The following is a 60,948-nucleotide window of genomic DNA, read 5'->3' as shown; positions in this document are numbered from 1 at the left end:
AGTGTCAGGGTGGGGAGGTAGTGACCGGTTGTGGCCACCAGGGGGCAGGGGTTCATTATTTTCACCTGGCCCTCATTAGTGCCAGGGGAGCCCACCTCCTGAGGGTATTTAAAGCACTCGCCGGCAGTCTGTCGACGCTTTGGTGTCAACCGTTCGCCCTTCCATCAAGTTGGTAAAGCATGCGGTAGGTTTTTTGAGTCAGGTTTCTGTCTCCCGTAAAACAAAGAGGTAAGGAAGGTGGTCAGATTGTTAGTGCGGTGTGCACTTCTGACGCCTTTAATTCTAGCTTGTGCGAGCTTTGAGTGAGGGACGTTGTCCCCGGGAATTAGGTTAGTGTTTTTCATGAGCTGCGTCTCAAGGTTCTTTTCTTTTGCGTGTTTTGTACTAGGTTGTACTTTTATTTTGGTCCCCAGTCTGGGGTTTCAGTGCTCGTCACCTAGCACTTATTTTGGTTGGGTTGTTCGCCCTGTTTTTCAAGGGTCGCTTTTATTTTAGCCTCTGATTTTGTCTCCGGGTTGGTTTCTGTTCCCCTTCCTGTTCCGGGAGAAGTCTCCCTCTGTATTGCTTTCTCCCTGTTCCCTTATCTCCCGGGATTTTGTGGCGAACATGTTAGCGTCTCCGCTTATAAGGTAACCGTAAGGTTTCTACTGACTGTGGTCGCATTACGTCATTATGTCATTAATTTAACATTAAACACATTTTTTGTTTTAAAAGTCAAATTCTGAATGTGCGTGAGGATGGAAGCCTCAGCAAGAACACACGGGTGCAGCCTTTCTAGGCCCAAGAAATGTTATTCTACTATCAGCGAGTCCGTTATGTATTTGTTTAAATGCTCAAGTATTTATAGCTAATAGAGGCAATTCATGTTCATGGGCGGATCTGGGTGGTGGTCAGGGGTTGCCGTGGCTACTCCAGTTAAATACCTGGCCAGCCCTGTTGCCATCCCACCCAAAGTAAAAAAATCTCATTTATAGGTTTTTCTGTGCAGTGTAGGCTAATTAAGGAAGGTCAATGAAAACAGGTTCAATGATCAGTTTAAAGGAAAGTTTCTCAGTGGGACCGGGATCAAGGGGGCCTTAGAGTGAAGTGACACTGGTGTCAAAATAGTAGCACTGCCACAAGCTTAATGCTTGGCTAGCGTTAAGTAAAATAGGTGCTGAACACAGCCTATACCAACCAAGTACCTAATGTTATTTGAATAATCCTCACCTGTCAGACAGGCAAGGCAAAGGCGGGAGGTGGCATGGCTCTACACCATCGGTCTTCAACCGGGGGGCCGCGGAGGTACTGCAGGGGGTCCGGCAAATTATTTCACCTGAAGCATTTTTTTCCTCTTCCAAAAATTAAAAATGTCATAGGCTAACAGAATATAGAAAATAAAAACGCTTCCTATTCGTTTATAATAACACATAGTAGGCTATCCATGAATCATGCATGCGATCATGTGATCCCCATGTGCAACATTTAGCTATCCTGTGCCAAAACACGTTAGCGATAACCATAAAATGTGAAATGATGGATCGTTTTGTAATTTCTCGGAACAAAAGCTCCACGTCAGACACGACTGATGGCGGTTCGGGTGACCCACCTTCAATGAATAGCCATAAACGCAAACGAGAGAAGACTATATTCAGAAAATGATCTACAGTTTGGCTTCACCTGCAAGGAGACCGATGGTGTTGAATTACCAATGTGTGTGGTTTGCTCTGCCGTGCTATCAAACGAAAGTATGAAGCCATCAAAGCTGCAACGACACTTAGAGACACACCATGCTCACTTGAAGGAAAAAAACATTGAATATTTCCAGTCCCATTTCCAATATTTCCATTTCCAGTCCTGTTTAAAAGCTTTTGTGGGCCAACAGACCTTGATGAGACAATCAGCGAAAGTTGGCGAGTTAGCTTTAAAAGCATCTTATCAAGTTGCATTACGTGTCGCTCAGACAAAAAAGCCCTACACAATAGGGGGAAGTTTAATATGGCCTGCAGCTAGTGATATGTGCAAAACAATGTTTGGGAATGATGAGTACATAAAAAAACTGAAAAGCATCCCATTGTCAGACACAACCATCGCCCGCCGGATTGATGAAATGGCAGCTGATGTGAGGGCGCAACTAGTAGAGAAACTCCGTCAGGCAGATTCTTTTGCACTGCAATTAGATGAATCCACCGATGTGTCAAACGACGCTCAGCTTTTGGCGTTTGTGCGGTTTGTCGACCAAGATGCAGGACGAATTTATTTTTTGTAAGCAGCTGCCTGGGCGTACAACTAGTTCTGAGATTTTCAAAGTGATCGATGATTTTTTCTGTAAACACAATATACCCTGGCTAAAATGTGTCGCGATGTGCACAGACGGAGCAAGAGCTATGGTTGGCTTAAAAAGATGTGGCTCCCCATATTATATGGACGCACTGCATGCTTCATAGGGAGAATCTCGTTGCCAAAGACATGAGTGATGAATTGTCAGACGTCATGGACACTGTCGTGAAAGCTGTCAATTTTGTCAAGAAGAGTGCTCTACGAACGCGCCTATTTTCCTCGCTCTGCGATGCTGCAGGAGAAGAACACACTGCGCTCCTCTAACATTCCGGGGTTAGATGGCTTTCACGTGTGTTCGAGTTACGTGCGTCTCTTGGAGAGTTTTTAGCATCCCACAACTCTGCAGAGCTGGCCAAACATTTTAGTGACAATACCTGGCTTACCAAGCTTGCATATCTTTCAGACCTTTACTCTGAACTGAACAGACTGAACAGTTCTATGCAAGGACGCAATACACACGTCATCCAATTGTATGACAGGATAGAGGGCTTTCTGAAGAAAGTCAGAAGGTGGAGGGAACGAGTCAGGGAGGACACTTTTTCCATGTTTCCATCTGTGGAAGAGTTAGGTGAATCTGCAGTGCTGTCTCCTCGCCTAACACACACAATTATTGCACATTTGGAGGCACTTGATGGTGAGTTTGGGAAATACTTCTCTGAGGCTGAGTTGTGGCACAAAGACAAGACATGGATACAGTTCCCATTCAAAGACAGTGCAGCAGATGGCTCAAACTTAACAGTGACAGAGGAAGATCAGCTCATTGAACTATCCACTGACAGCACATACAGGAATACATATGACACAAGAACACTCATCCAATTCTGGATCTCTTGCCAGAAAGACTTCCCGCAATTGACAGCAAAAGCACGTGAAAGATATGAAGCCTCTCTTGCCTATCTGAAGAACAAATACAGGTCAAGACTGCAGCCTGAGACTGATATGGCACTCTGCCTCACAACTTCCATCTGTCCTAGAATTGAGAAGCTCTGTGCCACTCACCAGGGTCAGTCCTCTCACTAGGTAGCCTATGAGATATTCCATCCATACTCAATTAGCTTAATTCTTTGTCCCTCCATAATTAAAATGTGACCCTTTTTGTGTATCTACTGATGGTCCGTGCTCAGTGTCTCTCTCAGCCAAGGGGTCCTTGGGCTGAAAAAGGTTGAAGACCCCTGCACTACGCTATCAGACGTCACGAAACGCTGAGTAAAACGACACAAGAATCCGCCGCTGTCAGAATGCATGCTGCACTGTACTGTATATTCAGCAGGGAGATTTATGAGCGAACAAAAAGGCAACATCACCATCTAGTGGTGAAGCAAGAGTATTGGCTGTAGGCCTGCGCTGTGTTATTAAAACGAGTGGGTCAACTCGTTTGTAATGTAGCATAGAGGCTACCTGTGAAAAGCATATCAAACACATTTAATAACTAGTCTACGTCGTTTACCTGTCCCATCATACTATAAATCATACTATTGTTAGGCCTGCAGATTGAAATAGCCTTACTGTTGGGGACATGTCGCATGTAGCAGCAAAATAAATACATACAAGATAGCCTACTGTTTAATCTATTGTAGTTGAAAATGTGAAACCTCCAATTGTTCCGACCGATTCTTCCATCCATCCATCCATTATCTGAACCCGCTTATCCTGATCAGGGTCGCAGGGGGGCTGGAGCCTATCCCAGCATACATTGGGCGAAAGGCAGGAATACACCCTGGACAGGTCGCCAGTCCATCGCAGGGCACACACACCATTCACTCACACACTCATACCTACGGGCAATTTAGACTCTCCAATCAGCCTAACGTGCATGTCTTTGGACTGTGGGAGGAAACCGGAGTACCCGGAGGAAACCCACGCAGACACGGGGAGAACATGCAAACTCCGCACAGAGAGGCCCCGGCCGACGGGGATTCGAACCCAGGACCTCCTTGCTGTGAGGCGGCAGTGCTACCCACTGCACCATCCGTGCCGCCCCGACCGATTCTTGTATAAAGAATATTTGTGGAGCTTTGAATAATTTTCTAATGGGCCTATCCCTCTCTGTTGTTGACACCATCCAGCACAAACTCGGTTTCACACCAAAACCCGTTTTTTAATCGGTTGCGTGGCATTACTCTGCTTCCTCAAAGTTAAGTTTTGTGGGAAACTGTAAGGTTTCCACTGGCTATGGTAGCATTATGTCGCTATGTCATTAATTTTACATTTTAATTGGTCAATTACTTTTGGACAAATATGAATAATTATGTATAGGCTCATAGACGTACATACTGTAGGCTATGCAGGTGAAGCTCGAAATTTTTTTATGTCGTGTAAAAGTTTTTTTTCTTCTGTAATTTAATTCAAAAAGTGAAACTTTCATATGTTCCAGATTGATTACACATAAAGTGAAATATTTCGAGCCAGCATCTCAAAATATTAGAATATTACATAAGGATTTATAATACAGAAATGTCCACCTTCTGGAAAGTATGTTTATTTATCCATCAGGATGTTGGCATCAGATCCAGTGTTGCGAGATTGGGTTGAATTCTGAATCTGCATTCTGCATGTGGGAGTCTGGGCAACCCAACGAACAAACCTAGCGGTCGGTTTTCAAAAGTCAACCTGTGTATAAAGCAGCCTATCGTTGCCTAACGTTATTTTTGAGTTTCTGGGGTGCCACACCAGCCGCTATTATGAATTATAGATAACACTGGGGATAACCTTAGTCAAAGGAGGGAAAGGCTTTTAGCTTTATTTGTAAATGGTTTACCAAAGGATATCCAAGGAAATTATGGCAGGTTTGTTTTAGCTAGCTAGCAAGGATAGCTAAATGTTCAAGGGGCTGGCGAACGTTAGGTAGCTAACGTGCAGGTTGCTGGCTAGCGATATAGCTAATCCGTTTAAACCGAACGTTAACCAGCGAATTTAGATGAAACAAATGCGAGACAGTAAGCTAACAACTTCCACGAGCGTCATGGCAGAAGAAATGTATAAACCCTGTTGAAGGTAGGTTCACTTTAGTGATTCTAGCTTTGGTTGGGCGTTAGCTAATCCATAGCCTATATTATTTGGCAAAATACTTTTATTTATTTTAGTAAGAAAAAGTGGCGCCCCTCTGGAATACTTGCGTAGCCAACAAAGCTCAGCTATGTTAACGTTACCGCCTCCCTTCATTCATTCTTCGCTTGGCCTGCAAATTATGGACACGGTTTTTTTTATAAAGTGACCTTAATTTAACAGAGTAAGTACGTAATGTTAATGAAAATACAGAGCAAGTTTACGTTGAACAGCAGTTGTGTTCAGCAGGTCTTGGGAATCCTGATTATAACGTTACAGCTGATGACGTTGTAACGTAAAGTAGGGGTTTACACAGTTTATTATTTTATAATTAGATCACTTAATGTTATAGCTGTACCTATTTGTAATAAGTCTGCTGTTTGTCTTTAAATTACACTTGGTCATCAACCATTTTTCACGCAGTTGAGGATTTTTAGACAGGTGCACAAGTCCATATACTGTCGACAGCTCCAGATAGTTATGTGTTAGGCTATAACCTGGAATGGACTTAGGCTATATATCCATGACTTGATAAATATTTTTGAACGAGAACAGTGAATAGACATCCAAAAACCCAGACAGGTGGCAAACAGAAGAGTGGACTACATCAAATGGAGGAGTCTGATGAAGTTCCTCTCGGCTTAAAGGGTCATTTATATTTTGGTGTGAATAAATGTATAGCACAGTGTGCTGACTTCCTTATTTAGTATTTTTGAATAGAAATCATGCATTATCATGATATTTTTGCAAACTTATCTGCTTGTAAATGTAAACTCGCCTGGATTTACATAAAAACAAAATGTTTTTTCGTGAGTGAGTGCTTGGTGCTGTGGGGTGTATCCAGATGTGACTTGTGTTGGCTCAGGATCACAGATTAATTATATTCCCCATTAGCAGAGGTCAGGTCTCCACGTCTCAGGCTTTGTGCTGGAGGACTTTGCACTGGCCCCTGCTTTGTGCAGGCAGGAGCAGGTGCCAAAGGCAGAGGTTGGTTGTGGTGTATTGGGCCAAATGGGAGGAAATAATGAGCAATATTTTTTTTACTGTCAGTCCCAGGAGAGTGTCTCCCCTACTGTCAGTCCCAGGAGAGTGTCTCCCCCTACTGTCAGTCCCAGGAGAGTGTCCCCCCTACTGTCAGATGCAGGACAGCGCGTTTTCTTGGGACATTCAGTCTGCCCTAGCTTTCCCACATTAGAAATGAATCAGACTGAAGTTCAAGTAACTTCTCAACTATTCAACAACTGTTCAAATAACAAATCACACACACACACACACACACACAGTACAGAATAATTCCCCTTTTATTCTGGGCACATTCTACTTCATGGATGATTATTAATATGATTATCCACTCAGTGAGCTCTTTATTAGGTATTTATTAAACTTATTTTTTTGACTTATAGGGAGGTAAAGTGGATGTTTTGGGGGCCGATACTTCCAGTATATTGCTCCCTAATAAATAGCACGGTGGAAGCTAAATATAAACAACTACATAGCGTTGAAGTCTGGACTCAAAGTATGTGTTTCATGTTTTAAATACATAGCTATATGCTGAATACGATGGGATTTCAATGAGAAAAAAGTCCTGTTTTGCGTTTTTAGATCGACGAGGCTAAAACTCAGTCTCCCATGATGCTTTCCCTTTCATAGTGATGACATTTCCACGATTGGACCATCCTCATGCCACCGGCAGTGGTGTCTGTATTCATTTATCGTCCTGACTTTAAAAATCATAGATGTATGATTGTGTAATCAGTAGGCTATCGATGGCAGCCTGCAACCAATGTCAAGCACAGTTGGAGAAAAAAACCCCAGGGGCCCGAATGTTTTAGTGCCTCTCATGAGAGTGGCCAGCCAGGGATAAACTTAATCTTTGTTGTTGTGTTTGGTACACAAATCTGACCGTGTGCTTGTAACCAAGATATTTTAAAAAAGTAATGAAGAGCTGCATGTCAATCATTTGCTGACGATACGGAGCCGTGTGATTTTGTGGTTGCAGAGCGATTGAATGTTTTGTTTGCTTAAATTAAGTTGTTGCTGCTGCCATCTATGATGAAATGCAGTAGCATAGCATTTAGCAATGCAGTTCAGTGGGACATTCACTTTTCCTCCCTTTTGTTCTTCTGCTGCTATAGCCGATCCACTTAGAGGCTGTTGTAATGTCTGCTTATTTGTGTTACTGTCACCTTCCTGTCAAATTTGACCAGTCTGGCCCTTCTCCTCTGACCACTCTCATGAACAATGCATTTTGATTGGCTGATTAAATATTTGCATTGACAAGCTTGTGTACAGGTCTACCTAATAAGGTGATCACTGAGTGTATATTGCATGTAAGTAAATGAATTGAAGAAGTAAACACACATGGCTATATCCCTACAAACCTGATTTCCCACTATAAATCCCACACAAAGAAATAAGATCAATATAGGCGGATAAGAGCAGTTCTGATATGGAGGTGGTTCTAAAAACATTAAGTATGTAAATGTTATTTTTAAAAAGCAATTTTTTGAAATATGACTAAAAGTAGATGTAAACCAGTGATATGCAGTTCTATTCCCTAAACTTCCTTGCAGCTGTATAACACGAAAGCCCTGATTCAAACAAATGGAAATGAAAACTACAATTCTCCAAGTAAAATTCTCCAGTCCCAGGAGAATAAACATTCAATATGCCCTCGCTTTTCCAAATTAGAAGTGATTCAGACTGAAGTTCAACAATTTAGCTGTTTTAACAATTCAAAATATTCAACTGGCAAATCCCACAGTACAGGAAAAGTCCTTTCTTATGCTGGGCACATTTTACTTTAAGGATGATTATTTATTATGATTATATGTTGCATAAAGTAACTGAATTGAAGAAGTGAACAAACATGATATGAGTTCCCACTATAAATCCTACACAAGTCATCACACCCTGACATATGATGATTAGCCTATATTGTAATCCACCAAACTAAACAAATTATTAATCTTTCAATGTTTTCATCAAGCCTCCACTGAAAAATAAAAAAGTATGAAACAATAGTTTTCTGTTTAAAGATTCTAAAAAGAGTGACAGCAGAAGTATAGTATCACATAGTTTAACTTATATTATTGCTTACTGAACTGATAAGTTGACTAGTTATTCAAAGCCAACATTGATGCTGCAAGTCTATTTGAGACCACCTTTCCACAAAAACTCATAGATGTTAATATGTGGCCTTGTTGTACAGTTAAGCAGTAAGTATTAAGTATTACATAGTCAGTGAAATAATAAGAAAAATGGTTATCAATAGAATGCATATTTGACAGCACCCACAGACAGGTTGCCACAGTGATCTCAAATCAGTTTGATAATTCTGGTACTTTTGGTTTCATCATCCTCTTTCGGTTCTTAAAACACCTGGAGGCCCAAAGACTCACAGCATTGCTCCATCATCACAGTCTCTTCTGAAACGTCTGGAATGAAGAATGAATCACATTGTTTGAGAGAGACACATGCAGGCAGGTATGCCGTACTGAACAAACCAGGACACAAACAGCAGCTGCTGTACCGTAGAGCATGACATGACCAGAGATTTACGTGCACGTAAAATGCTGAAGAGGAGGGGGGGTCATTGACCATGTAGACATAGCAATATACCTGTGAAAATGTCTGTTTCTGTTTTGTGGTCATTTTCCCAGCTTTGGATTTAAATTCAGCCACTGTTGAAGTGGTTTCAGGTTATTGCTTCAGTCAAGATGGTTTTGGGAAACGCCTTGAATTTAAAGGAATATTCTCATGAGGAAAACCTTTGATGATCTCAGTGTGTAGATAATTTCAGGAAAACAGGGCCCTGGTCGGAAACACTCAGTTTGATAATAATAATAATAATAATAATAGATTTTATTTGTGGGTGCCTTTCAGAGCACTCAAGGACACCTTACAAGACACAGTAAAAACATCATATAAAACTAATCAATCAATAGCACCAACATGTTATATACAACAAGACATATAAAATTATCAACATAAAACATAAAACTCATCAATCAGGGTCAGGTTAAATATGCCAGTGTGAAAAGGTGTGTCTTGAGTCTAGATTTAAAAGTGAGGAGAGTGTCAATGTTGCGAATGTCTTGTGGCAGAGAGTTCCAGAGGCGGGGGGCAGAACGACTAAAGGCTCTAGATCCCATGGTGGTCAGGCGGGGGGCAGATGGTGTGGCAAGTAAGGAGGCAGAGGAGGATCTGTGAGTACGTGAGGGAATGTGGCTATGGAGGAGTTCAGAGAGATATGAAGGTGCCATGTTATGAAGGGCTTTGACTGGGAGCCAATGAAGTTGCTGGAGAACTGGAGTGATGTGATCAATGGAAGGAGTTCTGGTGATGATACGGGCAGCTGAGTTCTGGACCAGTTGAATTTTATGGAGACACTTGCGTGAAAGACCAAAGAGGATGGAGTTGCAATAATCAATGCGGGATGTAACCAGGGCGTGGACAAGAATGGCAGTGCTGGTAGGTGTAAGTGATGGGCGAAGACGATTAATATTGCGTAAGTGGAAGTATGCAGACCGAGTAACATTATTGATGTGTTTTTCAAAGGATAATGTGCCGTCAAGGATGACACCCAGACTCTTAACATGAGGGGAAGGGGAGACTGTGGAGTTGTCAATGGTGAGGGAGAAACTGTCAGATTTAGCCAAAATGGATTTGGTGCCAACGAGGAGAACCTCTGTTTTTTCACTGTTGAGCTTTAGAAAGTTGATTGAGAACCAGGATTTGATTTCCAGCAAGCAATCGGAGAGGGAAGTGGGCGGAAGAGCGGAGGTGGGCTCAGTGGACAGATAGAGCTGGGTGTCATCCGCGTAGGAATGAAACTGAATCCCATATTTCCTGAAAATATTGCCAAGGGGTAGGAGATAAATAATAAATAGGAGGGGGCCCAAAACAGAACCCTGGGGAACACCGGTGGTTACTGGAGTGGGCTGTGATTTCAGATTTTTGAGTTGGACAAACTGAGTGCGGCCAGAGAGGTGCCAGTGATTCCAAATGATGCTAGTCTCTCAAGGAGGATGTTATGTGAGATGGTATCAAAGGCTGCAGACAGATCGAGAAGGACAAGTATGGTTAAGAGCCCAGAATCAGCTGCCATTAATAGATCATTTGTGATTTTCACCAGGGCTGTCTCCGTACTGTGGAAGGAGCGAAAACCAGATTGGAATTGCTCAAACAGATTATTGTTGGTCTTGTGGGCTTGTACCTGGGCTGCAACTATTTTTTCAAGTATCTTGGTAAGAAATGGTAAATTTGAAATGGGGCGAAAATCACTCAAATTGTTAGGGTCTGCACCGGGTTTCTTGAGTATAGGAGTTATTGCAGCTGTTTTGAGAGATGAGGGAACAAGACCAGAGGTAAGGGAGGAATGTATGATAGCAGTGATTAAAGAGGACAGAGAAGGTATGATGATTTGGATCAGTACAGAGTGCCCTGTCACATCCTCACATAGTCCTAGAGTGGCTTCCACTGGTTACCTGGGAGGCCAGTCAGGTCCTCAGGGATCTGGCTTAGACCCAGCATCAAGGCGGTTGTCATCTGTGTCTTAATTTGATCCACAAGGTATTTCTGTGAGAGGTTTGAAAAACAAATTTGAAAATGAATAAATATAAAAATCTGATGATCTAATAGGCCCTGGTCCTTATCTTTGTTGCGCAGGTAGCTGTTGAAATTTCAGTGCACTTATCCCTGGTTATGGGTATGCTCTTTGCACTTTGTTGTTTGTTGTGCTTTGAATAAGAGTGTCTGCCAAATGCCATTAATGTAATGTAATATAAAAAAATGAATAAAGTGCAATAAAGGACATTATAAAACATTAAAATGAAAGCATATTATAAAATCAAACATATGCAAATATGCATAGTGAAACTTACCACATTCATATGGCCCCAGATTTAGTCCATTTTCAACTGTGTCAAGCTCTCTGATCCAGTGCAGTTCCCTCTCACTTAATTCTTTGGAACCAGTGACCTCCTCAATTGGATAGATAATCAGATCATCAAGACGATGACCATTCTTGGTGAAATGATCAGAGATTGGCCGCTTTTCATGTTTTCTGATGGAACCTCTGTGGCCTGTGAATCTTTTTTGCAGTGTGGTTGAGGTCTTCCCAACATATTGCACCTTGCATTCTTTACACTGGATGACGTAGATGACACTTGGTGTCTTACAGGTCAGGGATTGTGTGATTTCATATATGTTTGCTGTAGCTGCACTCTGAAATAGATCAGATCCCTTTAATATATGCTTGCAGCAGATGCATCCCTGGGATTTACACTCGTGAATGCCCCTGCGAGTGTCTGCTGTGCTGGAACAAGGACCTTCCTGAGCCATGGGGGCCGTCTCTGTAACAGTCTTCTCTGAGGGGAAAATGGGGTGTAATTAGGTTCCAGTGGCCTGAGGAATGAATGGAAGTGGATATTATAATTCCACATGTAGCTAATATTACATGACTCACCTTTATTTGTATTTCCAGTCTTAACTGAGAGATATGAATGAAACTTTTTTGTTGAAGGAGTTTATAGTGTCAGTCAGTCTCCTTGATAATGCTTGAGAATACATGAGATTCAGTGAAACCACCCTAATTGTAAGTTTAGATTTCTGGTTAAAAGGTACGGGCTGAAAATTGTGGTGAATACAAAAGGGGATGGGGTCATTGTTTTACAGTTTTTGACAATTGTTTTCACACTTGTCTCAATACCATGTGCAATTTTTCAAAACACTTAACACATTCACCATATCCATAGACTATGTGAACTAAACTGTGTATACTTTTGCATTGCTTTGATACAAAAGGCATTCAATCACCACTTCTTCCAAAATTCATGAATACCTCTCTCAGTCAGTGTTCACTACCAGCAAGAGTCTGAGCAAATACAGCGAATTTCGCAGACATTTAGATAATCTGTTCAAAACAGTTAACTTTCAGTTCAAAACCCCACAAAATTCTGATCACTGTGGATGGAAATATGCTGCATTTTGACAGACAAATGAAACTATATGCTTGAAATACTTAAGACAGATCATTCTGATTTTTGCAGAAAGTTTTAATTTTTTTTTGTTTGCAGACTTGTTACCATCCATACATCATACTTGCATTGACATGTGTATGTATATATGGAAAATATAGATGTAGTTGTCACTGAAGAGATTTTTCCACTATTACATTACATTACATTACATTACATTACATGAATGGCATTTGGCAGACACTCTTATCCAGAGCGACAAAGTGCATACCCATAACCAGGGATAAGTGCCCTGAAAGACCCTAGAGGGAAGTACAATTTCAACTGCTACCTGCACAACAAAGATACTTTTTTTTTCTTCAAACCGCAACACGCAAATGTATGAACAACCCCTTAACTAGCCAAACACTGCTTACCTAGCCAAACTAAAAATACTGATACACAGAAAGTAAATCACAGACAGTGATTACTATTACTATTACTGTCGTATATGTACTTTTTCCTCGGTATGAAAGTCTATGGCCAAATGCAGAGGACAGGATGGATGGGCCAGGCCAACAGTAGACTTATGATACTGATAGGCAGACAATATATGTGCAAATTACTGTATGTAGTGAAAATATTGCTATTTGGTATGTATTTGTTATTGATTGTAATGTATTTTGAGTAATTAATTGTATTGTATTTTTCTTTTCTGAACTACAATATATCGTAGTTATTGTATATAATGTTATTCTGGGTTTCTGATACAGTAAAACATTCACACATTAACCACACTCAGTCATGACATCTATTGTGAGAGGCAAACCAACAGATCAAAAGTTTCTTTAGCTGCTTGGCTTGAAGTATTTGCATATGCAAAAATAGAGGAAAGGGACACACATAATATATGTATTTAGCAATGTTCCAAGTTGTTTGTGTTTTGTAGTTCATTGAACTACAAAACACATTGGAGTGACAAAGTAGTCTTATGGGAGAAAGCATATGCTATAGTTATGGCAGCATGAGTCACTTTTGGGTGAAATATGAAGTGTTTTTGTGGTTGAAGTGCATTTTGCACCAAAGATTAACTGATGTGCTCAAGAGCAAAATTGAAAAAAGGTATTCTTGTGTTATCATCCCACGCCATTCTACTGACAATATCTCATTGAAGACATTTATTATCCATTCCAGAAAAAAAAACTGAACTAGGAAGTGGTGGTCAGCCATGTGTAATAACCAACTTGTATTAAAAGCCACTTCAATACCTGTCAATCCACTCTGTTTTGATTTCATCCAGCAGAGGACAGTATAAGCTGTCCAACGGTGTATGGCATAGGTGATTTTAAGTCAGTTGTGATCACTAAGACCACTGTATAACAAGGACTGAGATCCCTCCCACAGCTTTACGCTGCCAACTGTAACGTACACAGTATAATATTCAGTGCAGCCCATAAGTATTTGGACAGTGACACATTTTTATTGTTTTTGTGCTGTACTTCTAATTTTAACTTTACTCGAACTTTAATTTGCAAACAGTTGAAATAGAACAATCATATGTCTACAGCAAAATATTCTTGAAATTATTTATCAAGCAAATTAAATCCAGGTGAAATCAGTTGGGTGCCGATTGCTGAGAATGTGTGGAACCCTGAAACCTGTTTGAGTAACTGAATTTCCTGAGTTTACTGAATTTACTGAGTTTACAGAATTTACTGAGTTTACTGAATTTACTGAATTTACTGAGTTTACTGAATTTACTCAGTTTACTGAATTTATTGAATTTACTGACGCCCAATAGCAACCGGACAAACCTCCAGTCTGCCAGCATTGGCCACCTTATGGTTCCCTCACTACGAGCACCTGGCGGTCGAGCTGCACGTTCACACCTGTTTTCCGTTCTGGTTCCTCAGTGGTGGAATGACTTGCCTACCACTGTCAGGACAGCAGAATCCCTCCCCCTATTTCGACGCAGACTAAAAACACAGCATTTCAAACTCTACCATAGTCCTAACTCCTGATTTCCCTCCCCCCCCCCTTTCTGATATCCCTATCCTTCTTGTCTAACCGAAAAAAAATAAAATAGAATAGAATTGCACTTATGATGACTGTATGTTTAGAACAGCACTTAATGTGTATTTTACTAGTTATGGATGTGTTGCTTTAACTTTAACTTTAACTTAACCTATGTACTTTTAAGTCGTTTTGGATTCAAAGCGTCTGACAAATGACTAAAATGTAAATGTCATCTACAGCCAGAACTATCACTGGGCCACACAAGTCAAGCTCTTTTTGTGATTCAGAGACTCATGTTGGGGCCCCGCAACACCTTTCTGGCTTCAGGCCACCTGTGCCCTGGGGCCGGCTCTGGGCGGGGGGGCCGGAGACGCCGGTCTGTAGATTTGGGAGAGAGCGGCTCTGGGCGGGAGACACCGGTCTGTAGATTTGGGGGAGAGCAGCTCTGGGCCGAGACACCGGTCTGTAGATTTGGGGGAGAGCAGCTCTGGGCCGAGACGCCGGTCTGTAGATTTGGGAGAGAGCGGCTCTGGGCGGGAGACGCAGGTCTGTAGATTTGGGAGAGAGCTGAAGGGGTGCGTACCTGCAGGGCCTATGGCTTTCTCCACCCCTGCAAACCCCCGCCGTCCGAAGACGGAATTATTATTTTTTTTCTATGAATGGCCTTTTTCCATAAGACTTGCGTCACTCATCGCAAATACACCTACGGTCCATGTCACCTGGCCTGGCACGCTTCATTACATTATTGCCATTTTGGCAGACGTACATACAGTTGATTAGACTAAGCAGGAGACTGAGCTGGAGCTGGAGCAATGCAGGGTTAAGGGCCTTGCTCAAGGGCCCAACGGCTGTGCTGATCTTATTCTGGCTACACCGGGATTAGAACCACCGAACACCTCATTAAACAGCTAGAGGAGGGCTTCCCAACCAAGTTCCTGGAGATCTACTATGCTGTAGGTTTTCACTCCAAACCTAACAAAGCACACCTCATTCAACAGCCAGAACAAGGCTGTGCAACCTAGACCCACTCCTCGATCTCCAGGAACAGGGTTAGGAACTGCTGCTCTATCATATCCCACAATGCACCATGTCCACATAAATTCAGGCTCACTGGAGAGTGTCAACGGAGCCTTCTGTCCAGTTTCAGTTCTGCACAGAAAGCAAAGTACGAAAGGGGAATTGGTTTGTCTTTTTTTAGTCAATTGTGTAATTTACCAGTAAAATCCATTGTGCATACAACGCAACGACTTGGACGTTGCAGAAGTTTTCTGACTGCAGTAGGAAGATGGGCAGGGTTTCTGCTGTTCCTGACCGCAGTGGGGAGATGGGCAGGGTTTCTGCTGTTCCTGACCACAGTGGGGAGATGGGCAGGGTTTCTGCTGTTCCTGACCACAGTGTGGAGATGGGCAGGGTTTCTGCTGTTCCTGACCACAGTGGGGAGATGGGCAGGGTTTCTGCTGTTCTGACCACAGTGGGGAGATGGGCAGGGTTTCTGCTGTTTCTGACCACATTGTGGAGATGGGCAGGGTTTCTGCTGTTCCTGACCGCAGTGGGGAGATGGGCAGGGTTTCTGCTGTTCCTGACCGCAGTGGGGAGATGGGCAGGGTTTCTGCTGTTCCTGACCACAGTGTGGAGATGGGCAGGGTTTCTGCTGTTCCTGACCACAGTGGGGAGATGGGCAGGGTTTCTGCTGTTCCTGACCACAGTGGGGAGATCGGCAGGGTTTCTGCTGTTCCTGACCACATTGTGGAGATGAGCGGGGTTTCTGCTGTCTTTTCTGACTGCAGTGGGGAGATGGGCAGGGTTTCTGCTGTTCTGACTGCAGTGGGGAGATGGGCAGGGTTTCTGCTGTTCTGACTGCAGTGGGGAGATGGGCAGGGACACACAGACACACACACTCCCACACAAGCTCACACACAGACACACACACTCACACACCCTCACACTGACACACACCCACAAACATACACTCACACATAGACACACACACACACACACAGACACACACGCTCACACACAGAAACACACAGAAACACACACCCACAAACACATTCTCACACATGATCACACACAGACACACTCACAAACACGCTCACACAGACATACGCTCACACAGACACACTCACAAACACATGCTCACACTGACACACACAGACTCATAATACTCACAAACACATGCTCACAGACACACACTCACACACGCTTGCAAACTGACACACACTCACAAACACGCTCTCACACACAAACACACTCACACACACTCACAAACACATGCTCACAGACACACACTAAAACACGCGCTCACACACACATACTCACAAACGCACGCTCACACAGACACACAGATACACACTCACAAACACATGCTCACAGACACACACACACACTCGCACACACACACGCTCACAATCACACATACACACACACACAAACACACACGCTCGCACACCCAGACACGGAATCAAGAAAAAGCTTTTTGTAACCACAGCAGTCTGATTTCACTTGCTCTAGTTTTCTTTCTCTCTCTCTCTCTGAGTGCGTGTCATTTCCTGCTACCTGTGTGTAGGTGCGGACTGCACTGCAGGTGCACACACTCCCGAGGTTATTTTTAAAGATATTTTTGCATGTTCTGTTTGCGGTTAAAAAATAATTCTTCTAAGTGAAGCACATAGACATGTGCAGAGAAGCGTTTGCTTGTGAGACTGGAGAAGAGTTCAGGACTTTCACACCTCTGTCAATCAGCGAGCCTGTTTATCCGAACAGGCGTCTCAAAAGAACACCCAACCCTGAAAACAAGCTTCACATCCTAACATCCTGTCGTATGTCTCAAATGAACATTTCCTTGTTACATGCTCGTTAAATGTTCGGTTCATTCTCGATTTCGCCCTTTGTTTTGAACGCCTACATTTGCGCCACAGGGTTAGAATCCCAGTTGAATGCGAGACTCAGAGTCGGCGGGGTGTAGAGTCGTGCGTTTCACTCTTTTAAACATCACTTATGTATCCAGGTCAATCTCCGTTTCAGGGGTTCTGTCTTTAAGAACCGCTAACCCCTATTCTCGTCTCTCGTTTCCAGGCCTTGTGACGCTCATCTGCAGGACGGCACTGATTGTGTCGTCGTTTGACGGTCTCCAACTAGAGTGGAGGGCAGGAAGGGGTGGAGGGGTGGAGGGGCGGTGGGGTGTCAGAGTGAAGGCAGTGTGTGTGCAGCAGCCAGAGACCTGAGCTCCACGCCCTCCTCTCTCTCTCTCTCTCTCTATATATCTCTCTCTCCTTCTCCCCTCCTCTCCCTCTCCTCTCTCTCCTCTGTCTCTTCCCCTCTCCCCCTCTCTCTGTATCTCTCTTTCTTCCTCTCTCCCCTAATCTCCCCGGTTTTCAACAGAAAGAAGAGCACGGTTTATTTGCAATATATGTAGGCAAGGTCTTACACCAGAAAAAGTTGAATTTCCTGCTACAAATTTTGGGCACGATGTACATTGTTATGTTAAGGGCCACCAGCCTATATGTTTTATGGTAACACTTTACAATAAGGTTCCATGAATTGGCATGAACTAATGTAGTTGTAACCCAACTACTACTAGAAGTGAATCTGTACAGCTCTGTTAATATATTTGTCCATCATTCATTCATGTTAACAACTACATTAGTTATTGTTCCACGTTTGTAGATCACCGTTATCTACTTATCTACCGAAAATAACGTAACATTGTCATCATCTCGCCACTAGTACCCTACCAAAGTAAAACACAATTTTAAAGTTTCCTTTGACTTTCTCTGGGATTTGAAAAGGAGTAGGAACAAAAAAAAAATACACCTAAGGCAACATCCTCGTATCGAAATACCAGCAAGACCACCAAACCCCGGCAAAACAAATGATGGCTCATAACGACACGATGAGTTATTTAAAAAACTGCACATTATCTGGCAATGAGCAGATAAACATCTACAGCAAAGCTAACGTTAGTCCAATCTCTGGGGAGTTTAGTTCCACTAAAATACAATCATTTAAAGTTTTTCTTGATCATTTTAAAGATAAAGGTGATAGCCGTTGTATAAAAGCGTTAATGAACCACAGCTGAGTTTGACTGAAAGCCACCAGAAGTGCAAATAAAGAACCAGGTACTGTATGAACAGCCTCAGAGCAGTGAGGGTTACTGATAGCACAATGATTACCTCATACAGCATAAAGCCACTACAACAACATGCATTAGATATATAAAGTGTGATAATTATATAGGCGGTAAATCTTTGACCATTGAGGGACTCACCAGTCTTTCAATGAAGAGCCAGGCTCATCTGATCTTCACTTGTTTTGCAAGCTTCCAAATGAGTTTCTCTCTTTAATAGTCTACTTCAGTTCAGTAAGTTTCACCTCCATCACTCCTCCCCTGATCAGTTCCACACATTTTGTTTAGCAAAAGCATTATTTGAATAATCCTCACCAGTCAGACGGGCAAGGCAAAGGCGGGAGGTGGCATGGCTCTACACACAAAGGTCTACTGCACTGCCACTTCTGTATAATTTAGCTTTGGAAATAAGACAATGGTGAAAACGGTGAGAGATGAGGACGTACCGTAAGAGGAACACCGACCGGAGTGTTGCCCTGGGTGTGTCAGAGTGTCCCTGAGCAAAACACCTAACCCCCAATTGCTCCCGACAAGCTGGTTGGTGCCTTGCATGGCAGTCATTTGCCATTGGTGTGTGAGTGTGAATGAGAGGCATCAATTGTAAAGCGCTTTGGATAAAAAAAAATATATATATATATATATATATTATTTTGACATATATATTGCCAACAAATGTAAAAACCATGTGAGGAAGCATAAGCATGAAAAATGACATTACATGTCATGCAGCTGATGCTTTTATCAAAGCGATTTACAGTTGATTAGACTAAGCAGGAGACAATCCTCCCTTGGTGCAATGCAGGGTTAAGGCCCTTGCTCAAGTGCCTAACAACTGTGCGGATCTTATTGTGGCTACGCCGGGGATCGAACCAGCAACCTTGCAGGTCCCAGTCATTTACCTTAGCCACTATGCTACAGGCCAACCCTAAATATTGGGGCTGCCCCTAAATAAATACATGTCTGATAGCCCAGAAGAAATCTCCGCTTCGTAAATTGCTGTTGATACCCAAATTATCATGTTGCTGATTGTGTGATCTCGTAACAGGTTACAGTGGTAATGGAAAACCAACCTCCAGGTGTACTTAGGAAGAGCTGCTTCAATCTTAGCGACAAAGTTAAGGAATCCTTTACGACAGGTTGAGACACTTTAAGGTATTACCTTGGGAAGAATTACGCATAAGTCAAACCCAGGCATGGAACAAAGTTATCATTATTAACTCAAATAAAATAATTAACGCAAAATAAGTGGAAAAACTAAACAAGACTCACAGTAGAGGTGGAAAAACAAGGTGAAACAAAGTAATAAATAGATCATAAAAATAGTCATTTTTGTGGTCATCTGAAACTAACATATGGAAAATATATATACAGGTGCACCTCAAAAAAATTCTATATCGTGTTCTAAGTTAATTTTTTTCCGTAAATTACGTATCGAAAAAAGAAAATAACTTTCAGAACATAGCTTTCTCACCACAGCTGAGTTTGACTGAAAGCAAGAGAGCAGTGTGTCGTTCAGCATACTCTGTGGTCAGCACTCCAGCAGAGTTCTCATCATCTCTGCCATTTCATTTCTCAAAGAAATTCTTGCTTGAGCCGCCAGAAGTGCAAATAAAGAACCAGGTACTGTATGAACAGCCTCAGAGCAGTGAGGGATACACATCCCAGGTTATACACATGACCAGTCACTGACCACCGGTAGTTCTGGGGTTCAACCTTCCTTCCAATCTTGCATTCCTTACTTCCTGCTTTCTCTCCATTTCCTGTTCGTACATAGCACTAATATACTAATCCCAACTAACATAGAAGTTGTACAGTACTAATTATACTAACACACTAATATGTTTGTCAAACTTACAAACTAACATTCACTAGTTTTGGGTATTTGTAACTTTCCGTAAATCCTCAAATTGTGTCCGGGGTCTTTTATTTACTTAGGCTGCACAAAGCACAGGCCTTTATTTTGGGCAGGCTTGTATTCGAGGCAGGGCTTTACTTCTTATTAGGCTTCTGTTGTAGAATTTTATTCTTAGAAATAAAGTAAAAGGCTACACTTAAAGTGGGCCAACACTGTTCAACACTTCCTGTAACCGTTCAGAAATCAATCAGGAAACACCGTTTGGTAAGTCATAGTATCAGTCTTAACAGACTTAGTTTATTGCAAATATTCTCAAACACAATAAATCACATGCAAGTCCAGAATCCATAAAATAACAACGTGCCAGACATGCCTTCATGAACAATAACAAAGTAGCGTAGATAACAGCAAGTTAAGGATCTTTTTTTCCGAAAGTGCATTTTATTGTGAGACATGCGTTTCGTTTGGAGCAGCATACCGGTAGGCTATCAAAAGATTTTCACTTTGGTTTGGGATTTAATTTACTTTTGGACTGTTTGATTCTATTGCTAAATGTTGGGACTGATGGGCACTGAAATCTGGGGGGTATTTGATGGTTCACTGTTAAGTTTTATGTAGTTGAAAGATTTCCACCCGTCTGTTTATTGCGAGCCAAGGCAGCCGCTTTCATTCATTCATTGAACGTGCGCTGTGCTGTAAATACATGGAAACTTTATTGCGTAGCCAAGTAGCCTAAATTGAGTTAATTTTTTATTTTTATTAAATTCGTAGGCTGGAATGCCTCGCGTCAAAAATTGTGTTTAAATGTATACTGCTTCAGCCTTTGACAAGCTACTTAGAAGGGGGCGGCAAGTGACTGGTAGCTTGAGAGCAACGTGTTGGAGACCCATGGTGTAGGACAACAACTTTTCATTGGCAACAGTATTAAACCAACCAACAATATAAAATATTAAGAAGAGCTCTTTTATTTCATTGAGTTAAATCGAAACAATGTCTTCTAGTGCTCATGGACTGATAGCCCTACTGGTAGGCAATATTACCCCGGCTTGTATTTGGGGGCCGGCTTTTATTTGTCCGAATCGGCCACGCCCCCGGCTATTATCCGAGGCCCGGCTTCAAATAGAATCCCGGACAAAATTTGAGGATTTACTGTAACTAACTTATTAACGCATCTCAAGTTTCAATTCTGTTCTGTAACTCCGCCTCCCTATTCTATCACTGATTACTTGCTTAGTTTCAGCGAAGTATTCGCACCTGTCTCTCTGTATCTCTGCATCTCCTGATTCTCTGCAAATTGTCTACTCCCTAGTCCGGAGCCGTTTGTATTACATGTGTGTCTTTGTGAATCCAGTCTGCGTTTTAGTTTCCCCCTCGTTATTGTCCTATTACCCTTTCATGTGTCTCACCTGATGTTTATTTGTTAGACCGCCCTCACTCCCATGCCCCGCCTAGTTTGTCTGATTCCCCTGTGTATTTATACCTGTCCTTTTCAGTTGCACCCTGCTAGTTCGTCTTGTCCTGTTTCTGTTCCCGAGCCCTTTATTCCTTCCCCCCTGGTCTAGCCCCCTTTTTCCTGAGCCATTGTTCCTGTATCCTTGCCCCTGTTTATTGGATTTCCGGTTTTGACCCCTGCCTGCTTCCCTGGACTCTTCTTTGGTTGTTGTGGATATCTGTGCCTCTGCCTTGTTGGACAGACCCCCTGGTTTTTGACCCTGGCCTGTTTTTTGACTCCGCTCTGTCTGCCCCTGCTGTTGCAATTAAATCCGCCATTCTTTCTTCACCCCGGTCTGCTTTTGGTTCCTCTGTTCCCCCCGGCATAACACATAAGGCATGAAGCCACTACAACAACATGCAATAGATATATAAAGTGGGATAATTATATAGACAGTAAATCTTTGACCATTGAGGGACTCACCACTCTTTCAATGAAGAACCAGGCTCATCTGATCTTCACTTGTTTTTCAAGCCTTCCGGGTTTCTCTCTTTAATAGTCTACTTCAGTTCAATAAGTTTCCTTTTCTCAATACACCACGCCATGCGTGTATGTGTGTCTGCGTGCGGGTTTGTGTCTGTGCTTTTGTGTGTTTGTGCCTGTGTGTGTGTGTTTGTGTGGACGTGCATGTGTGTGTGTGCGTGTGTGTGTGTGTGCATCACCTCCATCACTCCTCCCCTCATCAGTTCCACACATTTTGTTTAGCAAAAGCATTTTTTGAATAATCCTCACCTGTCAGACAGGCAAGGCAAAGGCGGGAGGCGGCATGGCACTACACACAAAGATCCACTGCACTGCAACTTCTGTATCATTTTGCTTTGGCCCTAAATAAATACATGTCTGATAGCCCAGAAGAAATCTCCACTTGGTAAATTGCTGTTGATAACCAAATTATCATGTTGCTGATTGTGTGATCTCGTAACAGGTTACAGTGGTAATGGAAAACCGACCTCCGGGTGTACTTAGCTGCTTTAATCTTAGTGACAAATTTAAGGAATCCTTTACGGCAGATTGAGACACTTTAAAGTATTACCTTGGGAAGAAATCTGCATAAATCAAACCCAGGCATGGAACAAAATTATCATTATTGTTATAACTTCCGTAAGGGGATGACTGTCACCTTACTTATATCTCGCTCTGTAGAAGGCCCTGTTTAAAGATTTTGGTATCGAAATGTTTCGTTTTGAAATGTTATCTGGTTATGTCCATCAAAGACATATGCTTTTTAATTAAGTAGTTCCTCATTGAGAAAATGTTGCCTTGATAGGTTGGTGAAAAACCTGGAAAAAAACACACCGGGCATATTTTTCTTTAATTTAAACAGTCAGTGTGTTCTAAATAAACATTGTTGATGTAATAGATATTTCTATTTATATTGTGTGACAAGTGACAGGTTGTCTTTGTGAGTTTCTAACTGTTTATTATATTATTGCAAGAGTATTAAAGGTATACATAGCACTGCCAGTTGCACAAGTGTTGAAATAACTCTGAGATGATGCGCTGAAATTGAGTGAGTCAGAAGTTAGTAAGTAGTGTGACAGGCATCTCCGGTCTCTCCTACTGTACTTTGAATATGTATGTGCATCACCATTCTTATATCAGTTATGGTATATATTATGTAAATTTTACATTTTATATTTCTTTCAACAGAAAACAGATGCATTTAAGAAAAAAGATAGTGATACTTGAAAAATATGTTTTTGAGACAACTTTCATCATCCACTGAAGTGTTCTGACAATGATCAGCTTCTCCATACAAATGACTCGAAATTACTGCATTTAGAATAGGCTACATTTTATTGACAAAAGAACATTTAACGAGGTGTGTCAAAACAGAAACCAGACCTAACGCGACAGGAGAAACTAACATAAAGTTCTTGGCTAAACTGGGGGGAAATACAACAGAGACCCCTGCCATGCTGAAAGAAGTGTCCGTGGGCAGACAATGTCTCTGACCGTGCAGCCGGTGTCTTTGAGTGGCACCAGCGGTTCAGAGAGGGAGGGTCTTGTGGTCCTTGGAGAACAACTTGTGCACCATCTTTGCGCACAGCTACATTTTCCACCAAGATGATCCTCGTGATTGTCAGTCTGCGATTCATCCGCAACAGTTAATTCGCCTTTCGCTAAGCCACACCCTAGAATGCAGACTGGCCAATCACAGCGCAGCCAAGAACAAGCTCCGACAGGGGTCCGACACTTTCATGACAGCGCTCCATTGCCTCTAGTGCAGGCGTCTCAGATTTTCGTACTTTTCGACACTCGTTTTTGTGGACTATAAAATAGTTATGGTTAAACGTTGTGCCTGGGGCACTTGTAACACTGATATTCGTTTCCCAGAGAGGTTGGAGGGGGGGGGGGGGGGGGGCGTTTTTTCCCCTTCCCCAAACCAAAATCAAACCCTGACAAGTGTCGCCTGTGGATAAATCTTTGTGGACATCCTCACTTTCAGCTGAACCCCTCAAGGATCGACAGGCACACTTGTGTGTGTTCTGAGGCAAGTTTTGCCTTTAACCCTACAGTAAAGTTACACTATTCGGTATTCCGTTATTTCAGGCTATAAATTGTGTTCGCTAACCTAAAATATGAAGAATCAAAGGTGCTAGCAAGTAGCAAGCAAGCTTAGCGATAGTTTAGCTATCACGTAAACACAGTCTGGATTCTATTTTTTGACAACATAAGACTAGCAGCTAGTTGTTGACTTATTCATGATCTATTCATGAGGAGCTAACCGAAATATCACCTCGTTGATTACAGCTAACATTGCCTTCTTATGGTTATGATACGCTAGCATACAAGGCTCCTGGATGGAATGTTATATGTGCTTAGTGCTTTTGCTTTGTAATAAAGATGATAATAGTGAAGCCATTGTTCCTGTATCCTTGCCCCTGTTTATTGGATTTCCGGTTTTGACCCCTGCCTGCTTCCCTGGACTCTTCTTTGTGTGTTGTGGATATCTGTGCCTCTGCCTTGTTGGACTGACCCCCTGGTTTTTGACCCTGGCCTGTTTTTTGACTCCGCTCTGTCTGCCCCTGGTGTTGCAATTAAATCCGCCATTCTTTCTTCACCCCGGTCTGCTTTTGGTTCCTCTGTTCCCCCCGGCATAACACAGGACAGGAGAAACTAACATAAAGTTCTTGGCTAAACTGGGGGGAAATACAACAGAGACCCCTGCCATGCTGAAAGAAGTGTCCGTGGGAAGACAATGTCTCTGACCGTGCAGGTGTCTTTGAGTGGCACCATCGGTTCAGAGAGGGAGGGTCTTGTGGTCCTTGGAGAACAATTTGTGCACCATCTTTGTGCACACCTAAACTTTCCACCAAGATGATCCTCGTTTCATTCCGATTGTCAATCTGCGATTCATCCGCAGCAGTTAATTGACCCTCTGGGTGTTGGCATAAGATCTTGTCGTTGAGGGTCGTTCAGATTTCAGATCATCCTCCAAGTCGTCCCGCTCCTCTCCCCATTTTCACCCCAAGGTGACGAAGCTCATCCATTAATAAAACAAGATATTTTATTCTGACTAGTTCGTAGTTTTGTTAATATCTACTTGATTTCCGGGGGTAAATCATACTATTCTTAGATTGTTAGGCGCGTACATTGAAATAGCCTCAATGGTGTTTCATTCTCATGTCACAACAACAATTACTGTTTATTGTAACAATTTTACATTTGTTGAATTCTGAACGGTTAAAACTAGCGGTTGGTTTTCAAAAGTCAACGTTGTTACTCGGGCAGTAAGCAGCATACCGTTGGCTAACGTTACTTCTGAGTTTCTACACCAACCGATAATGTGATGGATTATAGTTAACACTGGTCATAATTAAGTCGAAGGAAGGAATGGTTTTATAGCTCATTTGTGTATGGTTTATCAGAGGATATCCAAGGAAATTATACCAGGTGGGTTTGGCCATACATCACTCAGGGTAATTAGCATTAGCTAGCTAGCGAGGATAGCTAGCTAAATGTTTAACTGGCTGCCAATGTTAGGTAACATTAACTACTTACTGCAAGTTGCTAGCTAGCAATATAGCTAATCCGTCACGTTAAACCTAACCGGCAAAGCAAACATCGTCCAGGAACGTCAGGGCAGATGAAATGTACCGTAACAAGGTAGGTTAATTTTAGTGATTGTAGCGTTGCCTGGGCGTTAATCCATATTAGCTAGGCAAAATACATTTATTTATTTAAAGTGGCGCCCTTTTCAAATACTTGTGTAACCTAGCTAATTTAGGCTATGTTAACCATACCGCCTCCATTCATTCATTGCTCACTGGGCCAGCAAATTATGGACAGGTTTTAAGTGACATTAATTTAACTTTAGAGCAGGTAATGTTATTGCAAATACAGGACAAGTTTACGTTGAACAGCAGAACATGCAGCCATGCAGTTTAGGATTTAAAGACAGGTGCCCAAGTCCATACACGGATGTCTGGAGAGTTAACGTTACTGTGTTATAATTTTAACCTCGAATGGACTTGATATCCATTACATGGTAAGTATTTTTGAATGATAACAATAAATACACCCCCATCCAAAAACCCAGACAGGTGGCAAACAGAACAGTGGACTAAATAAAATGGAGGAGTCTGATGAAGTGCCTCTAGGCTCAAAAGGTCACTTATATTTTGGTATTCATAAATGTATACAGTGTGCAGACTTCCTTTTTATTTAGTATTTTTAAAATGTGAATCATATTCATGATATCTGCTTGGATAGTCACCTGACTTGCCTGGATTTACATAAAAACAGAATGTTTTTTAGTGAGTGAGTGCTTGGTGCTGTGGGGTGTACCCAGATGTGACTTGTGTTGGCTCAGGATCACAGATGAATTATATTGCCCATTAGGAGAGGTCAGGTCTCCATGTCTCAGGCTTTGTGCTGGAGGACTTTGCACTGGCCCCTGCTTTGTGCAGGCAGGAGGTACCAAAGGCAGAGGTTGGTTGTGGTGTATTGGGTCACAAAGGGAGCATTAAAGGACAAGAGGCCAAATGGCTTTGGGAGGGCTGCTGAGAATAGAGCAAAGAGGGTTCTGGCAGGACTGGAAGAAGGGACTTGCAAAGAAACTGTAGCCTAACTGTGTTTCCCATCTTTCGGACGAGACGTTAAACTGAGGCCCTGACTCACTGTGGTCATTAAAGATCCCATGACACTCTTCACAAATAGTAGGGTTCCCCGGTGTCCTGGCCACTTCCCAAACTGACTCTTTCAACATGCCACCTTATCATTCCCTGATTTCATTGGCTAAAAAAGAGTTCTCTCCCTCTCCACCTCAGCTGATGTGCGGTGAGCATTCTGGCACAAAATGGCTGCCGTTGAATCACCCAGGTGGGTGCTACACATGGCGGTGGTTGAGGTGAGTTTCCCCCTCATCACCATGAAGCACGTCAAGTACTATATATACAGTCAGGTCCATAAATATTTGGACATTTGGGTATTGTTATTTTAGCTGTCTACCACAGGATAATGGAGTTGTAAGTAAATAATGAATATGGGTTGACTTTCAGCTTTGAGGGTATTTGCATCTAAATCAGGTGAACAGTGTAAGACAAATTAACATCATAATTAATTAAATTGTAATTCTTTTTATACTTGGTTGCATATCCTTTGCATTACATGACTTCCTGTCCGTGACCTATCAACATCATCAGAGTCTGGATATCTTATTTTCAGGTTGTCCTACAAGCGAATAGGGGTGTGAACGGCTAAACGTTTAACAAAACGTTACAAAAAAATTGATAACCGATTTTGAAATTGGTGAAAATGTAAACTCAGTTTAAAATAGATGCATGTTCATCACCAGGTGTATTATCAGTGTAAACTAACAATCGACAAGCTTCAGTAGTTCGAGCAAACAATCTGGCCATGTCAGGGGGTTTAAAATGCACCACAGGGAATTGAATGCTACAATATTAGAGTTATCAAATAATTTATGTTGCTGTTGGTTGACTTATGGCCTATTGTAACTTTATGTCATTTGTCAGGTTCACAGAAGATCCGTGTTTATTCGTTGACACGCAAATTCTAACTACGAGCACACTGAATGTAGCTTTTCACTATGCTGTATCTGTTATGTCGGACACTGCTGCGACAATGCAGTATCGTGTTTAGATGTCTTGTTTGACGTCACGTTTTCGCGACTTGTGCGTGTTCGCTAATTAAATAGTAACCTAAGCTCCGAATGTAACTCCGGTTTCGTCTCGTCTACTCAACGCAAGAGTAGCTACATAAAATGAACAAGGCGATACATCATTGGACAAATATTGCGCAAAATATTACTATATGCTGTTTACATTAAATCCACAAGCTACAGTCGTACAAGCAAGCAATCTGCGGCCATTTCAGAGGGTTAAGAGTGCAAACACCGCATGGAATTGAATGCTACAGTACTATAGTTGTCAAATAATTTCTGTGTGTTTTAAATCTGAAGCTGTCGTTCATTTATGGCTTATTGTATGGCGCTTGATGGCGTTTTTCATCCGTGTATATTCGTTGACACGTGAATCAAAACAAACTTCACTTTCCACTTTATCAATATCAACATAAAAATGAACAAAGCAATACATTATCATTAGGAAATTTATCCATCGGATATTGAAAGCAAAAATTCCCTGCTTTCAGCGAAAAATGGACAGGTTAATCTCATCACCACGATTGTACCGTTGCATACAAATATATCAAATTGTACAGAGACCTCTATTGGCATGAAGGTAAAATCATTCGACCAGTCGCCTGTGGTAAAATAGACGTGTTAGCCTATATCAGGCAAATATTGCGTGAGTGCACAACTCCTCTGTAAGAAAGTTGTTAACAGCAACATATTTACAGATTTCAGGCCAGTCTAGTCTATCAGGCAGAAGCCATAGGGAAGTGGGATGACCGATGCATTTTTTTTAAATGACACATGATGAACGAGCTTCTAGACGTAAACTACAGGGATTTACCTACATATTTCTGCGGTTACACTGCACAATGTCAATGTAAATGTCAATATTTAAGTTGGCAATTAGGCTGACTATTATCTGACTTACAATGTTGACATTTAACTATTGAGATGGCCAAAACTAAAGTTTGAAAATGCAATTAAATTTCTCATTAATCCAGTTAAAAAAAGTAAGAAAAAAAACATAAGCAGTCATAAGCAGTATCGGTTAACCGGTTAACCGTTTAAAAAATGGGATGGTAACTGTTACAAAAACGGATTTGTCACATCCTTACAAGTGATACTAAAACTCTTTGCATTGAATGAATCTCTATGAGAATTGGGGGGTGGGACAAGATTCAGATGTAAATTATGCTGATTCAGTATGTAACACATTTGTTGGCTGAATGGCTTTAAGTCATAAAGGGTCCAAGGTATCAAATGAGCCTCAAGCATCATGTTGATGTCAGATATGCAGCAGATATGGATGGTTCACTTCAAAGGTTGTTTAAATACCCTCAAAGTAAAGATGAAAGTCTGCACTTTGAGCTCATTATTTACTTCCAACTCCAATATCCTGTGGTAGACAACTAAAATAACAATAACTTTTAAATGTCCAAATATTTATGGTCCTGGCTGTAAATTGAACTATTGATCTATCTTTCTATCTAACTTGTACCTACCATTCTCCCATGGCCTTATTATGTGCCTTCTGTCTCTATGCACATACACGAGAGGGGTAGACATAATATTGCACATTCTTTAGCCTCATTACAAACTGTATTAACTCATTGTTGTCATTACGTTTTGAAATACCTTTGAAACACTTGTCACGCTACAGCATGGTTTTATCCTTACATACTATTTCATTATGCTCTCTTATCCAGAGCAACGTACAGTTGATTAGACTAAGCAGGAGACAATCCCCTGGAGCATTGCAGGGTTAAGGGCCTTGCTGAAGGGCCCAATGGCTGTGCAGATCGTATTGTGGCTACACTGGGATTAGAACCACCGACCTTGCGTGTCCCAGTCATTTACCTTAACCACTATGCTACAGGCCGCCCCTACAAATGGTTTCAGGTTTGTTGATTGTCCATACCTACATATGGTCATTGTTCTGAACATGCTAATTAGTCTTTAGTGGGATAACCGTGAGAAGCTGTGGTTGGTAACAGGTGTTTTCAGCACTATGTTACACTGCAGAAGAGTTACAGCCACAGTATTGTACTTCATGCACCTCAAATTGGAATATTTTTCTATCAACTGTAGAGAGCCACGACTCTTGATGCGGGAAACACATTACGAGTCATTGGTATTGTAAAAGCTGTTTATTATATAAGCTGATTGAAACAAATGGAAATGAAAACTACAATTCTCCAAATAAATTGAAGTCCAGACCAAACTGAGGAAAGGCACACATGTCAACTGTCAGTCCCAGGAGAATAAACATTCAATGTGCCCTCGCTTTTCCAAATTAGAAGTGATTCAGACTGAAGTTCAACAATTTAGCTGTTTTAACAATTCAAAATATTCCACTGGCAAAGAACAAATCCCACAGGACAGGAAAATTAATTTCTTATACCGGGCACATTCTACTTTTAGGATGATTATTGATATGATTATATATTGCAAAAAGTAACTGAATTGAAGAAGTGAACAAACATGATATGATTGCTGTATTCCTACCACCCTGAGTTCCCACTATAAATCCCACACAATTCATCACACCCTGACATATGATGATTAGCCTATATTGTAATCCACCAAACTAAACAAATTATTAATTTTTCAATGTTTTCATCAAGCCTCCACTGAAAAATAAAAAAAGTACAAAACAATAGTTATCTATTTAAAGATTCTAAAAAGAGTTACAGCAGAAGTATAGTATCACACAGTTTAACATACATTATCCCTTTACTGAACTGATAAGTTCAATAGTTATTAAAAGCAAACATTGATCCTGCAAGTGTATTTGAGACCACCTTTCCACCAGAACTCATAGATGTTAATCTGTGGCCTTGTTGTACAGTTAAGTATTAAGTATTACATAGTCAGTGAAATAATAAGAAAAATGGTTATCAATAGAATGCATATTTGACAGCACCCACAGACAGGTTGCCATGGTGATCTCAAATCAGTTTGATAATTCTGGTGCTTCTGGATCCATCATCCTCTTTCGGTTCTTAAAACACCTGGAGGCCCAAAGACCCACAACATTCCTCCATCATCTCAGTCTCTTCTGAAACGTCTGGAATGAAGAATGAATCACATTGTTTGAGATGGACACATGCAGGCAGGTATGCCGTACTGAACAAACCAGGACACAAACAGCAGCTGCTGTACCGTAGATCATGACATGACCAGAGATTTACATGCACGTGAAAGGCTGAAGAGGAGGGGGGGTTATTGACCATGAAGATATTGCAATATACCTGTGAAAATGTTTTGTGGTCATTTTCCAAGCTTTGGATTTAAATTAAGCTAACAACAGCCACTGTTCAAGTGGTTTCAGGTTATTCCTTCAGTCAAGACGGTTTTATAAATATAAAGGAATATTCTCATGAGGAAAACCTTCTCAGTGTGTAGATCGTTTCAGGAAAACAGGGCCCTGGTCGGAAACACTCAGTTTGATGATTTGGATCAGTACAGAGTTCCCTGTCACATCCTCACACAGTCTTAGAGTGGCTTCCACTGGTTACCTGGGAGGTCAGTCAGGTCCTCAGGGATCTGGCGTAGACCCAGTCTCAAGGCGTTTGTCATCTGTGTCTTAATTTGATCCACAAGGAATTTCTGTGAGAGGTTTGAAAAACATTTTCAATTTGATTGTTTTCTGTAAAGTGATCTTTATTGAGGCGTTATATCTGAACTGAAGTTTTTTTTCACGAACTTATGAAAACTGTTACTGCCTTGCATGCTTTATTATACCATGAACATTGCATAAACCACCCCCTGGAGAATTAGGTGTTCCATGAAAGCAAGCTGAAAACGAACCTGCAGATCACTGAACTCTTTCAGCATCTTCGTCTTGGCATTGTGGAACATGGTGTTTTTGAAATCCTCAATTGCACTTTTAAGTTTCCCTTGAAGCTTTCTGAAAGATTCTTTTCCGTTGATGTCAGAGCATTCTGAAAATACATTTCACACATTTCTATTGACAATAGAATTTTTCATGTTAATATCGACACAATTGACATGACTTGCCCAAGTGCCGACCTTGGTATGTTTGCTTCATGGTGTCACAGATTGAATCACTGAGGGAATTGTAGATCAGCTTCTTTCTCTTTAGGATTTCCTTCTCCAGTTTCCTGTGCACTTTTCTTTGCTAGATGATATGAAAGGAATTATGTTTCAGATCAGTACATTTGTTGAAAAACTATTGAGGTCATTGTTGTACTGGAGCATTGGGGTCAGTTTCTCATATTTGCATCAGCATGAAATGTGTAAGATATCGACTGTAGAAGAGGCATTAAAATGGGTTCTTACCTCTGTTCTAATGTACACCAGACGCAGGTATGTCTCTTTATTCTTTGTCTTGTGTTGGTTCAGATGCTCATGTTTGATGAAGTCCACTTGGAAACTTTCAAATGTCCCTTTGATTGAGGCTCTTGTAGATCCAGTGCTTGAGAGACATTTTAGAATGATTTATTGGTATTGGAGTCTCTTGTTATACTTGGAGCAAAACACATAAATATGGGGCTGTTGTGTATGGAAGCACATTCCAAGCAAAATTAAAATGAGAATTTTTTTTCATTTTCATTGGTCATACAGTTGTGATGGGGAAATGTATTTTGTGAGTTGTATTCTGACAGGATTACCAGTTTTGCAATGCGTAAAACACATGCAAACTGTGTTTTGTGGATCACAAAACAAATTTGAATTGTGTTTTGAAGTTCACAAAACACACACAAATATTATTGGCCCTGAATTTGTCCATAATGCATGTAAATCCCATGATTTGTAACTGATTGTAATGACTGTAAGCAGATGCAGTGACAGATCTTTGTAAAATGGGTGTTGTAGTCTTGTTTTATTAAACTCTTGCAAAAGGGAGACAAACCTGTTTTAAAACTTGAACTGAAAACAGTTCAACCTTGTGAATATGATGTTGATTTGACGTCCTAGTAACTTGTACTTCAGAGTGCATTGTGGTTTGTGCCCAATTATTAGAAGATGAAATATGACTGAAATATGATTGGTCTCTCTGAATCATCAGATATTGGTATAATATTTGTTGCACAAAGGAAAATACATCAAAGCAAAAGTCACTCACCCAAATGTTGTCAGGAAGAGGCTGTTTTCATTTATCTTTTCGTACATGGGTTCTGACAGAGTGTAGTTCAGATCAAATAACCCTCTTGAGCGAGATTGGTAATATCCATCATTTCTACACAAGGCTTTGAGTGTCTTGTGGTGGCCTCTGTTATCACACGATTCCTGTACAAAAACAGAAATACAAATGAGAAATCACAATGTAGCCTCTGGAGAGCAAAATGTGCACCAGGCATCCCCTTTTCACTGTACAAGCTGCTCTGAAGTGACATGAGGTTTACATGAGACTTTGAGTAAAAGAGTAGGCCTACTCGCCAGCACATTCATGAAGGAAAGCTCCAGGCTAAAGCACTGACATTGTCAGTGAACATGTACCAGCATTGTACAGATTATCTGATATTTGTTATACAGACCAAAGTAATCATGTATTGGATGAAAATATTTTTAAAATATATATTTTATTTTATTTTAATTGAATGTCCCGTTTGTTAAGAGAGATATTGTATGGAGCTCAGGGAAGCCAACATTTAGTGTCCTTGTTTGAGGACACAGGGTCTCAGGAGGTTAAATACCAATATGCAGATTCTGACAATGTCAGAATGTGTTATGTACGGCACTGAAGACCCAGACACAGACCAGCGGATAATCCAAAAACATAGTTTATTTAGTCCGTATTCATAGCCAGGAGATCCAATACAAAGACAAAAACAGAAGGCAAAAGAATGGTCGAGAAAACAGGCAAAAAGGTCAAAAATCCAGAAAATCAATAGGCGAAAGTATAAGAGGGCGAAGGCAAAAATCACAGAAAGAAAGCAGAATATCAAAAACCAGAAAATCAGAAGGGCAAACAAAACAAGAGGGTAAGGCAGGCTCAGAAATCAAAGGCAAAGGGGTGTCTTTTGGAATCTCAAGAAATAGGCTTACAGGTAATTCGGCACTATGACTGATCAACATTCCGACACTGGTTCAAACAGAGACTGAGGTTTAAATACATGAGGGAAGGTGACAATCTAGGCAGGGCTGGGAAAAAGGTGGGCTAAACAAATAGACAACAGGTGGGGAAACATAATAGGGTAATAACATAATAACGGGAGGGAGACGAAAACGCGGACTGGATGCACGTAAGAAACATGTAACACAATCTGGACTGTAATCCTCATTTTACCCCTGTTCAGTTTACTGTTTACTTTGTGTGCAATGGTGGTAGTGCAAAAGTACAATCTACCATAGCACCTTATCATGGTCAATATATCACAGGGCCAGTCCCTACTAGGCCTTTGTAATCACTTCACATGCGCTTTATTTCTTACTTTTCTGTGAGTGATTTTGATCTTTATGTGTGTGAGATATGTGTGTATATGTGTGTATGTATAAGCTACTGGATGCCTAAAATTTCCCTCGGGATGAATAAAGTATCTATCTATCTATCTAAAACATATGGCTCTGGATTAGGGAGTAGATATTCACATAGATTGAAGACGTAGTGATAGTCAGAAACAGGTGCGAACACTTCGCTGAAACTAAGCGAGTAATTAGGGATAGCATAGGGAGGCGGAGTTATAGAACAGTGCAGAAAAACTAAGAGAGTTAGTGAATTAGTTGCATTAATATTTCTAACCTACCCAATAAAAGTGATTGTTAGTTAGTTAGACAGACAGTAAGTGTATTCATCGGATTAGTACTGTATGATACCTAGATTAGTAGTAGTTAGTAAGAATAGTGCTTTACAACATTTAACTACCAAGAAAAGCAGGAAGTAAGTATCGCGAGTTTGGAAACTACCGTAAACACCCGAATAGTGGGACACGCAGACAGGGGAGTGACTAGGCTGGTAAACATTCAGACGCAGACATAACAGGGGATGACAAATGAGACACCGTCGCTCACTGTATCGGCTAAAGATGAAGATGAATAAAAAACTTTGGGGAAAAGTGAAAGCAATTTCGTTATTCACCTCAGCGAATAGGCCTATTTGAATTACAGAAACTGCAGTAATTGGCTTCAGTCTGCAGGTCAGAATGCATTTTACAAAATGCAATAAAACAACAATTTGCAGATCATTTCAAGCTCATTGTTATGCTAATTAAACTTAATTAACAATTGGTAATTTCGGAGAGGTCAAGAGAGGCAACAAACGCACTGACGTTGAAACCCCCCCCCCCCCCACGCCATTGGCTGTGGCAATTAGAACCAATTTTCAACCGTTGAGCTTGAATTATTGTTCAGCTGTACAAGGTTTTGGTACAGAGTGTTGGTCCATCAACTATTTTGAAACCTGAATTTAAGGACGATGAACACAGGCAGAGGGTAAGTCAATATGTCAGTGAGCCTTCTTCAATGGTAGGAAGGGATTTACAATGTAACAATGTAATGTCTTGTTACAATGTTTTAACACAAAACCCTGTTCATAACTAGGCAACATGCGGCAATATTTAAGCCTGTTTATAACAAGGCAACATGCGGCAATATTTAATGTCACTTTCTCCTGAATCTTTATGAAACATTCTTTTGATTGTTAAATGGCAACTGCTGACCTGAAATTCAGTTGATTATTGCATGTTGAGATGCCAGTATTGATTGATTGATTGATTGATTGATTGATTGATTGATTGCCAGCAACAGTGTCAGGAAGGCATTGCAATTTGACTCCCATTATTTTTACCAGCCAAAAACTGGCAGTTGCCAGCTAACACAAACTCACTGATTCCAGCACACTGGCTGTGGCCTTTTCCAGGCATGTTCTCTCTGCTCTCTTTGCTCCCATTTCCAGTTTTTCCAGGAGTTTTGTGTGAACTTTGCTCAGAGTTGAATTCAATGTTCTGCACATATTAACCAGATCCTTTTCAAGTCGGCTGAACTCCTGGTCATATGAGGACTGGTTCTGAAAAAAAGACAATACTTACTTATGCATTCTGAATTTCTGTCAATAGCTAGATTAAACATTTGCTGTTGACATCAGTTCCATTGTGAGACAATGAAACAAGTCAGTAAATCACAAACTAATGTTTCTTCCAAGCTAGCTAGTTATCTGGAAGCTAGGTAGCTGAACACCAGAATTGCAGCAGATTGTTTTGAAAGTGTAATTGCCTACTGCACTCAGTACTTCAGCCTGGCTCCACCTACTACACCCACTAATTCAGCCTGGCTCCACCTACTACACTCACTAATTCAGCCTGGCTCCACCTACTACACTCACTAATTCAGCCTGGCTCCACCTACTGCACTCACTAATTCAGCCTGGCTCCACCTACTACACTCACTAATTCAGCCTAGCTCCACCTACTACACTCACTAATTCAGCCTGGCTCCACCTACTACACTCACTAATTCAGCCTGGCTCCACCTACTGCACTCACTAATTCAGCCTGGCTCCACCTACTGCACTCAGTACAAGTTTTTCTCTTTGGGAAATCACTTCCTAGGTCCAGTAACCTTTTTGTGGTGGGCGGGACTTTAACACTTATCTAAATGACATCTATATGACACAGAGTTGCCTGCAAAGAGGTACGTTGACATCACGATTGGGGCGTGGCCAGAATAAAATGCAGAAATATTTTTTCTGGCAAATGATATTATTTCGGAAATGTCAGAAAAGAATGTTTCCTTATAAAGTAGGCGTACAAACACATTTACAGTTAACAAAAACATGGACAAAAATGTGCAATTACCCTTTAATAATACATTTCAGGCAGAGCACCTGAAGTTTGCAATGAGTCAGCAATAAAATTGTGTTTTCTTTGTCATAGGATGATACTTTTTAAAAACACATTAACATTTACATATTGATTGAGTCAAAACATACCTTTGAACTGAGAGCATCCTTTGAAAAGTGAAGATATGAAATGACTCCAGAAACCTCGGATACATAATCTTTCACTTTCTTCTTGAAATGGGAGACGTACAGTTTCTTAATGTGCTCCATCAGTGCTGGCAATTCTTTGTAAATAGTAGAAAAAACAGCTAGTTAAGACGTAAACCATCCGTCTAGTCTTCACTTTGTGCTTATGTACAGTATATACACTCAGTGAGCACTTTATTAGGTATTTATTATACTTCTACTGCTGTAGGCTATCCACTTACAGTGCATCCGGAAAGTATTCACAGTGCTTCACTTTTCCCACATTTTGTTATGTTACAGCCTTATTCCAAAATTGAATAAATTCATTTTATTCCTCAAAATTCTACACACAACACCCCATAATGACAACATGAAAGAAGTTTTTTTGAAATTTTTGCAAATTTATTACAAATAAAAAAACTAAGAAATCACATGTACATAAGTATTCCCAGCCTTTGCTCAATACTTTGTTGATGCACCTTTGGCAGCAATTACAGCCTCAAGTCTTTTTGAATATGATGCCACAAGCATACCTATCTTTGGGCAGTTTCGCCCATTCCTCTTTGCATTACATTACATTACATTACATTATTGGCATTTGGCAGACGCTCTTATCCAGAGTGACGTACAACAAAGTGCATACCCATAACCAGGAATAAGTGCGCTGAAAGACCCTAGAGGGAAGTACAATTTCAACTGCTACCTGTACAACAAAGATAAGGACAAGGGCCATTTTTTTTTTTTTTGAACAAACAAACAAACAGAGCAAAAGTGACCAAAGTTAACTATCCAAACACTGCTTACCTAGCCAACTAAAAATACTGATACACAAAGCAAGTCACAGAGACAACAATTAAGGTTCACAGGGAGGTAGGGAGGGATGGGGAGAGGTACTGCTTGAAGAGGTGTGTCTTCAGCTTGCGCTTGAAGGTGGGGAGAGATTCTACAGTTCTGACCTCAACGGGGAGTTCGTTCCACCACCGTGGAGCCAGAACAGACAGTAGTCGTGAGCGTGAGGTGGAGGTTCTGAGAGGGGGAGGTGCCAAGCGGCCTGTGGAGGCTGAACGAAGAGGTCTGGCAGGGGTGTAGGGTCTAATGATTTTTTGCAGATAAGCTGGGGAAGACCCTTTAACTGCTTGAAAGGCTAGCACCAATGTTTTGAATTTGATGCGAGCCATGACAGGCAGCCAGTGGAGGGAAGTAAGCAGGGGGGTGACGTGTGAGTATTTGGGAAGGTTGAAGACCAGACGAGCTGCTGCATTCTGGATGAGTTGGAGGGGTCTGATGGCAGACGCTGGGAGGCCAGCCAAGAGGGAATTGCAGTAGGCCAGGCGTCACAGAACCATCGCTTGGACCAGGAGCTGGGTCGAGTAGGGGGTGAGAAAGGGGCGGATTCTCCGTATGTTGTATAGGAAGAACCTGCAAGACCGGGTCACCGCCACAATGTTCTCGGAAAGGGACAGTCTGCTGTCCATCACCACGCCGAGGTTCCTTGCACTGGGTGACGGCGTGAGTGTGGTATCCCCAAGGGAAATGGAGAGATCCAGATGGGGAGAGGTATTAGCAGGGATGAATATCATTTCAGTTTTACCTGGGTTGAGCTTTAGATGGTGGTTGTCCATCCAGCTCTGAATGTCCCTCAGGCAAGCAGAGATACGGGCTGAAACCTGCGTATTAGACGGCGGGAACGAGACGAAGAGTTGGGTATCGTCCGCGTAGCAGTGGTAGGATAGCCCATGTGCAGTGATCACAGGGCCAAGGGAGCGAGTGTAAAGAGAAAAAAGAAGTGGGCCAAGGACTGAGCCCTGGGGAACTCCTGTGGCGAGGGGCCGAGGTGTCGATACCGAACCAGCCCAGGCAACCTGGAAGGAGCGACCAGAGAGGTAGGACTCAATCCAGTCCAGGGCTGTGCCACAGATGCCCGTTACTGACAGGGCAGACAGGAGGACGGAGTGATCCACAGTGTCGAAGGCAGCAGAGAGATCTAGAAGAATGAGGACAGAGGAGAGGGAGGCTGCTTGTGCGGCATGGAGTGACTCACTGACGGAGAGGAGCGCAGTCTCTGTCGAGTGGCCCGATCTGAAGCCAGACTGATGGGGGTCTAGCAGGTTGTTGTTAGAAAAGAAGGAAGAAAGTTGAGTAGAAGCGGCTCGTTCTATAGTTTTAGAAAGGAAAGGAAGAAGAGATACCGGGCGGTAGTTCTGGATGATGGAGGGATCCAGGGTAGGCTTTTTTAGCAGCGGAGTGATGTGGGCCCTCTTGGAGGATGCCGGAAAACAGCCGGAAGACAGGGAGGAGTTGACAAGGGAGGTGACAAATGGGAGAATGTCAGGTGTGATAGTTTGGAGAAGAGAAGAGGGGATAGGGTCAAGGGCACAGGTTGTAGGGCGGTGGCAGAGCAGGAGTTGAGAAACATCAGAGTCTGTAAGGGGGGAGAAAGTGGAAAAGGAAAGGATGGGCCTAAGGGGGGGAAGGGCACAGTGGTTGTAAAGGATCTGCGGATGACTGTGACATTCTCATCAAAGAAATCAGCAAAGTCATCAGCAGCGAAGGAGGACTGAGGAGGAGGCGGTGCGTTGGGGAGAGAGGAGAAAATGGAGAAAAGTTTCCGGGGGTTAGAAGCGGAGTTCTGAATTTGTGTTTGATAGTATTTTGCTTTGGCGGCAGTGACATCGGAAGAGAATGCCGCCAGGAGAGACTGGTAAGTCATGAGGTCTGAAGCGTCTCTGGATTTCCCCCACTTCCTCTCCGCTGCGCGGAGGCTGGCCCTGGAGGTACGGAGGGTGTCAGATATCCAAGGACTGGGAGGGGATGTGCGAGGTGGCTTTGAGACAGGGGGACAGAGAGTCAAAGGCGGAGGAGAGAGATGAAAGGAGGGTGGCAGATGCAGAGTCAGCGGGGAGTTTGGAGAAGGATTCGAGAGGGGGGAGTGAGGCGGTGACGGTGCTGGCAAAGGAAGAGGGTGAGAGGGAGCGGAGGTTACGGCGGGCTGAGGAAGTGTGGGTGGGAGGAGGGGGAGGAGGATGGGGAGGAAGAGGGAGGGAGAATGAGATGAAGTGGTGACCGTGAAATCGGAGCATGAGCAGTTCCTCACAAAGACAAGGTCTAGGACATTGCCTGCCTTGTGGGTTGGAGGAGAGTGTGGCAGGGAGAGGCCGAAGGAGTGGATTAGCGGTAGGAAGGCAGCAGACTGGGAGGCTTCTAGGTGGATGTTGAAGTCTCCAAGGAGAATCAGTGGGGTGCCATCCTCAGGGAAGGAGCTGAGAAGGGTGTCTAGCTGATCAAGGAAGTTTCCCAGGGGCCCTGGAGGACGGTAGATAACTGCAATGAAAAGGTTAGTAGGGTAGGATACTGCAACAGAATGGAATTCAAAAGTGGATATGGACAGGTCAGAGAGGGGGAGAACAGAGAATTTCCACGAGGGGGAAATTAAAAGACCAGAACCACCGCCACGGCCGGAAGGCCGGGGAGTGTGCGAGAAGGAGAAGGAGGATGAGAGGGCAGCGGGAGTGGCGGTGTTGTCAGGTGTGATCCTTTGCAGCACCTCTCAAGCTCCATCAGGTTGGATGGGGAGCGTCGGTGCACAGCCATTTTCAGATCTCTCCAGAGATGTTCAATCGGATTCAAGTCTGGGCTCTGGCTGGGCCACTCAAGGACATTCACACAGTTGTCCTGAAGCCACTCCTTTGATATCTTGGCGGTGTGCTTAGGGTCGTTGTCCTGCTGAAAGATGAACCGTCGCCCCAGTCTGAGGTCAAGAGCGCTCTGGAGCAGGTTTTCATCTAGGATGTCTCTGTATATTGCTGCATTCATCTTTCCTTCAATCCTGACTAGTCTCCAAGTTCCTGCCGCTGAAAAACATCCCCACAGCATGATGCTGCCACCACCATGCTTCACTGTAAGGATGGTATTAGCCAGGTGATGAGCGGTGCCTGGTTTCCTCCAGACATGACGCCTGGCATTCACGCCAAAGAGTTCAATCTTTGTCTCATCAGACCAGAGAATTTTGTTTCTCATGGTCTGAGAGTCCTTCAGGTGCCTTTTGGCAAACTCCAGGCAGGCTGCCATGTGCCTTTTACTAAGAAGTGGCTTCCGTCTGGCCACTCTACCATACAGGCCTGATTGGTTGATTGCTGCAGAGATGGTTGTCCTTCTGGAATGTTCTCCTCTCTCCACAGAGGAACGCTGGAGCTCTGACAGTGACCATCAGGTTCTTGGTCACTGTTATGTATGGGAGCATGTGGTTCCAGTCTTGTCCTGCAGGTGGAGCCAGGAGGTGTACCCTGCACTGATTACTAACCTGCCACACCTGCCATGGGCTGGAGTATATAAACTCCTCCCCTTCCTCCACTCTCTCTCTTTGTCTTAGCAGCCAGCTCTGCAGCAGCAGGGCCTTCAACCTCCACCATTTTGTTTTGCACAGTTCATAGTTCTTGTGTTACAACAAATTTAGTTATTTTCAAACACTTTAACTGTGTCGGTTTCCTCTGTTATATTCCCTGAGCCAGGGTTGTAACAGTCACCTCCCTGACTAAGGCCCTTCTCCCCCGATTCAAGAATCTCCACAATAGGGCCAATAGATTCACCTTTGTTTATCTGACTCCATTTTAGAATAATAATTTAGATTAGTTATCCACATGAGGTAGATTTCTTATTGATAATTTTGACTTGATCGCTATAGGAATCCTGTACTGAGATTTACTCTCCGAACAGTCCTCTGCTGGTACCGCCGCATGTCACATCGCGCATTATGTGCACGTCTCACGAACTGACTAGATATCTATAGTCATCACAGAGGTTGCAGGAATAGCTACTCTTGGGTATATCTGTTTACGGCCTAGGGACCCAAGCAGACCAACCTAGCTACGGCTATGCTCGACATGAATGAACTACCACGCGGAGGCGAGGGATTTACCATCATAGGTCTACGGGTGCTATACGCCGTGATACATTAAGCATAAATATTCATCCTCCCTAGACCAGTTTGAGGGGGTAAACCAAGCATTCCCTGTATAACATTGAGTGTCAGTAAGCGAAACCACACAGATTATTTTACCAGGCAGGTTACATACGTAATTACACACTAGTTCCAAATCAAAAAAGCATTACAATGGAAACCAAATTACGGAGTCTTAAAAGTCATACCTGGTAATAAAAGCTACATACGGGAGTCTGGCTACAGACACCCTGTACGTAGAAATTACGTGCACTGTGTGCACGGGAGGCTGATTGCATTCTCCCAGATTGCTTAGTTTACTGTCCTTGAATCCAAAATCTGGCCTTTGATGTTAACCCTAAAAATGGGTCACCCATCTGGAATTTGGAGCCACGCCTCCCCAGGAAACGCAGGGGGGTTGAGGCACATGGCTTTCACTGGGGCAGAGCTCCACAGTTTCTCAGTTTCTTTTACGGCTGGAGGCCTGAGTCTTCCCCCACAGGCTCCTGCCCGTATGGGTGCGGAGATAGTGGGGGTTAATGGTGCATGCTCCTGGGTTAAATTACTTTACAGCCACATTTTGCCACAATACCAGAGGAAGCCAGCAAGCTGACCAGCGCCCTGAGTGATAATGCCAGATGTTAATCATTTCCACCTTACAGGTGTGGGTGTGTGTGTGCGCGCGCGTGTCCCTTGGACAAAGGAAAGGTAAATTGGGCGTGTCAGTGATAGAGTTAGCTGTGAGAAGAGACTACTCGCATAGATTCACTCTAATTACATAAGCGAAAGACGGCAAATCAATTGAGGTATATATATGGCTAACAAAAATACATTCAAATGGTAAGACGGCAAACATAGAACACAGATTCACAATATCAGTCAAGACTAAACTAAACACTGGCTATGCCTGAATGTTCTCTTACTGAGTCCATACACATTGGATCCAAAAGACGTGCTGTCCTTATAGGAGCCGCGATGGTGCTGTGAATGCGTGTCCTGGAGAGGTGCGCAAAGCTGGGGCCGAGTCTCGGAGCAGATGAGCTGAAGCGAATGGCCAAAAAGGGTGCGTTGAAGAAGGGAATGAACAAGAGAAGGAAGAGAAGGATCCCGAGAACATGTCTTGCTCTTATACGGGAATGTTTATTGCTCCCGCCATTACGGGATTGGCTGAACCAAGCTAGACGTCATGCGGGGTGGACGTCGCGGAATTGTCCTGTGGGATTGTGGGAGTTGTAGTTCCTACAGAGGAACATTGCCAGACTGCTCAAACCTCAAAGTCGATAGGCTACAGCCGCAGAAGAACCAATAAGTAAAAAAAGCCCAATAAATACCTAATAAAGTGCTCAGTGAGTGTATCATGCTGCAAAAAAGTATTTGCCCCCTTTCTGATTCGCTATAATTTTGTATTATTCACACATACCCACTTTTATGCTCTAATGAAGACAAGTACATATGTTTATATATAATATAAAAACGTTTTACCAGTTTCATTGCGATCCAGAAAATGTTCAGTATTGTTGAATTCTTCAGAACTCACAGTGTACACATTGAAGAACTCATCTGAATGGTCGTCATCACCAAGCAGAAATGTCTGAAATCAAATAAAGAAGATTTTGGTCTGTAATAGTGGGGGAGTTACTGTGAAATGTTATAGGAAGTAGTTCAGCTACAGCACAGCCGCCAATAAGATAAAATTAGTTGATTAAACTAAAGGTACTTTAAAAAAAGTAAACTTGAAGCTACTTATAAAAACATGAATGAGGTTGCCTATGGGCCTTGCCACATGTCGGCTAATGCTACTCTATTTATGCTTTGGCTCTTTTCAAATAACATAAATATTCCTTCAGTTCAGTTCATTTAAGCTACATGCTTTTTCAAGTCAATTTCATCAAGTCAATGGTGAAAGTAAACTGGTACATCGAGAATTAGCTTTTTTATGCTTTTGTCCTATTAGTTTATGTTTCTACCTGTCTTTATGTAAGAACAAGTGTCAGGTAATGCTACCACTCTAAAACTCACCTTCATTTTATCTTTGAAGAGTGTTTTGATTTCTTTTTTAAATTTCTCATTACGGTACAGTACACACGCCTGTTTTTCTTTCTTCCCATATTCCGGGGTATCCTGAAAAAATGTATTAATAATAAATGTGAAATATGTCCTATTAAATATTAAATATTTATTTAACCTTTCCTTACCTTGTTACTTTCTATTTCAAGGTACTCATCTGTGATATCATCATGTCTGGTGAAATCAGAAAAGTCATTCAGAATTAAAAACATGAAAGGTCCGTACACAATATTAAATATTTATGAAGATATTAATAATGTAACAGCTTACGCTTTGATCTCCCGTGGGTTGATGATATCTGTTTTGGTGCAGATGAAGGTGATATTGTGACACTCTCCTCCTCCGGCAATGGTTCTCAATGATGTATCAAAGATCTCATCGGCTTCTTTCTCAGACAGGGCACGGTTCATCTCACTCACAATCCAGACAGAGGAGCACTGGCTGAGACACTGTGGGAGTTTAATGAAAATCTTTCAGCATTGTCAGTTTCAACATTGTCCATGGAACCCACCATCATAATAAACAGAATTCAGTAAACGATTAAAGCTTGAAGCAATGACATCACCTCTTTCCACATGTCGCTTCTGCATTTACTGACGTCTCCAGCTCCAGGCAGGTCCACCAGCACAATCCCCTCCAGCAGAGCTGGAGACTTCGGCAGGAAGATGGTGACTCGCTTCACCAGAGGCCAGAACTGCTGCTCTGATTTTTTTTCACTCCGAATGTAGCATCCAATGCCTTTAGACAGTTCTTTGGCCTGTAGAGAAGTTTTAGGAGTAAATTGTTCATATTTTAAGAGAAGCCAAAATCAAACATTTATGTCAACCTGTCACAAAGATGTCCTCTTAAAAAATATTATTTTAGCACTCACAGTGTCAAAAGTCAGAGTCTTCGTGCCTGTGCCTGGAATCACAGGAACCTGTCTGGCCAATTCACTGTAATCTTTCTCCAGGCCCTCTTCTCCATAAATGGCTGTAATCTTTTCTCTTGCCATTTTTGCAATTTCATCATCTTTTGCTGCCATTTTGTTTTGTTGGTCATTTTCATTTTTGAGTGAGTCTTGCAGGAAATGTAGTTCTGATTTCCAGTCCTGTAGTAGAAATTCCTTAATCATCAACGCGTATTATCATTCTGTCTGCATTTAAGAATACATAGAACATGGTGGGGTTGATTTGTTTACAGGAACCAGTCATGGTGTGTTTCTATATTAAACGAAAGATACACATGTACCCCCGGTTGCACATTTTGATTCGCTCCATCTGACATAAATGATGTAAGTCAGCCTGAATTCATAGAACCTTAGTTACATGCATAGCTTCTGTTCTATTTCAATCTTTTACATCAGAGGACAGTGCTTTAAAGCTGGATGTAAATGGGCAAACCTACAAAATCAGCAAGGGATCAAATAATTATTGCTCCTACTGTCTGTACCCCCGGTTGCACATTTGGATTCGCTCCATCTGACATGGATGATGTAAGGCAGCCTGAATTCATAGAACCTTAGTTACATGCATAGCTTCTGTTCGATTTCAATCTTTCTTAACAGAGCTTTAAAGCACATTTGGATGCCTCATACCAACATAGTCACAAGAAAACATATCCATCTCATGACTGCATGGTGAGCAGCTATGTGGACCCTATAGAAACGCTCATGACTGCATGTTGAGCAGCTATGTCGACCCTATAGAAACAGGAAAAGAACATGGTGAAGGCCAGGTAGCTGCAGAGCATATGTCATTCAATGGCCCGCCATTCAAGGAGGTAGATATACTCCTGATGGAATGGTGTCTAATTCTCTCAGATATAGGAAGGCCTTTTAACATGTTGGTATGTGCAAGGACCTCGATAATCCTCTTGGGAAGCCTCTGCTTTGACAGGGCTCTGCTCTTGCTGTGACCATCATGCCAGACAAAAGGTATTCAGACCTACAAAGGCTGGCAGTTGCCCTGACGTATGTCTTTAGTGCATGCACTGGGCACATTCCAACCCCTTCTCCATCCTGAGCTTGGGGGGTGAAAGGCTCTGATTAATGTGAAAAGGAAATGAACATTTGGGAATAAAGGATGGGTTCGGCCACAGTGTGATCCCTGAGTCATCAGCGTTCCAACGCGTGTGTGTGTGTGTGTGTGTGTGTGTGTGAGAAATCACACTGTCTGGTTTCCCACTTGGCATGATACACCTTACTCTAGAGGTTGATTTGGAAGCATCCTGCAGAAACTGCAATATCACTGGCACTGAGCAGAACTCTGGACTTCACCATGCGATTCACACCATGCTGCAACACTTTCCACCTGTTTCATACGGTGAATGAGTGGAGGGTGCCCAAGAGTACAGGATTGTTTCTACAACTGCCCTCAGAGGCCAAACACAGAGTCACAGGTGATCTGGGTCCGGATGCCATTTGCGACTATGCAGTTCTCCTCCCTCCTCGGAACCTGCCACAGCTCCCAACGAGGAGTATGAGCAGCACAGGAAGCCGTTGTATTCCTGGCCAGCTGGGAGACACCAGCAGAAGCTTGTAGTTGCTTTGATGAACCCTGTCTAGTGTCTGAAGAAGTGAGGGAATGGGAGGAAATGCATACAGAAGGCCATCTGGCCACACATGACCAGGCTGGATGTTTCCCTGAAGGAGAACCACAGGGGGCAATGTGTTGTCCTCTCTGAGGTAAACAAATTCTCATTGGCCTCGCCATGTCTGCGCCAGATCTGTTCCACAACCTCTGGTATGCTATTTCCACCAACTCAAACCTAGTTCTGGTTCTGGGTTGGTGCTGGTGACAGTTCACACCTTTTAAGAACCGGCTTGCTTTTCCACGGGCTAGAGGGCCAAGTCATTACGTCACTGTGTATGCCTCCGGTTTCCTAGCAACGCCCACTTCAAGCACAACAACAACAGTAGCCGACTATCAGGACATACTTCAGCATCCGAACAGGACTGATACAAACCATTTGTGCTGCTCGTCACGATTGCTATGGATAGCGATTACATTCAAGAAGAAAGGTAACTACCTAACATGTTTTCATTCTTATTAACACTGAGCGTAACATGTTAATGTTTGCCTTAATCTCACACTGTGAAACTTCTATGCAAATTGCTCAAAGTTGAGATGGTTGCTACTCTCATCTACTACACACACACGCACTGCTCTCAAGTGCTTCACATTTCATGTATATTGCAAGCAATTTACGTTACGTAACAGTTGCATTGACTGAAAATGGTGGTCACAATTGAGCATGCAGGTGAGAGCATGGCTCTGGGGCTGAAGAGATGGTGAAAGGCCCAGACGTGCAGCTGCTACACCACCTGGAAGGCAGCTGCTGACCTGGTTCCCCTATAGTGGTTGACCTGATAGACAGTGGCGGTGCTGTCTGTCCACATGCTTGCCCTCCTGGACTGACTAGAGGTGTCTTAGCACCATGTAAACTGCCAGCACATCTGCAGGATGCTGCAGTCAGCATATGGAGCAGTCGGAGGAAGAGACCGGGCTGCGCATCTTGTGGCTCAGGAAGGGATCAGGTGGAGTATTGTCTCCCACATCTGTAAGTCAGGCTCTATTCGCTCTATGGCATCCTGAGTCTGAGTCACAAGCACACTGCTCTAGACTAGAATCCGGTACTGTGGTCTATTGCTAATAAGGTGGACTATGACAATCTATGGATAGAATGCTGTGGATTCTCAAGCTTCTCTGCAGTCTGGAGGAAGACATATCCGTTGCTCCAACCCAGGTTACCAACAGATTAGCTATCATCAGTGAGGAAAGTTGACCTGCTTATCACTGCAATTTGTGAGAAGATTTTTAAGAACAGATGGGTGGATTATGTTGACAATGTTACATGCATGCAAAAGACGCAGACAAAATCCTCTTGCGTGGATGAGAACCGTGGCATCCTACGCGCGGAAAACCTGCCTCTAAGTCTCTCCTGACATGCGGCAACATAAAACTATTTCCCCTAAGCAGGCTTAACCAAACATCAAAACCCAATCTCTTTTGCATTTCTTCCCTCTCCCACATCAATTAGGAGGCCAACTTAAATCACCTGTGGAATGGAGGCGTGTCCCACTGCCTGACATCACAGCAGCATGTGCCAAATCAAACGAAATAAACTAAGAAAACAAGGAATGTCCGTGTGTGATTCCTGATTCCTAGTCGTAACAACAGGTACCCATGGGGGCTGCCTTACGTCATCCACGTCACAGGTGACTTATTGTAAGGTCTCGACCTGCACATGCGAAAGACGGAGATAAGTTGAACGTGCTCCAAAGCACCGTCGTCTGACGTTAAGAAGGATTGAAATAGAATTAACAACATTAACATGAAGTTATAATTCTTTATATCTTGTAACTGTCAGAACCGAATTTGGATTGCTGTGTTACAGCAAATTTTCTGTTTTATGTTAACCTGCTTACCTCTGCACTGATGAATTCAATATCAGCTTTGTATTTGCTGGATTCAGTATTAGCTTGTACATGCACAAAAACGGAAGTGCAGGCACACATGCTGTCTGAAGGTAGAAGTTGGCTTTCTTCGACAATTGCGTTGATCAATGAGCTCTTTCCTGCTCCCGTCTTCCCAAAGAATCCAATGCAAATTTTCTCTTTGTGGTTATAATCTTTTAGACTTGAGATCTTCTCTCTGCATTGGATAGATACAATAACTGTTCACTAAAAGTACTGAAGAATTGTTGAAACAATTACATCATTTTTACAACTACATGTAATCTAACTTCACCTGCCCAATAAAAATGTCTAAAAATGAATTTAATATAAGTTGAGAGACAGGTTTAGTGACATTTTGACAAAAACGAACTTGCAGACAGGTTAACCCCAATATGGCTCAGGTTTTTACCCAGTGTAGCCTGGCTACTCACATTCAGTGACCACTTCATTAGGTGTTTATTAGACTTTTTTTAAATGGATCTTCAGCTGCTGTAGCCCATTCATTTCAAGGTTTGACATTTTGTGTGTTCAGAGATGCTTTTCTAGATACCACTGTTGCAACACATGGTCATTTTAGTTACTGCCACCTTCCTGTCCGCTTAGACCAGTCTGCCAGTTGTCCTCTGACACCTCTCCTTTACCCTTTCAGTCCCCAGCCGGCTTCTATTAAATAAAGTGGCCCTGTCACAATAAATTTGATCCAGGCAATGCACCTAACATTCTGAACAGTTGTACTGGCCTCTGTGACGTAGTTACTGTTCTATAACAGCGACTGTTGCTATACTGACGCTGCCTGCTAGCTAGGATATATGAAGATGGCGTATCCGTCATCTCCTGACAGAGAAAGCCACCCAGCCCCTAGTCATTTCCCGCCTGGATTACTGCAACTCCCTCCTAGCCGGTCTCCCAGCATGTGCCATCAAGCCCCTCCAGCTCCGGCCCTAGTGCGGGCATTTCAGGCTGCTAAGGGGACTGCCCCACACTATATACAGTCCTTAATCACTCCGTACTCCCCAGCAAGACCACTCCAGTGTGCCAGCTCTGGTCAGCTTGTGGTTCCCTCACTACGGGCACCTGGCGGTCAAGCTGCACATTCATGCCTGTTTTCTGTTCTGGTTCCTCAGTGGTGGATGACTTGCCTACCACTGTCAAGACAGCGGAGTTTCAAAAAACAGAGTACTGCACAGCTGGCTTTTACAAGTAGTAGTAACAACCTATCACTATTAAAACAAGTGCTGTTCATTGATCCTGGGTTTACATTGACATCACACATTATACATTTTAAAAGAAAAACTTTGTACTTTAAGTCTTCAAGAAATGAGCTTTCTCTGCAGGAAACCCCTTTGAGTTTGTTGTAAACCTCAGATATGGCATGTTTCCCAGCCTGGAATGCAGCTTCACCTGTTAAAATACAGTTGTGACAAAATTCATTTAACAGTTGGCTTTTACATGTAGTGGGCCCTATTTTCCAGAAATCCATATCGCATGAGTTCACAATGGGTGTGGATGCTGGCTGTTGGTATTTTCCAGACAAGCGGCAAGAAGCACATAGTTCATAATTACCGTCACAGGTGGCCAATGGGCTGGATTATGCTGAATAAAATATCAGTGTGTGTTGAAACTGATTCCTTTCAGAAGGGCAACATTAGCTCAGGAGATAAGAGCAGTTGGAGAGTTGCCAAAATGTGTGTTGAAGTGTCCCTAAGCAAGACCTCTAATGTATGAATTTCCTTTTGTCAGAATTTAAATAAATAATTACCTAAAGGTTTATTATGTGAAAGTTTTAGTTCCCCATTAAACCTGTAGCTGATCGTGTTAAAAATGCAAAGAAATACTGACAACAGTATCGTAACAGTAACAGTATAGGAACATTTTTTCATTTTTTTTCTAAAATGTAGGTAAGAATCTTTGAAAATGAAAACGAAACTATTTAGACATGAAAATGCCTTTTGAATCCAGTTTAAGTTCATGGTCATTTCTTTTTCAAGCATTGTTCCCTTCAATCTTTTAGAATTTGTACTGTAATAATATCACATGTAAAGGCTGTCAATGATTGAGTTCACTATGAGGTACTGTGGATTATAAGGAAGAAGGTAAGACACTTGCATGTTGAGAGAATTTCTTTTGTCTCACATGAAAACGCAACAGGTGAGTTATTTTTCATCTTCCTCTTCTTTAATTTCACATCTTCATTTCCAGGGAGCTTTCTTTTACGTTTCTGAGAAGCTGGAAAAGTGTGTGAGGAAAGTGTCATGTGGAAAAGTGTCATGTGATCACCTGGATGGGTGGCCGTCCATAAACCAGTCTCTGTGTTCGAGGGTGGAGTTTGAGCACCTGTTACCTTCTGGGTAACACAGGCTGGAGATTCAAGCCAAACATGTCCAGTGATGTCACTGTTTGGCCCCATATTTAGGAAATGGCTACACTGATGGTGATTTAAAAAAATTTCGTGGCAAAAAGGGTGACAGTGCTCATTTAAGCATATGAATACAGTATATTTTTCTCACACAGCAGGGCTCCAGACTAACTTTTTCAACTGGTGGTGCTGGTGCCACTAATTTTCTGGTGGCACAATCAAAAACTTCAGTGGCACAACATTTTGCTGTGGCATTTCACATTAAGCTATTTTACATTAAGGCACTGGAAGCATGTACCTAGTTATTATGTGACTCACCTGTATTTGTCGGCACGGATGGTGCAGTGGGTAGCACTGCCGCCTCACAGCACGGAGGTCCTGGGTTCGAATCCCTGTCGGCCGGGGCCTCTCTGTGCGGAGTTTGCATGTTCTCCCTGTGTCTGCGTGGGTTTCCTCCGGGTACTCCGGTTTCCTCCCACAGTCCAAAGACATGCAGGTTAGGCTGATTGGAGAGTCTAAATTGCCCGTAGGTATGAGTGTGTGAGTGAATGGTGTGTGTGCCCTGCAATGGACTGGCAACCTGTCCAGGGTGTATTCCTGCCTTTCGCCCAATGTATGCTGGGATAGGCTCCAGCCCCCCTGCGACCCTGTTCAGGATAAACAGGTTCAGATAATGGATGGATGGACCTGTATTTGTCTTTCAAGTCTTAACTGAGAGATATGAAATCCTTTATAGTTTATAGTGTCAGTCAGTCGCCTTGATGTAATAAATGAGATTCAGTGAAACCACCCTTATTGTAAGTTCATACATTTCTGGCAAATGCTCATATGGTCTGAAATGTAAGAAATGTTAAAAGGTACGGCCTGAATATTGTGGTGAATACAATAGGGAATGGGGTCATTGTTTTACAGTTTTTTTACAATCGTTTTCACACTTGTCTCAATACCATGTCCAACACTTAACACTTTCAACATATCAATAGTGAACTAAACTGTGTATACTTTTGCATTGCTTTGATACAAAAGGCATTCAATCACCACTTCTTCCAAAATTCATTAATACCTCTCTCAGTTAGTGTTGACTACCAGCAAGAGTCTGTACAAATACAGCAAAGTTTGCAGACATTTAGATACTCTGTTCAAAACAGTTAACTTTCAGTTCAAAACCCCACAAAATTCTGATCACTGTGGATGGAAATACGAGACAGATCATTCTTCTAGCAGAAAGTTTATTCAGTTTATTCAGTTTTTTTTTGTTTGCAGACTTGTTACCATCAATACATCATACTTGCATTGAAATGTGCATGTATATATGGAAAATACCATTTTTTTTTACAAAAATTGTAAAAAACTGTAAGGGTAAGTGGGCTTCAGTCAAGATAATCTGTCTACTTCTCTCACACTTTCACCCCTTCGCACAAGCCCCCTAACAACTAACGGATTCATTGGTAAGTGAGACAGAAACTCTATATTTGACTTAGTTGTCCTTACTGCCACTGTCACACACAGTACCAGTCAAAAGTTTGGACACACCTTGCCTTTTTCTGGATTTTCTGATCAATGTTTTATTTCCACTGTTTGTAATCAAGCAATTCATATGTGTCAAAGTGCAGATTCTCATATTTCAACATCAGATGAGCCTCAAACCATCCTGCTGCTGCCAGATATGCTGTAGATACTACAAGGGACATTTCTCCTGACTCATTTTCCTGTTAAGCTCAGTGGAAGAATTGTTCAGGAGAAACAACCCTTGACGTATCTACTGTGTATCTAGTAGCAGCAGGGTTGTTTGAGACTGGTTTGATACCTCAGACCCTTGATGACTTAAAGCCATTTAGCCAACAAATGTGTTCTATACTGTATCAGCATAATTTACAGCCAAATCTAGTCCCACCTCCCAATTCCCATAGAGATCCATTAAAATGCAAAGAGTTACAGTATCGCTTGTAGGACAACCTGAGAACAAGATATCCAGACTCTGGTGATGTTGATAGGTCACAGACATCAGGAAGTCATGCTATGCAATGGATATATGCAACTAAATACTATTTTATTTGACATTATGTTAAAGTGTCTCAAACATTGAAATGGGGGGGGGGGGGGGGGCTATGTATAAAAGGTTATGTAATTACTACATGGTGCAACCAAAATGTATAAAAACATGGTTTAATAAAATATGAGAATCTGCACTTTGACCACATATGAATTGCTTTAATTTGCAAACAGTTGAAATAAAACAATCATATGTCAACAGCAGAATATTCTTGAAATTATGTATCAAGCAAACAAAACAACTTTCAGAACATAGAGTTTGGCTGAAAGAAAGAGAGCATTTCAGCAGTGTGTCGTTCAGCATACTCTGTGGTCAGCACTCCAGGCAAAATTTTCTCATCATCTCTGCCATTTCATTTCTCAAAAAAAAATATTTCTTGAGCCACCAGAAGTGCAAATAAAGAACCAGGTACTGTATGAACAGCCTCAGAGCAGTGAGGGATACACATTCCAGGTTATACACATGACCAGTTACTGACCACCAGTTACTGAGACCACAATGATTTCCTCATACGACATGTAGCCACTACAACAACAATAGATATATAAAGTGTGATAATTATATAGGCAGTAAATCTTTGACCATTGAGGGACTCACCAGTCTTTCAATGAAGAGCCAGGCTCATCTGATCTTCACTTGTTTTTCAAGCCTTCCGGGTTTCTCTCTTTAATAGTCTACTTCAGTTCAGTAAGTTTCCTTTTCTCAATACACCACGCCCAGCTATGTGTGTATGTGTGTCTGCGTGCGGGTTTGTGTGTGTGCGCTTGTGTGAGTCTGTGTCTGTGTGCTTGTGTGTGTGTGTGTGTGTGTGTGTGTGTGTGTGATTGTAAATGGTAAATGGCAGGCATTTATATAGCGCCTTTATCCAAAGCGCTGTACAATTGATGCTTCTCCTTTCACCCATTCATACACACACTCACACACTGATGGCGATTGGCTGCCATGCAAGGCCCCGACCAGCTCGTCAGGAGCATTTAGGGGTTAGGTGTCTTGCTCAGTGACACTTCGACACAGCCCGGGCGGGGGATCGAACCAGCAACCCTCCGACTGCCAGACAACTGCTCTTACTGCCTGAGCCATGTTGCCCCAGAATCTGAATCTGAATCTGGTATATCCTGTGAAGTGGACAACAATATGTCTAACCATTTCGACTGTCTTGATTTCAATCAGCAATGTTGACGAAACGAACACCTCAGGGAACCTTACCCCCATTTCATCGGGCGTTCCTAATGTGAGGGGTTCTGAAGTAACCACCGGAGGTTGTGACCCACCAAACTTTTGAGATCCAGCCAAATAATTTCTGAATAGTAACACAACACCATCAACAGGTAACTCAGGGTAGATACCAAGCATCACATTACCTCACACCCACTCAGACTCCAGGCTGACTATATGCAAAGGCACAGTTATATAACACTCTGCACTTCGCGGAAGACAAAAAAGCCCGGATTCACGTGAGCGTGTTGTTCTCAAAATACCCCAGCTAACCTCTCCCTCTCTAACTGTAGATGGACTGACTGGCTAGGTGGAGAAGGAGGACTTCCAAGGCCAGGGAAACTCGAGGAGTGGACGGCCCCGCCAACGACCAAGACGGACCAACGCAACCGCGTGGATTCCGGCTCTTTTTGGTTTTTGCTGTTCCTAATTTTTCTTAGTAATTTTTCTGTTTTTTGAGAAAGGAATCAATTTTTTGTACTGGACTACTGAGACGTGCCCTGAAGGCGCTAAAAGAAAAAAAATTAATATAATTTTTTGTTCACCATTTTTCTCTCTCTCTCAACCATCGGGTTACCACAACACACACAGACTCACACACCCAGACACGCTCACACACACATTCACACTCACACATACTCACACATGCACACACACACAGACACACAAACACAAACATACACTCACAAACACATTCTCACACATGCTCACTCACAGACACACTCACTAACACACGCTCACACAGACACACACACACACACAGACACACGCTTGCACACTGACACACACTCACAAACACATGCTCAAACACAAACACACACTCACACACATATACACACGAACACACAGACACACACAGATACACACTCACAAACACATGCTCACAGACACACACACACACACACACACACGCTCACACACCCAGACACGGAATCAAGAAAAGGCTTTTGTAACCACAGCAGTCTTATTTCACTTGCTCTAGTTTTTCTTTCTCTCTCTCTCTCTCTCTCTCTCTCTCTTTCTCTCTCTGAGTGCGTGTCATTCTCAATTTCGTCCTTTGTTTTGAACGCCTACATTTGCGCCACAGGGTTAGAATCCCAGTTGAATGCGAGACTGGGATAGGAGGTGGAGGTCCTGGGAACACGGAGGTGGGTGCAGGAGCCCAGGTGTGGTCAGAGTCGAGTGCAGAGCCGGGGAACGCTCTGGGGGCAGGGCGGAATCATCATCGAACGTCACCCACTGCTGGCCAATGAGGACGCACCCTGGCCGAACGCTACCCGGGTGGGCTGGAGGAGGGGCGCGGGGGGCAGGGCCTGCTGCTGCGCAGCGAAGTCGGGCGTGAGCGAGCGTTGCTTGGCGACCGTGGGCTGACCGGTGAAAGGGTTGGTGCTGATTGGGGTGTAGAGTCGTGTGTTTCACTTTTTTAAACATCACTTATGTATCCAGGTCAATCTCAGGGCCACCGGCCTATATGTTTTTTGGTAACACTTTACAATAAGGTTCCATGAATTGGCATGAACTAATATAAATTCAATCATCATTCAATTCAGTTGTAACCCAACTACTACTAGAAGTGAATCTGTACAGCTCTGTTAATATAGTTGTCCATCATTAATTCATGTTAACAACTACATTAGTTATTGCCAATTCAATAATAATCATATTAGTTATTGTTCCACGTTTGTAGATCACCGTTATCTAACAAAACAAAACAAAATTTTTACGTTTCCTTTGACTTAACGTAACATTGTCATCATCTCGCCACTAAGTAAAACACAATGAGTCCTTTGACTTTCTCTGGGATTTGGAAAGGAGTAGGAACGAAAAAAACACCAAAGGCAACATCCTCGTATCGAAATACCAGCAAGACCACCAAACCCCGGCAAAACAAATGATGACTCATAACGATGCTATGAGTTATTTCAATAACTGCACGTTATCTGGCAGTGTGCAGATAAACATCTACAGCAAAGCTAACGTGAGTTGGTTTGTCCAATCTCTGGAGAGTTTAGTTCCACTAAAATTGAGACGGGTGAGTGGGAGGTTGGACCCAAAATGCACAACTCAGACAAAAGGGGTGAAAATAAAGTCCGGTCAGGGCTTTATTCAGGGATTGTCCAGTGAGCGTAGTCAAAAAACAATCAAAGTACAGTACCGAGGGAGAAGACAGTCTTGTAATCGGTACACGATGCAAAAAGTCCAATAGCCAGGAAAGCTGTCAGCGGGGCAGAAGTACAGGCGGACGGTAGGCAGAAATGTTGATGGTTACATTATTGGCATTTGGCAGACGCTCTTATCCAGAGCGACGTACAACAAAGTGCATACCCATAACCAGGGATAAGTGCGTTGAAAGACCCTAGAGGGAAGTGCAATTTCAAGTACTACCTGCACAACAAAGATAAGGACCAGGGCCTATTTTAAATTCTTATTGAAGCCTCTTCAAATATTATTCAAAAGATTCAAGCCTGGATATGTCATAGTCCTATTGTATAGACATAACACCTTTATAAATAAATGTCCACACACACACACACTCACACACAGCATGCACACACATACACAGTAGCTTAATGTGTTAGATAAAATGAGCCAGTAATTTCAGTTAAAATGGGCTACCTTCTGCATTGACTTTCAGCAGATATTTTGATGGTTCCTCTTATTGAAACCTATTCAAATATTATTCAAAATATTCAAGCTTGGAAATGTCATAGTCCTATTGTATAGACGTAACACCTTTATGAATAAATGTACACACACACACACACTCACACGCAGCATGCACACACACATACACACAGTCACATGCATATGGCCACAAACATGCATATACACATACAAACACACACATGCACAAATAGGCTACATGCACATGCAGGCACACCTGTGTAGATGTACACACAAATTCACTCTCCTCACACACACAGGCACACACACATGTTCAGACAATGAGTTTAGTTTTTGAATGTAATTGATGCGTTTTCATGTAATTGCTGTTGTCTTTCAATATTTTCCATTGTTAAACACCCACAGATCCAATTCTATGATGCCTTGTTCAACTAAAAATGAAAGAAAGAACATTCTCTGAATGATTTTTTAGCTGAATAGGTGGCCCATTATACCTGATCACAGTACCCTTGTCTTGGGGGGGAACATCTGATACTTAAATAGCTCTAGGACTGAAGCATTTGTTTTTTATTACATAATTCCAACACAGAATGATAGCGGAGACCTGACTTAATAGATAAGAAACGTATTTGAGAGCATTGTGTCCATAGCTATTTTCATAGTGTGAAAGATGACTAGCCAAAAGATGACTTACCTGACTTCACCCGACACTTTATTTTAATGAATCACACTAGTTTAACAATTGTATGCTATTTTGGATGAAATATTATTTTATTTCACTGTGTCCCTGGTCGAGGAAAGATCTCTAACCATGGGTAAGGGGCTCTGGCGAATGAACATCAGCCATCTCCAAGACCCCCAGGTGCAACTCTCCTTCTCGAGAAGATACCTGGAGTGGGTGAGTCTGAAACATCTCTTTGACTCCCCGGTGGAGTGGTTGGAGATGGTGAAGGAGCAAGTGCTGGGCTACTTTCAGGTAGTTGGGCGGAGGCAGGCAAGGGAGGAGGGAGTACCAGCTGGGAGGGAGCCCTTCACCACGACCAAAACAAAATCTGGAGCTGGAGTGGTGTGGCCCTTGTCCTACCCATTCTGCTCTATGTGGGGAGGGTGTTTCCCCCAGAGCAAATTACCCGGTTGGCTTTCCGCTTTGTCTGGGGGAGTAAATGGTAAATGGTTGGCATTTATATAGCGCCTTTATCAAAGCGCTGTACAATTTATGCTTCTCATTCACCCATTTATACACACACAAGGCACCGACCAGCTCGTCAGGAGCATTTGGGGGTTAGGTGTCTTCCTCAGGGACACTTCGACACAGCCCAGGCAGGGGATCGAACTGGTAACCCTACGATTGCCAGACGACTGCTCTTACTGCCTGAGCCATGTCGACATCAGTGCTTTCCTGGGCTGTTTATGACCGATATGCTGCAGTAATGACATCGGCCTCCATATGCCTAGCCTTTCCAAAATGTAAGAAAATAAGGGGAAATAAGCGGGTATATATTGGTTCCAAAAAAATAAAAATAATAATAAAAACAACATTTATACAGACGTACAGTAGATCTTTAGGGTCTTGGTTCCTATGTGAATACATTACATTACATTAATGGCATTTCGCAGACGCTCTTATCCAGAGCGACATACAACAACATAAATTACACATCAACAGTAGTGAGTAAACCACTAGACAATAGTTAAGTCAATTAAAAGAAACTCATTTGAAATTGTGTCATTAATGCCTTAATAACTTGCATGAAATCTGGATTTTACATAGGGAAACGAAAAGGACCTTCAGTGTGTCAATAACCAGTGTCACAAATGCAAGTCATCAACCATTTATAATTAACCAAGAAAACTGGATTCCGCTTTCTGAATGGATGCGAGATTGTGTGCAAATTTCATGGTTATAGTTATACGTAGATATACATCTTATAACTTCACATAGAAAATAAAAATCTACCTTTCCGTCAACTCCTTTGAGGAGAAGCGGAAGCTCAGTGGTCCCAGGGGTTTCCAGAGTTGGCCCTGGCTGGGATAGGAGGTGGAGGTCCTGGGAACACGGAGGTGGGTGCAGGAGCCCAGGTGTGGTCAGAGTCGAGTGCAGAGCCGGGGAACGCTCTGGGGGCAGGGTGGAATCATCATCGAACGTCACCCACTGCTGGAGTGGCGGGGCGGGCCCTGGCGGGGTGGCCAATGAGGATGCACCCTGGCCGAACGCTACTCGGGTGGGCTGGAGGAGGGGCGCGGGGGGCAGGGCCTGCTGCTGCAAGGCGAAGTCGGGCGTGAGCGAGCGTTGCTTGGCGACCGTGGGCTGGCCGGTGAAAGGGTTGGTGCTGATTGGCTGGCTGCTGGGCAGGAAGGGGTTGGGCGAGGAGCGCAGGGCCTCCTGGGACCGGCTGCGGGGGGCGGGGGGGGCTCCAGCTGGGAGAGCCAGGCGGGCTCCGGGACCGCAGGCAGCCCCTGGAGGGCGGAGGGGGGGGTGGAGTTCAGCGACCGGGAGCGGGAATGGCAGGGTGTACGTGGGGTGACTGCGAGCGGGGAGGGTCAGCGAGGTCTGGGCGAAGGCAGGGGGAAGAGACGCTGCCAGGGGGGTGGGTGCCGACTGGGCCACAAAGGGAACCAAAGGCACTTGAAGGATTGGGTCTGGGAGGGACCTGGGTGCGGGTTGCAGTATAGGATCTTGGAGAGGTCTGGGTGGTGGGCGTTGGAGTATGGGATCTTGGAGGGGTCTTGTTGGGGGTTGGAGGATGGGATCTTGGAGGGGTCTTGTTGGGGGTTGCAGTATGGGATCTTGGAGTGGTCTGGATGGCGGTTGGAGTAGAGGATCTTGGAGAGGTCTGGGTGGGGGCAGGAGTACAGGATCTTGGAGAGGTCTGGGTGGGGGCAGGAGTATAGGATCTTGGAGAGGTCTGGGTGGTGGTGGTTGGAGTATGGGATCTTTGAGGGACTGAGGAGATGGTCTTTGAGGCTTCAATGGCTCAGGAAGCAGGGGCAGCTCCTGTGGAGTCCCTGCCCGGGTGGTTTGGGGTTCTGCAAGGATATATGGGGCCCCAGGATGAACCTGAGGGATGGCTTTCAGGGCCCCAGGGATAGATCTTGGGGCCCCCGGGTGGACTGATGCCTGGGGCGTCGTGACTCCAAGCCATGGGGGAAGGGTTGATCTCGAGTAGTATGTAATATGGAAAAGCTAAAATGGGTTACCCTCAAGGAGGAGCGGAATAGGGGGCAGTGGGGGTGTAAAACCCCACGCTAACCCAACAATGGAATTTAGCGAGGGCCGAAGGTATCAGCATGCTTGTCCTTCTGATGTTGCTGAAAGAATATTAGTAGGCTTAAATAGTAGTGGCCCCTATGCGGAGAATCTAGATCAGCCGATAAATAAACCACGATACAAAGACAGTAGTGCCTTCCATTCTTTACTGGTCCGGGCTGACCAGGAATCTCCACAATGGGGCCAATACATTCACCTTCATTTGAATAATAATTTAGATTAGTTATCTACCTTTGGTAGATGTCTTATTTATAATTTTGACTTGAGCGCTATAGGAATCCTGTACTGAGATTTACTCTTCTGAACAGTACTCTGCTGGTACCGTCGCATGTCACATCAGGCGTTATGTGCATGTCTCACAAGCTGGCTAGATAACTGCAGTCATTACAGAGGTTGCAGGAATAGTTACTTTTGGGTATATCTGTTAACAGCCTAGGGACCCAAGAAGACCAACAAGCTACGGCTGTTCTCGACATGAATGAACTACCACGCGGAGGCGAGTGATTTACCATCAGAGGTCTACGGGTGCTATACGCCGTGATACATTAAGCGTAAATGACCAGGTGGTGGGTCATGGCCCAGGGCTGAATGACCTGCTATGACCTAAAAGCCCCCAGAACACACCCAATCATGATCCATCTTCCCTTTATCTCAGTCTTTCCAGATTCTTGGGAGCCAATGGTCTGAATTCCCCAAAGGAAGTCCGAATCATAGTTTACTGGAGATACCTGGAGAGAGATGTATTTGAGAGTTTTATGTAACAAAACTGTATTATGCAATAAATATGTGTTGTGCCTCTCATGGTAATAAACCTTTTGGATAAACCTGATTTGGGTGAATTAAAGGAAAGGAGACAAAACCCCAGATTGCTTGGTTTCTTCTCCATATCTCCAAAATCCAGGCTTTCGTTCTTGACCCTAAAAATGGATCAACCATCAGGAATTTAGAGACAAACCCCCACCAGGCAGTGAGACCTTGGTCAGGGAGCTAAAACAAATGGCTTCTACAGAGACAGCTTTTGCCCAGTTTCCCCTCGGCTCCTGGACGGTTATGATATCAAAGGTAGACTGTTACAAAAACTAGACCATTACACCAGCCGCACTGAACCAATCAGAATAACACCAAACATTACTATATTCTGACCTGGGATTA

The 60,948-nt window shown here is 42.9% G+C and overlaps 1 protein-coding gene and 1 long non-coding RNA gene across 2 annotated transcripts; both read right to left on the bottom strand.

Moving 5' to 3' along the window:
- Positions 1-7,069: 7,069 nt before the first annotated feature.
- Positions 7,070-31,781, bottom strand: LOC133141942 (uncharacterized). Its single transcript, XR_009710145.1, has 3 exons — positions 31,723-31,781; positions 10,854-10,944; positions 7,070-8,801 (listed from the first exon to the last, which is right to left on the bottom strand). It is a non-coding gene; the product is annotated as an uncharacterized LOC133141942 (long non-coding RNA).
- A 46-nt stretch (positions 31,782-31,827) lies between these two features.
- On the bottom strand, positions 31,828-49,653 carry LOC133106686 (nuclear GTPase SLIP-GC-like; the record flags this gene model as incomplete). The annotated part of the gene is made up of 14 exons (XM_061216052.1): positions 49,640-49,653; positions 48,250-48,475; positions 44,713-44,931; positions 44,407-44,598; positions 44,112-44,290; positions 43,970-44,015; positions 43,794-43,895; positions 43,257-43,365; positions 36,803-36,936; positions 35,702-35,881; positions 33,002-33,165; positions 32,215-32,350; positions 31,945-32,053; positions 31,828-31,856 (listed from the first exon to the last, which is right to left on the bottom strand). Coding segments are annotated over exons 1-14 (1,839 nt in total), but the record flags the coding sequence as incomplete, so codon positions are not given.
- Between the last annotated feature and the right edge of the window lie 11,295 nt (positions 49,654-60,948).

This window comes from Conger conger, chromosome 1 (assembly GCF_963514075.1).
Source record: "Conger conger chromosome 1, fConCon1.1, whole genome shotgun sequence".
In the NCBI taxonomy this organism is placed as follows: Eukaryota; Metazoa; Chordata; class Actinopteri; order Anguilliformes; family Congridae; genus Conger; species Conger conger.
Note: the sequence above shows the minus strand (reverse complement) of the source record. Positions and strands in the feature narration are given on the sequence as shown.